General features: G+C 43.7%; 1 protein-coding gene across 1 annotated transcript; it reads right to left on the bottom strand.

Annotated features, from left to right (window-relative positions):
- Positions 1-3,533: 3,533 nt before the first annotated feature.
- On the bottom strand, positions 3,534-57,106 carry cd81a (CD81 molecule a). Its single transcript, XM_078415178.1, has 9 exons — positions 56,929-57,106; positions 50,109-50,223; positions 17,034-17,131; positions 12,383-12,457; positions 11,431-11,547; positions 11,209-11,292; positions 7,787-7,873; positions 5,606-5,704; positions 3,534-4,511 (listed from the first exon to the last, which is right to left on the bottom strand). The coding sequence occupies exons 1-8, from the start codon at positions 56,992-56,994 to the stop codon at positions 5,642-5,644; spliced, it is 705 nt and encodes a 234-aa protein (XP_078271304.1). The 5' UTR covers positions 56,995-57,106; the 3' UTR covers positions 3,534-4,511; positions 5,606-5,641.
- Between the last annotated feature and the right edge of the window lie 11,332 nt (positions 57,107-68,438).

Below are 68,438 nucleotides of genomic sequence, written 5' to 3' on the forward strand. Positions count from 1 at the left end.
ATAGCTGAAGGGGTTTTATAAAGTCACAGATTTTAAGGTATGGTAGAGAGATTACTCGAATTGCTTACATTGTGTTGGTACAGGCTCAACAAGCTGAACAGGTCTGTTTAAAAGATGTGGTCATAATTCTCCTATCGCTCTCAACCACACCCCTCCCAACCCTGACTCTCATTTGTTCATTGCCCATGCATCTGGAAAGGGTGAGTTATTCAGCTCAGCCAGGGACATTTTGGGTAATTAAAGATACATATTACCCATGTTGTTTTTTCATTCTGATAACTCATGGATGTGGTTAATTCAGATAATTTAATCATCCTGTCCGGGATGAGGTGTTTCACACTAGGGCATCAGAGATGTCCTCATTCGTCAGGAAACGGGGCTTCCCCTCTTCCATTATAGATGAGGCTCTCACTAGGGACTCCTCTATATCCCACAGCTCTGCTCTTGCTCCCCCTCCCCCATTTGTAACATGGACAGAATCCCCCTTGTCCTCACCTTCCACCCCATCAGCCAGTGTATCCAACAAATCATCCTCCAACATTTCCGTCGCCTCCAAGGGGATCCCACTACTGGCCACATCTTCCCATCTCCACCCTTTTCTGCGTTCCGCAGAGACCGTTCCCTCCATAACTCCCTGATCCACTCGTCCCTTCCTACCCAAACCACCCCCTCCCCGGGCACTTTTCCCTGCAACCGCAGGAGTTGCAACACTTATCCCTTTACCTCCCCCCTCGAGGACCCAAACAATCTTTCCAGGTGAGACAGAGGTTCACCTGCACCTCCTCCAACTTCATCTATTGTATCTGCTGTTCCAGATGTCAACTTCTCTACATCGGCGAGACCAAACGCAGGCTCGGCGATCGTTACACTCAACACCGTCACTCAGTCCACCTTAACCAACCTGATCTCCCGGTGGCTCAGCACTTCAACTCCCCCTCCCAGTCTGACCTTTCTGCCATGGGCCTCCTCCAGAGCCATAGTGAGGCCCACTGGAAATTGGAGGAACAGCACCTCGTATTTCGCCTGGGCAGCTTACAGTATGAACATTGACTTCTCTATCTTTAGATAGTTCCTCTCTTCCCCTTCCCAGTTCTCCACCTATATCCTTTCTTTGTCCTGCCCACCTGACATCAGTCTGAAGAAGGGTCTCGACCCAAAACGTCACCTATTCCCTCTCTCCTAGATGCTGCCTGACCGCTGAGTTACTCCAGTATTTTGTGATACCTTAATTTAGCCACCCGGTGGTCTCTTACAGCAACAATCAAATACTTTTGATTTTAAATCTCTGCGCCAGTAGAACAGTTGTAGCTACTCTCATTACATTCTCTGTGATTTTATGATACACCTGCTTAATAACGTTATTATTTTCCACATGTCCGGTTTATACAAGGCTCTTCAGTTTTTATCAGCAACTCTTATTTCTACTTGCTCAAAATGGTGTTACCAGATTAGAGGACCTTCTGGTGTTGAATTCATCTCATAGGCTGTAGCCACTTAGAGGACAAATTGATCACCTTGATTCATTTAGCTGTTCTAATCTTATTAGCATTGAATTTTATTAATTTTTATTACTATTGTATTTGATTGAGTTTGTTCAGTAGGGAAGAGAACTCAATTTAAATTAAAGATACCATAACCATATTTGGATTGTATACCAGTTGTGCCTTAAATTATAACAAAGTGACTAAAAAAAGGTGTTTAAGAGATTACTCTTGTGGTGTGGTTTCTTATCAGAATGCAAATACTCAACAGCTCCAGTGAGTGATTGGTTGATGCTCAGATTGGAATTCTGCAAAGTATTTGTTCCTATTAATACTAGAGTTTTTTACTTTGTATTTTAATCACTGAATATTTTAATTAGAAACATAGAAAATAGGTGCAGGAGGAGGCCATTCGGCCCTTCAAGCCAGCACTGCCATTCATTGTGATCATGGCTGATCGTCCACAATCAATAACCCGTGCCTGCCTTCTCCCCATATCCCTTGATTCCACCAGCCCCTAGAGCTCTAGCTAACTCTCTCTTAAATCCATCCAGTGATTTGGCACCCTCTGTGGTGCAACTCTGGGTGAAAATGTTTCTTCTCACCTCAGTTTTAAATGGCCTCCCCTTTATTCTAAGACTGTGGCCTCTGGTTCTGGACTCACCCAACATTGGGAACATTTTTCCTGCATCTAGTTTGTCCAGTCCTTTTATAATTTTATATGTTTCTATAAGATCCCCTCTCATCCTTCTAAACTCCAGTGAATACAGGCCTAGTCTTTTCAATCTTTCCTCATATGACAATCCCGCGAACCTATGCTGCACTGCCTCAATTACAAGGATGTCCTTCCTCCAATTAGGAGACCAAAACTGTACACAATACAATTGTGAATTGTAGATACTAATGACTCAATGGATAATTCAATTTCCTCAGGCACCTACTTGCAACATTAAAATAACAATGGAATCACTGCCATGGGGGCAGCCCAAATAGATTTTAATTTGTTTCCCTGACAAAAGAAAAATAACAGGTTACTTTTTGGTTCTCAGAAGCATCACTCTGTCCAGCTATCTTTGGATTTGGTGCAAATTATCTTTTTTATAGATTTAGTTTCTCTAATATTTCACCATCAGGATCTAACTTTTTCCTTCAAGATGGAGCACATCTCATTCAGCAGCTCAATAAAACTGCCAACACATTCCACTGATTGATAGACAGACTAATTGATGCTCAGAGTCAGAGAGTTGTAAATCTGTGGAATTCTCTGCCTCAGAAGGCAGTGGAGGCCAATTCTCTGAATGCATTCAAGAGAGAGCTAGATAGAGCTCTTGAGGATAGCGGAGTCAGGGGGTATGGGGAGAAGGCAGGAACAGGGTACTGATTGAGAATGATCAGCCATGATCACATTGAATGGTGGTGCTGGCTCGAAGGGCCTACTCCTGCACCTATTGTCTATTGTCTCTTCCATGTTCAATCCCTAGTATGTAACAGTAAAGTAAGGCTGACCTCTATGCCTAGTATGGAATTCTGTTTTAACATTATGGAACACATTACATGTAATTTAGGATAAGAGCAATGCGCCATGGTCTGTGGAACTGTAATCCCAGAACTTCTGAAGGGTCTTGACCCAAAATATCACCCATCCATGTACTCTAGGGATGCCTGACCCACTGATTTACTCCAGCACTTTAAACTCATGTTTTAGTATTAGTTGAGTTAAATAACCCAAGGATGACTCATAGATTAGTTAAGAATTATCTGAAGACAAAGTCTTCATCCAACCAATAAATGTCTTTTAATATTAAAAAAATTCTACACTACAACTCTGGATACAGCGAAAAGCCTCAGCACTGGCTGTATGCAGTAAAACCACATGACGGGGAAAAACAAATGTTGTTAAGGCAGTATAGTTGTGCTTGTGAGCAAATACTGTTCAATATTGATCCTGGTAAGGGAAATGTTGTATTCTCCCTCAACTTGACCAAAGTCTAATTTGCAACAGCTTTATATTCAATCCTGCAGATCAAAGTACAAACATACTCAAGTCAAAGCTGTGTTAAAGGAAGTGATCTTTATTGTTACGTATTCACAGAACAGGCAAGTGTACATAGACCCTTTGGATGCAGACATGCTAAACATTATGGAACACATTACATGTAATATAATCCAATGTATATGAAGGTTCAACCAATCTGAGACATCATAATCAAAGCCCTTCTACACATCACTGTAATAGAAAGGTAGCCTGACAAAGTAAATGGGCATTTCATTGGAAATTCGGCAGGTGTGACCAACAGTTTCTGTGGCACTCTGCACAGATAAAGAATGCGGGCCTTCAATTAAAAAAACATTATTCTCCTTAAGTCACCCCCTTTTAAAATTGTTAACACTACACCAGTTAATTCATTGCATTCTGGGAGCTACCTCATTTCTTGTAAGTACACTAAACCAGTCGCAAGACTGAAAATACAAATCATTAACATTGGGCAAAATGTACCCGGTTCTGAACACGCAAACTGTACATGTCTTACAGGAACAGAGGTCTAGAGAAAATCAAATGACATGATTTTTATTTTCAATTGGATTGGACGAGTGATCAATAATTAATCACCTTTCTTTTGAAGGCAAGATACAGCTGCTAAATGGATTACTGTGGTAAAAGTTTCCCTAGGGGAGCAAGTGGACTCACTAATGATCTTAGCTCCCATGTTCACTCAACCTCCCGCCCTTCAGTTAGCTGACTGAAACTGCAATTGGTTTTGACACAGACACAAAAGGCACCGTTCTGTCAACTTGCAAGAAGTCCTGGCAGGGAGTGTTTTTATATTCTAGGCACATAATGGAGAAGCGTTAGAGAGATTGGTTTTAGATTCTGTCCCATCACAAACTTTGGCAGAAGCCGCAGCTCAGGATCCATGTGGCACCATCATATCCATGCTTAAGCAGTCAGAAATGGATTTAAAAGTAAGTGTCTAGATTTGCTTGTAATGGTTCCTTTGGGGTTCTTTGTTAAAATGCCATAGTCGACCCCTTTATTAAAAATGGTAAAAATGCAAGACTCGTATAAAAAGGCAGCAGCACTCTGAAAACGAAGCATTGGCGATTATACACAAGCAATTTCTCAAAATACTGGTTAACTATATGAAGCCTCTTGGCTGAAGATGTCAAAGAAACACTGGCTGGCCTTCAAGCATAAAGATGCCAAGGTAGCAGAAATCTCAAAATATAAAAAAGAAAAATCACCTGAAAATATACAGGCAGAGGAATCTTTTAGTTTACATCAATACACGACGTTAAAATTCAGCAGAGGAATTGAAGATTTGGGAGGGGTGGGGGCACAGCCCAGTATTTCTTCAGTTCAGTTAGACTATATTATTTAAGTGGAAACAAGTGATGCACAAGAAACAATCAAGCAAGCAACCGGCCAGGTACTGTGACCTGCTCCCCCTCCCCATACTCTCCCCCTATCATTATAAGTTACTCACTGCACTGGCTATATTATACATGTATACTTTCAAAAAGGTACCTGCAGTACAATGGGAAGATAGATCAATCTTTAAAATCAGTACAATTGCTTAGAAAGTTTGCATGTTAAATGCAAACTTTGGGCATGGACGGTTCACAGCTGGCGCAGTTGGCCGATACACTGTCAATTTGGATTCTAAGCATTTTTTTAAAAGAAACATACATACAAACAAACAAACCCCCAAGGCTTCAGATGAATAGGAGCACCGAGCGCCCTCCATCAGCACAATGGGTGTCCGGTCACTTATTGCCTTAACATCTGAATTCAAATGTAACTTTGCAGAAGCTCCAAAACACTGTTTGATGGAGGACATGATGTGCTTGCTGTAAACCTGATGGGTGGGAAAGGTATCAGATTTTGTCTGCACACCAATTTCTCCAGCACAAGCTGCATTTGACACCAGGGTTGAACCGTCAATGCCAGGAGAGATGGTTTTTATATAATATAAAAAAAAACATTATATATATATATATATACACATACACACACATTTTAAAAACTGAGCATGACAAGTGGCAACAACAGAGAACAGGATTAGTTTGGGCATTTTATGACAAGATCTCTTCCACTACAAAGCTTTTCTAACTGCTGCTCTCACCGGGAGTCCCGTGAAATGGCAGCAGGAGGAGCCCCTCTAGTACACAGAGTTGTTTCGGATCCCGCAACACAGTACCATGCTGAAAATCATCTCCAGGATCTGAAATGGAGAGTAAACAATTGCTTTTAGAAAAGGAAAATGTTGTAAGAATAATTTCAAGTTAACATTGTGTATCAGGAGCCCAAAGATCTTGGTAGTCTGTGTAACGAATTTGAAGTTGTTCCTTGTTTTTGTGATAAGTTAACACAGCATACTTTGGCTACTGCTCCCTGGGCAGCAAGTTATAGATACATAGAAAATAGGTGCAGGAGTAGGCCATTCGGCCCTTTGAGCCAGCACTGCCATTCAATGTGATCATCCACAATCAGTACCCCGCTTCTGCCTTCTCCCCATATCCGTTGATTCCGCTAGCCCTAAGAGCTCTATCTAACTCGCTTTTGAATGCATCCAGTGAATTGGCCTCCACTGCCTTCTGAGGCAGAGAATTCCACAAATTCACAACTCTCTGGGTGAAAACATTTTTCCTCATCTCAGTTCTAAATGGCCTACCCCTTATTCTTAAACTGTGGCCTCTGGTTCTGGACTCCCCCAACATTGGGAACATGTTTCCTGCATCTAGCGTGTCCAATCCCGTAATAATTTTATGTTTCTACAAGATCCCCTCTCATCCTTCTAAATTCCAGTGAATACAAGCCCAGTCGTACCATTCTTTCATCATATTAGTCCCACCATCCTATGAATTAACGTCGTGAATCTACGCCTCAATCCCTCAATAGCAAGGATGTCCTTCCTCAAATTAAGAGTCCAAAACTGCACACAATACTCCAGGTGTGGTCGCACCAGGGCCCTGTGCAATTGCAGAAGGACCTCTTTGCTCCTGTACTCAAATCCTCATTATGAAGGCCAACATGCCATTAGCTTTCTTCACTGCCTGCTGTACCTGCTTGCTTACTTTCAGTGACTGATGTACAAGGACACCCAGGTCTCATTGTACTTCCCCTAATCTGACACCATTCAGATAATAATCTGCCTTCTTGTTCATGCCACCAAAGTGGATAACCTCACATTTATCCACATTATACCTCATCTGCCCACTCACCCAACCTATCCAAGTCACCTTGCATCCTCATAGCATTCCCTTCACAGTTCACACTGCCACCCAGTTTTGTGTCATCTGCAAATTTGCTAATGTTACTTTGAATTCCTTCATCTAAATCATGATGTATATTGTAAATCGTTGCGGTCCCAGCACCAAGCCTTGCGGCACCCCACTAGTCTCTGCCTGCCATTCCGAAAGGGATCCGTTAATTCCTACCATCCAGTGAACTCACCAAGTGCCTGCACAAGGATTGAGTCAGGATAGAATCAGGCCCAGGAGTAATGACCGCCATGAAAAATATTCTGCTAACATAGGGTGTGGCAATGGAGACCTTGGTTTTGCATTTAAATCAAGCTGGCAAACAACCTGGAGTGAACACAAGGAAATTCACAGCAGTTTTCTCCAGACCTGACAGCAATAAAAGTGCATGAAGATTTCAGGCCATTAATCCCACTTGCCCCATCTCTAGTGTTCATCTCCAGTGCAAATCTGGCCAATCTGGATCATCTAAATATTGGTATGGACCAGAATTCATGTTATGTTAGTTCCACCTGAATACAAATCTTTATTATATTCACATTTCAAGTGCAAGGAGAATAGGAAGAATGGAGACACAAGGAATTGCAGATGCTGGAATCTTGAGCAAAACACAAAGTGCTGGAGTAACTCTGCAGATCAGGCAGCATCTGTGGGAAGGAATGGACAGGTATTGTTTCAGGACCCTTCCTCAGACTGACCCAAAATGTCAACTAGCCATGTCCTTCACAGATGCTGCCTCATCCATTGAGTTACTCCAGCACTGTAGTTTGACAGTAGGAAGGATGTGGCCTATGCTGGTGAATTTATTGCATATTAAGAACAAATGCTGAATGAGACATTTCTATTTTGAGCCCTTATTAATTACAAATTAAATTAAGTGGCTCAAACTTTAAAGAATACTATGCTGCAATTAAATCCAGGGCGTAATGATTATAAATGATCATTCTGATAACCTTCCAGTGATTCAGAAATTAAAAGTGTGGTATCCCATGTGCATTTCAATCCCTTTATTATCAATGATCACCATCTGTGGAACTTCATACCATGATAACTGCAACGATGACAGCAGCGATCCCAATAATATACAGCTTCGCAGTAAACAGCTCCTTAATCCGTGTACCACAGTCGGCCTGAATTTAAAAAGAAACATTAGCAATGTTTATCATTAGTCATTGCTACAGTGTTTACTAAGATGCTTCTCAAAATGCATTTAGGTGCAAATTCACCACTGTTTGATCCCAATGGCCACATTAAATACGTGTTGGCCTTAACTCAGTACTTCAATTATTCATCTCCAAACAACAGACGAGGAACCACCAATAGTTCATCCTACCACTCCCAATCGTTTGTGCTATTCTGCTGCTCTCTCAGAGAAGTTTGGGAAAGGAATCAGCTTGGTATCTTCACCCTCACCTGCCCAGTGAAATCAGGGTGATTGGGTTTGCAGAATTAGCTGTGACCACCACTGACACCCAAGTCTCTGCAGGCCCAGTAGGTCTAACAGAACCTCTCTGGCATCCGTCCATCTGTGGGAGATGATGGTGCAGCATGGCATTGTTCTGCTTGGAGGGGGATTTTTCACTGTCCTCTCCATTTGATTTGGCCGCTGAGCCTGGGCAGGTAAATGGGAATACAAACTTGCCCAGCATCGGCATTCCCCTCTCGACCTAATAGGCTGATTCCAGAGGAACGGCGTGGGGGGCCTACTCGGTTGCAGGAGTTGCAGAAGGCGGGCGCACAAGGGATAAGCCGACCGTCTCGAGGGACTCTAGAACCACTGTTTATTCAAAAGCTCCTGATGAGATGCAGTTACCATTTAGTGGTGTAGTGGGTTCAACCAGCAGAAATTAGATCTGTGCTGTGGGGAGGGTTAAGTCCCAATCTCTTACAATCACAATTTGAAAACAACCTTCCTAACTGGATGGTTAAACGTTGTGTGAATGCTATCAAGGAGTTCCAACCATATTCCTTGCAAGCCCACAAGCAAGAAATGGCATCGGAACAAGGATTGCTTGAAATGAAGACTGAAAACCTGTTTTTCCACTGCTTCTATAAGTACAGACATGGAGTGTGGTGTCACCGTTCTGGATGGGAACGAACCAGGCGATCGAAAAAGTATCCGAATCATTTCTCACCAATTTAAGTGCTCTTTACTGAGCATCAGTTCGACCTGAACAATTGATCTGAGAGACCAGCAGATCTCACAGGTGTTTACCCTTGTGCCATATCAGTTTCCAGCAAAATAAATGGAAGTATGGCAATGAATGTAAGTGGCTAGAGTCAGCATTAGAAATGCAATGGCTTTCTTTACTGCATTTGCACAATGGGATTAAGGGGTAAAATACCAGCCAGAATGTGAGGCCCTCCTGTGACCAATGAACAGAAATGTCAATACCTAGTCTGAACACACTGATATGTTCTTGACCCTCATTCTATCCATTGTAGCAAACAGTCAATAATAGTCTTGGGGAAGCTTGACCATATGCTCAAATGCCTCTGTGGAGTTTAACCCATTAACCAACTTAGTGAGGATACCAGCCAGGCAAAACCCAAAGTGGCGCAGCGGTAAAGTTGCTGCCTTACAGTGCCAGATACTCGGGTTCAATCCTGACTACAGTTCTCCCTGTGACTGCGTGAGTTCTCAGTGTTCTCTGGTTTCCTCCCGCATTCCAAAGACATGCAGGTTTATAGGTTAATTGGCTTAATTAAATGGTCCCAAGTGTGTAGGATAGAATTAGTGTACAGGTGATCGTTGGTCACTGGTGGGCTGAAGGTCCCGTTTCTATGCTGTTTCTCTAAACTAAACAAAGTTTGATATTCTGCCACTGAGGCCATGGCTTAAGATGGTGGAGTTGTGAAGAGGAAAGGTTGGATGAGAAGGGATGAGTGTTGAATGGAAACCGGAAAGGAAAAAAAAGAGAAAAGTTTGAGAACCTCATGGAGATGCAAAATATATTAAATTTTATGGACAGCTTGAGACCAAGTTACAGCATCAAATCAGCAATAGTTGCCAAGGATGTCACGAACAAAACATTGACAAACCACTAAAATGTAACAGGAAGCCAAATACATATATATATTGAGACGAAGGGGTCCATTTACTTTTCAAGTTCTTGTTTTAGTTTTTAGTTTCCTAAAATTGTTTATTTATACAATACAAGTGTGCAGATAATTAATACATAGAAATTCACACAATTTCAGAATCTGCAATCTCTCCAGATTCATTGGGGAAGCGGTGTGGGTTTATGGGGAGTGTGTGATGGTGAAAGAGTAGGAGAAGTTAATGCCTGCTGAACAATAATTGAAATCAGTGGGAGCAGCCTTCCGGTTTCATGTGGAAACAAGAGACTACAAATGTTGGAGGAACTCTGCAGGTCAAGCAGGGTCTGGGGAGGGCAATGCACAGACGAGGTTTTAAGTCAGAACCCTACATCTTTTATAGCTTTGTGCTCATATCTCCCATCTGGTGACACATTAAAGTCAGCTGGTGGAGCTATTGGACAGTCATGTTCTGACTGCAAACTCCAGTTTGCACCATAGTCCTGTACCATAGTCCAGGGATATTAACTCTCAAGCTACCAGCTGACTGTTAATTTTCCTCTACATGTCAATTTATAATGTCAGTGTGATTAACAGAAGTAGAGACAAACTGTGGGAAAACACCTTCTTCCAGCCCACATGACATCACCAACAGGCAGTATTTAACTGCATAAACCAATCGGTACAATGACATTCCTTCAAAATACAATGCAAAACACTTTTTAGTTTAATTTAGAGATACAGCATGGAAACAGGCCCTTTGGCCCACCAAGTCTACACCAACCAACGATCACCCATACACTAGGGACAATTTACAGAAGCCAATGAATCGACAAACCTGTGCATCTTTGGGATGTGGGAGGAAACCAGAGTACCCAGAAAAAACCCACGTGGTCACTGGGAGAATGTACAAACTCCAAACAGACAGCACCCATAGTTAGGATCTATCCCAGGTCTGTGGAACTGTCGGACAGCAACTCTACCACTGTGCTGCCCCAATATTGGATTAAACCTGGAAAATTGGCTCAGATTGGCAGCTGAATGAGGCTTGGGCTAATTTGGCCATTTATTAGTAAAACTGAATAGGAAGCATCAACACACAAGTTGGTGTAACAGACCAAATTCCAAGTCTAACCTCACTTCACATCCATCCTTACCCAGAAGTCAAGTTCTCATTGCCATCAGGAATCCCACCGCTAGTTTGATTTTGCATCTCAAATGCTGCACTGCTAACATTGCCACAGCAGGAATTGTTGCACTGTGATTGCTAGGAATATTTCTGTAGTTCATCTGTATGGTTTGATGCACAAACATGCCTCTTAAACACAGTGCAAGGGAGGTTTTTTTTTCTGGAAATTTTGATTAAACTGAATTTATAATCCAGCTGTGAACCCCAAAGATTAGTTCAAGGAGAGAACATACTTACCTTTGCAATAACACCTATTCCCTTCTGTTTGGGGCAGAGTTCGGCAGACAACCTGTTTACGAAGTTAGTTCCACAACAGTCCAGCTGAAAGAGAGAGGGGAGGGAAGTGATAAAATAGCACGATCTAAAGTATTACACATCAAAGAGGCACAATCTCAGAGTATGGCGGGTCAACCTCTAGCGAGAATTTGTTCAAAGACAAGTAACGGGGCCGTGACTCACCGCATTGTGCAAGGTCACTAACACGGCTTTAGCCTGATCCTTCTTGTCTGGGTTTTGCATCGGCAGAATGTAAGCAGAGGAGGCTTGGTCATAAAACATCTTGAGCTCGCTGGCCACCTGTCAAGAGAAGATAATGCTTAGATGAAAAAGGGAGGTGGGAGGGGTAATTGAGAGGGTCACGAGAAGGAGGAAAGGGATATTAAACATTACCTGTGATGAATAAATGTTCATCATCCTCTCAAGTGTGCATCTCACCTGGACAATCTTGGTCTCTGCTCTTTCACAGGCATTCCTATTGTTCTCTTTATAACTAAAAACATGCTAGTTTACCCACTTCTCCAGTTGTTATGGAAAGTCATGGATCTGAATAGCCCAGAGTTTATTTCCACAGATCCTGCCAGCTTCACCCTAGCATTTGTAGCATTTTCCATTTTTACTTTGGTCACATTTAGCCAAAGTCCAGCTGAGGAGACCAATATTCTTAACACTAACAGACTATTAATTCATAACCCTTTGCACAGAATGCTTTTTTTAAAAACAGTAAACGGAACACATTACATCACTCTGGTTTATTCCCAGTTTCCTCCCTTTCCTCTGGAGCCGTGCCACATTGCTAGACCTGGCTGCTCTTTGGTATCTCAATCAAGATGCCCACTCAATACAATGGGGTTACCAATCCCTGCTCTTCCACATCTGGAAGAAGTTCTTCCCCAGTACAGGGTCCACTAGCCCTGCTTCTCTACTGCTTTGGTTCTTTTCTTCCACAACTTGGTCACCTTGCCTTCTCTCCATTTTTAACCCCTCAATTGATATCTGTTAACCTCCCTCCAGACCCAGCAGATGGCCTGAGAGACCTCTCCACCTGGGTCAAGGTTCAATAGTCTACACCCTTGAATCACACCGCCAAATACTCTGGGCACTCAGCAGGCTGGAGAATCACAACAGTACAAACCTCATCCTTGTGCACGAATCCCCAGATTCCGGCAGCAACCTCACAAGCGAACAGGACCACGAGACAGACGAAGAACTGAAGGGAAAGAGAGCAAATATAACATAATAGCATCTCAGTTTACTAACCCCTGCACAGTAGAGAACCACTAGCAATAGCATTAGGAAGGGAAGTTTGTAAAAGGTCACAGGGTCCCTTTTTTTTAAGATTTAGAGATAAAGCTAGGAAACAGGCCGCTCGGCACATCGATTCCCTGCCGGTCAGTGATCTACATCTATTAGCACTATCCCACACACGAGGGACAATTAACCTACAAACCTGTTGTGTTTGGAATGCGGGAGGAAACCGGAGCTCCCGGGGAAAACCCACGCGATCACGGGAAGAATGCAGACGCCGTTCAGACAGCAACCATAGTCTCTGGCACTGTAAGGCAGCAACTCTACCAATGTGCCTTTCTAGTGCCATGTGTTCCAGTTCCAATGACTGACATCGATGGCATCTCAGTACGCTTTATTGTTCAGTGCATTGCACAACTTGAAGTACTGCTCAGGCTTAACAGAGGCTCACAAGCAAGGCAAAACTGTGGATTTCTACCTTAGAGTCTCCTAGTACAAGGAATGAGATATCAACAATGCATCTCAGGCCCACAGTTTGAGGAAAGTATGGAATGCTGCAACAGGAGTGCGAGACAGTACCTACTTGGAAGCATATCAGGGTACAAACCCAAAGACAAAGGCAATCTCTTCACTGCCAGTGAATTGTTGCAGTAACTTTACATCACCTGGAGAAGTCTGTGCTCTTTACAGACAAGAGACAGGTAAATGACTGCAGACTTTTTGCCTAAAGTTAAGGGAGGACTGAAGATTCTGTTGAAAAAAAGACTAGACTGCGTTAGAGATGAGGGTGTGATTGAACAAGTTGACAACTAAAATGAATGGCTGAATTGGAATTAATTTTGGGGAGAATCATTCCACAAGGAAATAGGACTGAAAGGCTCAGGATAACGAGAGATACAAGGAAGTAGCCTTGCCCGTGACCAAGTTCATAAGATTTTAGGAGACTAACTTACAAAAGATGAAACAGCTGAACATGGATGGTAAATTTACACAAAAAAACACCTCTGGCTGGAAGGGGGAGGGCTAAGATAATTAAAGTATCAAATGATAATTGTCTTCAGTGCAGAGGTTGGGGTGAGGCAACCTTGAGAGGGAGAAGCTGAGTAATAATGAGGGGTGCTAAAGAACACGAGCAGACAAGGATGGAAGTTGGCAAGCTGCATGGAGGAGCAGGGGATACAAATGACCACAGTGGGACTTGGTGATCAAGATCATCCACTCAGGAATTTAGTTGTGCAAAATGATGTCGCCACAAAAAACCCTATTTCAATCAAACCCACAATTTCAGTCATCCACAGTATATCGAAGATAGACACAAAAAGCTGGAGTAACTCAGCGGAACAGGCAGCATCTCTGGAGAGAAGGAATGGGTGACGTTTCGGGTCGAGACCCTTCTTCAGACTGGTTAGGGATAAGGGAAACGAGAGATATAGACGTGATGTGGAGAGATAAAGAACAATGAATGAAAGATATGTAAAAAAAGTAACAATGATAAAGGAAACAGGCCATTGTAAGCTGTTTGTAGGGTGAAAATGAGAAGCTAGTGTGACTTGGGTGGGGGGCGGCTAGAGACAGGGAATGCCGGAACTACCTGAAGAGAGAGAAATCAATATTCATACCACTGGGCTGTAAGCTGCCCAAGCGAAATATGAGATGCCGTTCCTCCAATTTGCGTTTAGCCTCACTCTGACAATGGAGGAGACTGAGGACAGAAAGGTCTGTGTAGGAATGGGAAGGAGAATTAAAGTGTCCAGCAACCGGGAGATCAGGTTGGTTCATGTGGGCTGAGCGAAGGTGTTCTGCGAAATGATCACCCAGTCTGCGTATGTTCTCGCCAATGAATAAGAGCACATCTTGAACAACGGATGCAGTAGATGAGGTTGGAGGAGGTGCAAGTGAACCCCTGCCTAACCTGAAAGGACTGTCGGGGTCTCTGGATAGTCGAGGGAGGAGGTGTAGCGACAGGTGTTGCATCTTCTGCGGTTGCAGGGGAAGGTACCTGGGGAGGGGATGGTTTGGATGGGAAAGGATGAGTTAACCAGGGAGTTGTGGAGGGAACATTCTCTTCGGAAGGCGGAAAGGAGTGGAGATGGGAAAATGTGGCTAGTGGTGGGATCCGTTGGAGGTGGCGGAAATTTCGGAGGATTATGTGTTGTCTGGGACGGCTGATGGGGTGGAAGGTAAGGACTAGGGGAACTCTGTCTCTGTTGTGACTAGGGGGAGGGGGAGCAAGGGCAGAGCTGTGGGGTGAGACACGAGTGAGGGCCTCATCTATGATGGGAGAGGGGAACCCCCATTTCCTAAAGAATAAGGATATCTAAGATGTTCTAGTATGGAACACCTCATCTTGGGCGCAGATGCGGCGTAGACGAAGGAATTGGGAGTAGGGAATAGAGTCTTTGCAGGAAGCTGGGTGGGAAGAAGAGTAGTTGAGATAGTTGTGGGAATCAGTGGGTTTGTAATAGATGTCAGTCAATTGTCTATTTCTTGTGATGGAGACTGAGATCAAGAAAGGGGAGGGAGGTGTCAGAGATGATCCAAATAAATTTGAGTGGAGGATGAAAATGGGTGGTGATGTTGATGTTGATGAAGTCCATGAGTTCTGCATGGGTGCAGGAGGTAGCACCGATGCAGTCATCAATGTAACGGAGATAGAGTTCAGGGATAGGGCCAGTGTACACCTGGAACAGGGATTGTTCAATGGACCCTACAAAGAGGCAGGCATAGCTGGGGCCCATGCGAGTACCCATAGCCAAGCCCTGGAATTGGAGGAAGTGGGAGAGTCAAAAGAGAAGTTGTTGAGGGTGAGGACCGGCTCTGCTAGGCGGAGTAGAGTGTTACTAGAGGGAAATTGGATAGTTCTGTGGTCGAGGAAGAAATGGAAGGCTTCAAGGCCTTCCTGGTGGGGGATGGAGGTGTAGAGTGACTGAACGTCCATAGTAAAGATGAGGGAATGGGGGCTCGGAAAGCGGAATTCATTAAAAAGATGAAGAGCATGCGAGGTATCTTGGACATAGGTCGGGAGAGATTGGACCAGGATGGAGTCGCGGCACGTGGAGATCATTTCTGTGGGACAGGAACTGGCAGTTGTGTTTGTGGATTTTGGGGAGAAGGTAAAAACGGGGCTGGGGAACAATAAGGTTGGAGGCTGTGCAGGGCAGACAGCCAGAAGTGATGAAATCAGCAATGGTGTTTGAGATTAAGGCCTGGTGCTCATCTGTGGGGTCATGGTCCAAGGATAATAGGAGGAGGTGTCCGAGAGTTGTCGCCTGGCCTCAGCCCGCGCCAGACTACCATGGCACCTCCCTTGTTGGCGGGTTTGATTATAATGTCAGGGTTGCTGCAGAGTGAGCAGACTGTACGTTTAGAGGAGGTGAGGTTGGAGTACATCTGTGGGTAGAAAACAAGTTGTTCAGTCAAGTTCTTCATTTGATCTCTGGCCTGCGAAGGGTTAACTGATCCAAATGGAAAGCAGCAACTCACGTCACTCCCCCAGGGCATTACTTTTTGCAAGGGGTCGAGATGGAAAGGAAAACACTGAACCAAGGTTCCTTCGTGATCACTGAACAGATGATCCTTTGAGGAAGCTGCAATCAGATGTCACCCGGATTCAACTACAATGCCTCCCACATGTTATGGCTGCACAGCTTGACAGCACACGTATAGATCACTCTGTGAAGTACACAAAATGCTAAATGCAGCAGCCTCGCAAGTAGAGAACAGTGAGACGAGTGAGAATGCACCGTCAACAGCCGGCAACTTGCACATTACCCACTTACTTGTTAGGCTGAGGACTGAAGGACTTGACCCACCACTATTCTTTTCGGTGCCTGTGACCTAGAGATTCTATTTTGTTTTGGTGCCAGTCGAGCTGCGCAGGACAGCCAGAAAGGAGACAGAAGGAACTGCAGACAAAATGTGTAGGAAGGAACTGCAGATGCTGGTTTATTCCGAAGATAGACACAATATGCTGGCGGCACGGTAGCGCAGCGGTAGAGTTGCTGCTTTACAGCGAATGCCGCGCCGGAGACACAGGTTCGATCCTGACTAAGGGGGCTGCACTGTAAGGAGTTTGTACGTTCTCCCCGTGACCTGCGTGGGTTTTCTCCGAGATCTTCGGTTTCCTCCCACACTCCAAAGACGTACAGGTATGTAGGTTAATTGGCTGGGTAAATGTAAAAAAAAAAAAATTGTCCCTAGTGGGTGTAGGATAGTGTTAATGTACGGGGATCACTGGGCGGCACGGACTTGGAGGGCCGAAAAGGCCTGTTTCCGGCTGTATATATATGATATGATATGATGATATGATAACTCAGCATTTTGACTGAAGGGGTCTGAAAAAGGGCCCCGACCCAAAACATTGCCTATGCCTTTTCTCCAGAGATGTTGCCTGGCCCGCTAAGGAACTGCAGATGATGGTTTACAAAAACAAAGTGCTGGAGTAACTCAGGAGGTCAGGCAACATCTATCGAGAACATGGATAGGTGACGTTTCAGGTCAGGACCCTTCAGATTGATCAGAAAGGAGAACGGACTTACCGTTCCCAGCATGCACTGAGATTCCTGGATGGCGCCATAGCAACCCAGAAAGCCGACGATCATCATCACAGCTCCAACGCCAATCAGTATGTACACCCCTGGGAGGAGAGAAAGAACAGCGGTTAACACGATTAACATGAAAAGCTGTGCTCCCGCAAGGCTTCACATGGCAAACATACAAGATATTATCCAGAAGAAAACGGTAAATGCAGCTCTGTTCTACATAATATCTGATAGACATTTCTCTGTACATATGTTTTGGGAGAAAGCTGATTTTAATACAAGGTGCAAATATTTGTTTAGATGCCAGATGGTGGCAGTAAGGAGCTTCCTTTGGCCCAAACACTGCTGGGTTACTATCCAGGTTGCTGTTCCTTCACTGCTGCCCAGGCCCTCTGCTGGAGGAGGTCCAGTTGAGGGCAGGGATTTAGCTTCTTGGTAATCCCTCCACAGGTGACCTGTTGCCCACTCCCAAGGAGCAAGTACCATTCACTTCAAAAGTACAGTTGTTGCACATGATGGGAGGGGGCAGGGAGACAATTAACAGATTTCACAACCCGAAACATCACCTATTCATTTTCTCCAGAGATGCTGCTTGACCCACTCAGTTACTCCAGCATTTTGTGTCTATCTTCGGTATAAACCAGTGTCTGCAATTCCTTCTTATAAGATTCCGTTGTGTGTTGGCTTTCCCCCCAGCAACAGCACAGATGCCACAGAAACTAGAAAATATATTATGTGTCCAACTGCCACAGAGATTACCAGTGACGCTGCTGATAGAGTTGCTGCCTCTCGCCACCAGGGTCAATCCCAATGCTGTCCTTGTTGAGTGTGAACCTTTCCCTGGGTGCTTCATCCCACATCCTAAAGACCTGCAGACTGGTAGGTTAATTGGCTGCTGTAAATTATTCCCATTGTGCATAGATGGTAGAATGAAATTGTATTAATTTGGGTGGACTTGTAGAGCTGGAGGGCCCATTTCTGTACTGCAAATCTCCGACTAGAAAGTATCCAAAAAGAAACTTTCACTCTTGGCCCATATTCCCTTCAAAAGGTAGCTCGGAAGGGATTAAAGGGAAGCCCAGAACTGTTCCCCAAACGACAATGATCACTCGCTTTTTCACTGCTTTTAATTAATTAAGAATTATCAAGAGATATGGACCAAAACGTGAGGAAATGCAAGTACTAGAAATACTCAGGAGATCAGAGAGCAACTGTGGAGAAAGAAAGAGATGATGTTCTTTAATTATTAAGAGAGAAAATGGTATTGAACTTCAGAACAATCAGAATTTAACTGATTACCAAAATCTGTTCCTGCATCAAATGTGAAAGCTAACAGACACAAAATAACAATTGATATTGGCACTTCTAGTGGGTGCAAATCTACTGATTTCGTCAGACATGAAGCTACAGCTCAGCAACAATTAACTTGTAACCCACTGCAGCAGCAGCAGCAGCAGCAGCAAGGCACTGGCTGTAAAGCACACATTGCATTTGCAGGTGTCACAATAAGGGACCAGTCACTGAATCAAATCATGCTTCTGATGAGATTAAAAGATGCATCCATTTTGATGCATGCCCCTGTATTGGGATGCCATACTCAAACTACGTCAACACAATCAATTTATGCAACAACACTGACTATTCCTTCACTTCCTCCAACATCATAAGCGAGCTTTCTATGTATTCCAACCTTCTGGTCGAGTTTGTTAATAATGGAGCTCCCAAAATGAAATCTATAGCTCCTCAGTTAGGTACACTAAAAAGATTAAAGCATTTTGTGTCCGTCTTTTCTTATTTCCAGTCTCCCCCCCCCCCCCACAATCAGTCTGAAGAAGGGTCCCAACCCGAAACATCACCTATTCATTTTCTCCAGAGATGCTGCCTGACCCGATGAGTTACTCCAGCATCTTGTGTCTATCTAAAGCATTTTCTGTAATGAATGTCCAATGACAAATTGTTTATCACAACCAATGGATATCTATTTCATATATTTTTATAATGTGTTTAGATAATGCTTTGCACCAGTAAGAGCTTCACCGTTCACCTGATCCAATGGAAATGTCAGACAGGGACTTGGGTTCTTAAAAGTCCCAACTCATAGACATTATCTTCAGCAATGTAGCGCTCCATCTCCCATCCTGGAACTTGACCTTATGACCCACTGATTATAGGCAGCAGTTATTCCCTATGACAGTGGAGGTTTCCTCTTATGCTCCAGTTTCCTCCCCATGCTCCAAGGATTTGCTGCAAGGTTAATTAGCCGCTGTAAATAACTACTTATTCTCATAAGGAATCAAAGAGGAAAATCTTAGGCATGTGCAGGAGATAAGTTGCAGCAGGACAGGGAAATGAAAGGTGGGAACGAGAACCAGTACGGACCAAACATTCCTTCTCTCCTGAGATACTGCCTGTCCCGCTGAGTTATTCCAGCATTTTGTGTCTATCTTGGACCAAACAACCTTGTGTTGTTCCGAGAAATGCAAAATAAAACACCCACTGCCTTTTGGAGACATCACTAAGTGGGAGAAGAGGGAACTGTCACTGAACCAAATAGTGCCATTGATCAAAATACAATATGCATCTGTTTTGTTGATGACAGTCCTCTACAAGCCCTTTGTATCCAGATGTAACACCAACTCAAAATACATTACAAGCAGTTCTGCTATAATGCAGGTTTTCATAATGTAAATTGGACACATGATTGATGAATTAAGGAAAACTATTCGTATTACATGGGCCAAAATGGTAAAATGCAATTTCAATCAGGAACTAGAGAACCATCTAAAATTTACTTTAGAAATTGACAAGCAGAAAAAAATTATCTTGGGGAAAAATAGGTCTTTGGAAAAGAAAATGTTTCCATATAACCTCCCTGCAGCAATCAAACACAATTGCCTCTTAAGAATACAGTCCACAATCACCCAAAGGTGACCACGGAAATTGTCATTTGTGCAATTATACTCCATTACACAATGCAACATACACAACCTGTAATATTTTACATATTATTGACTACAGCTCAGCCTTCAACAGCATAATACTGAATAACCTCATCCCTAAACTTCAGGACTTTGTGTTTGGGGCCTCTATCTGCAACTGGCATCTGGACCTCCTGACCAACAGACCTCAAGTTAGTTGGAATTGGTCATGACATTTCCTCCATGCTGACCCTCAACACTAGTATCCTTCAGGGTTATGTACTCAATCCCTTGATCTACTCCATGTATTCTCATGACTACGTGACCAAGTATAACATCAACTCAATCTTTAAGTCTGATGATATCAGTTGTTCGGCTAGATCTACAATAATGATGAGACAAAATACAGGAAAGAGAAAATGGAGATACAAAGAACTGCAGATACTGGTGGTTACCAAAGGTAGACAGTGCTGGAGTTACTCAGCAAGTCAGGCAGCATCTCTGGAGAAAAGGGATGGGTGATGTATTGGGTCAGGTCTCTTCATTAGACTGAAGAAGGGTCCCAACCTGAAATGTCACCCATCATTTTTCTCCAAATATGCTGCCTGACTCACTGAGTTACTCCAGCACTTTGTGCCTATTTTTACAGGAAATAAAAAGTTTGAAAACCTAGTGTCACGGTGTCACACAACAACCCAGCTCCCAACGTCAATTAGAGGAAAGAGTTGGTTGTTGGCAGATGAAAGCGAGGTGAACATACCCTGTCCTCATCAACAGATCTTCTGTAGAGATTTTATTTTATTTATTTATTTTTCCGGTCAATACCATACAACAGATTGACTATACAATTGTGAAAGTTAAATAGTACAAAATCATTATATCAAAAATAAAACAATATAATCACACATGATATTCTCTGACTGAAAAAAGGTGTAGGCAGAAGCCAAAGCTTATTGTGCCCACCGTTAATACTTAAAGCATTACCCTAACTAGCTAAAATAGCAGTGAAACAAAACAATAAAAAATATTACAAAAACACAACATCATAAGTCAGAAGCAGATAAACAAAACATAGAAAGATGGCAGACAGCTTCAAGTTGCTAGGCATCCATGTCACCAGCAGCCAAACCTGGTCCCTTCACAGTCTGAACGTCACCCATTCCTTCTCTCCTGAGATGCTGCCTGACCTGCTGAGTTACTCCAGCATTTTGTGAAATAAATCCCTTCACAGTGATGCATTGATCAAGCACATCAGCATATTTACTTTCTTCGACATCTGTGAAGATTTTACACCTCCAACAGGATCCTCTCAAACTTTGGCAGATGAGCTATCGAGAGTATTCTGACCACACATCTCAGCCTGATATGGCATCTGATCATGATGGCCTGAACCTGCAGAGTGGTGAACTCAGCCTAGTCAATCATGGGCTCATCACTTCCTTCCATTCAGTTCATTTTCACAGTACAAGGAAGGATGGTAGTATTGTTAGGGGCGTCCGTCATTCTGGTCACCCCTTTTCTCTCTTCTACTTTTTGGGAGAAGATACTGGAGCTTGAATGCTCAGACATCCTTATATGCTCCTTGAATGCACATACTTAAGAAATGATTCTTCCCCAGTGTTGTCAGATATCTGAGCCAATCACACCCCTTTCTTGAAAGAGTTGCCATATCCTCTTACTCTTAATTCTACCTCATTTGATTATTCCGTTAATGGACTTTAATAATTCTTTCACATAACAATCTTGCACCATTCTGCTGTTTTGCACTCGCTCTATATAATCATTGCTGCATGTTTAGTGTTTACTTTTAACAACAAATTTCACTGACTATTTCAGGACCCTGACCCAAAATGTTGACCATCCCTCTGGTCCTCAGATGTTGCCAGACCTGCCGAGTTCCTGCATCAGTTTGTATTTTGATCTCAATTTATGTTTATGCTGTAACAGTCTATGTTCAAATCCAAACAGGAGATATATATAAATGTTATTATATACCTTGAAGCGGCAGTGGCGGCGCCTAACGGCTGCGGCTCGCTAGCAGTCTGTTCGTCTTTTTTCCTTTTTTTTTTGTTGTGTGTCGGTGTTGGGATGGGTTTTTTTTGTGTATGTGTGGGGGGGTGGGGTGGTGGTGTGGGTGGGTGGGGGGGGGTGGGGGAAACCTTTCTCTTTTAGGTCTCTTCCTCACGGCTCGGGGTGCGGCTCGGCCGCGGGGCCTAACATCGCCCGGCGCGGCTCGGCCGCTGGACTTAACATCGCCCGGTGCGGCTCGGCCGCGGGACCTAACATCGCCTGGCGCTGCTCGGCCGCTGGACTCAACAGTGCCCGGTGCGGCTTGGCCGCGGGGCCTTCCATCGCCCGGTGCAGCTCGGCCGCGGGGCCTAACATCGCTGGTGCGGCTCGGCCGCTGGACTTAACAGTGCCCGGGCCGCGGGACCTAACATCGCCCGGTGCGGCTTGGCCGCGGGACTTTTCATCGCTGGTGCGGCTCGGCCGCTGGACTTAACATCGCCCGGTGCGGCTTGGCCGCGGGACTTTTCATCGCTGGTGCGGCTCGGCCCCTGGACTTAACATCGCCCGGTGCGGCTTGGCCGCGGGGCCTTCCATCGCCCGGTGCGGCTCGGCCGCTGGACTTAACATCGCCCGGTGCGGCTTGGCCGCGGGACTTAGCTGCGCACGGCTCGGTCGCGGGGCCTTCCACCGCCCGGTTCGGCCGCGAGACGTCTCAAGCGCCCGGTGCGACTCGGCCGCGGGGACTTCCATCCCCTTGCGGGGACTGTGCGGGTCAGTTGGGGACGAGCTGTCTGTCCGTGGGCGTGGGGAAGAGAGTGGAAGTTTTGTTGCCTCCATCACAGTGAGGGGGTGTTTGGAGTCACTGTGTTGGACGTTATGTGTTGGGGTCATGTCTTGTGTTCTTTTTTGTGTGTGACTGCTATGTGTGTGACTGCTATGCTAAGCAAGTCAACGCTGTGGTAAAAGCCAGCTTCTTCCAACTTCGAACCATAGCTAAAATCAAACCTTTCCTCAAATTCGACGACACAGAAAAAATCATTCACGCTTTCATTTCCTCCCGCCTAGACTACTGCAACTTCCTATACACTGGGATCAGCCAATCTTCCCTGTCCCGCCTGCAACTGGTCCAAAACGCCGCAGCGAGACTCCTGACGGGTACCCGTAAAAGGGACCACATCACCCCGATTCTGGCCTCTCTCCACTGGCTCCCTGTACGGTACAGAATCAACTTCAAGCTCCTCCTATTCACGTATAAAGCCCTAAATGGACACTCCCCCCCCTACATCAAAAATCTTCTAACCCCCCTCTCTAACTCCAGGTCCCTCAGATCGGCCGACTTGGGGCTATTCACTATCCCACGGTCTAGGCTTAAACTCAGGGGTGACCGCGCTTTTGCGGTTGCAGCTCCTAGACTGTGGAACAGCATCCCTCTCCCGATCAGAACTGCCCCCTCCATCGACTCCTTTAAGTCCAGGCTCAAAACATATTTCTACTCCCTAGCGTTTGAGGCTCATTGAGGAGGCGCTGTGAACTGTTTGCGTGCTACTGTATGTTTTCATTTTTTTTTCTATTGGAACCTAATCAAATGTACAGCACTTTGGTCAACGTGGGTTGTTTTTAAATGTGCTATACAAATAAAATTGACTTGACTTGACTTGACTAGTTTCGTTCGGTACCTTGGTACCGAATGACAAATAAAGCTCTGTTGAACTGTTGTTGAACCCTGAACATTCAAGTTTAACTCAAAACCTCCACATCACTAGGAACAAATTTTATTTTGTTCCAAACATGACAGAAGGGTGTTTAGCCCTTTGAGGAAATTCTGCCATTCAATTAATTCACAGCTGATCTATAATTCAATCCCATTTACTCACCTTTAATTTGTTTCCCTGGTACCCTTGTGTATCATAATTATAGATTGCAACCGTGGCAAATGCAATGATCTGCTGTCAATAGTTTTTTGGGAAAGTTTCAAAATTGTATTTCTATTTGTGGAAAAGGTGCTTACCAATTTCAATCTTGCCTTTATTGGATAGAGAGTTTAATTATAATTTTTGACCCCTATTAATTCAGATCTCAAAAAAACACTACAGTATCTCATCATAACCATTTCAGTGGCAACTTAGAGATCTAGATTCTGCTCACTGGAGATACTCAGTGAGCACAGTGAGAGCCTCATCTATAATGGAAGAGGGGAAGCCCCGTTTCCTAAAGAATGAGGACATCTCTGATGCCCTAGTGTGAAACACCTCATCCTGGGCACAGATAGACAATAGACAATAGACAATAGACAATAGGTGCAGGAGTAGGCCATTCAGCCCTTCGAGCCAGCACCGCCATTCAATGCGATCATGGCTGATCACTATCAATCAGTACCCCGTTCCTGCCTTCTCCCCATACCCCCTCACTCCGCTATCCTTAAGAGCTCTATCCAGCTCTCTCTTGAAAGCATCCAACGAACTGGCCTCCACTGCCTTCTGAGGCAGAGAATTCCACACCTTCACCACCCTCTGACTGAAAAAGTTCTTCCTCATCTCCGTTCTAAATGGCCTACCCCTTATTCTCAAACTGTGGCCCCTTGTTCTGGACTCCCCCAACATTGGGAACATGTTATCTGCCTCTAATGTGTCCAATCCCCTAATTATCTTATATGTTTCAATAAGATCCCCCCTCATCCTTCTAAATTCCAGTGTATACAAGCCCAATCGCTCCAGCCTTTCAACATACGACAGTCCCGCCATTCCGGGAATTAATCTAGTGAACCTACGCTGCACGCCCTCCATAGCAAGAATATCCTTCCTCAAATTTGGAGACCAAAACTGCACACAGTACTCCAGGTGCGGTCTCACCAGGGCCCGGTACAACTGTAGAAGGACCTCTTTGCTCCTATACTCAACTCCTCTTGTTACGAAGGCCAACATTCCATTGGCTTTCTTCACTGCCTGCTGAACCTGCATGCTTCCTTTCATTGACTGATGCACTAGGACACCCAGATCTCGTTGAACTCCCCCTCCTCCTAACTTGACACCATTCAGATAATAATCTGCCTTTCTATTCTTACTTCCAAAGTGAATAACCTCACACTTATCTACATTAAACTGCATCTGCCATGTATCCGCCCACTCACACAACCTGTCCAGGTCACCCTGCAGCCTTATTGCATCTTCCTCACAATTCACACTACCCCCCAACTTAGTATCATCTGCAAATTTGCTAATGGTACTTTTAATCCCTTCGTCTAAGTCATTAATGTATATCGTAAATAGCTGGGGTCCCAGCACCGAACCTTGCGGTACCCCACTGGTCACTGCCTGCCATTCCGAAAGGGACCCATTTATCCCCACTCTTTGCTTTCTGTCTGTTAACCAATTTTCTATCCATGTCAGTACCCTACCCCCAATACCATGTGCCCTAATTTTGCCCACTAATCTCCTATGTGGGACCTTGTCGAAGGCTTTCTGAAAGTCGAGGTACACCACATCCACTGACTCTCCCTTGTCAATTTTCCTAGTTACATCCTCAAAAAATTCCAGTAGATTTGTCAAGCATGATTTCCCCTTCGTAAATCCATGCTGACTCGGAACGATCCCGTTACTGCTATCCAAATGCTCAGCAATTTCGTCTTTTATAATTGACTCCAGCATTTTCCCCACCACTGATGTCAAACTAACTGGTCTATAATTACCCGTTTTCTCTCTCCCTCCTTTCTTAAAAAGTGGGATAACATTTGCTATTCTCCAATCCACAGGAACTGATCCTGAATCTATAGAACATTGAAAAATGATCTCCAATGCTTCCACTATTTCTAGAGCCACCTCCTTAAGTACTCTGGGATGCAGACCATCAGGCCCTGGGGATTTATCAGCCTTCAGTCCCATCAGTCTACCCAAAACCATTTCCTGCCTAATGTGGATTTCCTTCAGTTCCTCCATCACCCTAGGTTCTCCAGCCCCTAGAACATTTGGGAGATTGTGTGTATCTTCCTCAGTGAAGACAGATCCAAAGTAACGGTTTAACTCGTCTGCCATTTCTTTGTTCCCCATAATAAATTCCCCTGCTTCTGTCTTCAAGGGACCCACATTTGCCTTGACTATTTTTTTCCTCTTCACGTACCTAAAATGCGGCATAGACAGAGGAATTGGGAGTAGGGGATAGACTTTTTGCAGGAGACAGGGTGGGAAGAAGTGTAGTCAAGACAGATGTGGGAGTCAGTGGGTTTGTAGTAGATGTCGGTCACCAGTCCGTCTCCTGTGATGGAGATGGTGAGATCCAGAAACGGTAGGGAGATGTCAGAGATGGTCTGTATATTTAAGAGCAGGATGGAAATTAGTGGTGAAATGTATGAAGTCAATGAGTTCTGCATGGGAACAAGAGATAGCACCAATGCAGTCGTCAATGTAGTGGAGGTAGAGTTCAGGGTTGGGGTCAGTGTACGTCTGGAACAGGGATTGTTCGACGTATCAGACAAAGAGGCAGGCCTCTTTGAAGTGTATTAGTCAAAGTCCAAGTTTGATTTTTAAAGTTTGCTAATCCCCAACTGTTCACATCAGCTACCTTAGCATTCACTACTTCCACTCAAGCCTCAAGAATGCTTTTCCTGTTATCCTTCAGCCATCAGCAGTAATATATTTGGATTTCCTATTTTTTTAGTTGGAGTCCCAGTACTCAATAGTATGTTTAAACTAGCATTAAGTACTGCACTTCCTGACATGGTGGGATTTGTTCAGTCAACCATTTGTCTCCTTGCACATAATATTCTGCACCAGGGAATGCTACAACCCGCTTATGAATGTATTTTAGGCCAGGGTGACAATACAGCAAGGATACGTCTGTACGATGGCAGCGGGCTAGCTGTGTCTCCTCCCCCCCCCGCCCGAAAATAGCTTTCTCAGAAGACACAAATGCAGAATTGAATTACGGAATGTCAGAATAAAGCAAGGGGTTTTCCACCCTCCCCTTTACAATTAATATGAACTTTTATGAAGTGGCAACTTTCACTTCCATTTTTCTGGCGCTGGCTTAAAATTACCAGAACAAAATCTCACACCCAGGTTGCTAAACCATTAATCATTATCACAATGCCATACTGAAGCGAAACTAGTGTAATAGGAAATAAAAACTAATGCTGTGAAAACCAGAAATCATTGCCCTCATCTTTCTGTTCTCATCAATTCAATTTCCAATATACAAGGTCTTGATGGAACTCAATGGTACCAGGACCCCACTTCTGCAGAAACATACCAGATACTCCGTTTCTTCAGGGTACAAGACCAAGACAGTCTCTTCGTTGAGGCATGCACTGTGTGACACCCTTTACATCACCTGCCCACATTGCTGAACAGTTCCAATGCAGAACAACCCTTTCACTTCAACACATCATTCACTCTCCAGTCACCACATCTCACATGGGGCTCACGTTGTTGACCTGCCCGTGGTGAGCCCTGTCAACTGACCTCAGTCAGGCGAACGACAACAAACAGAGACAGCAGAAGCAGCTTCATAACTTCTGCTGCCTCAAACGCAAGAAGAAGATCTCACATGTACATGGAACAAAAGTTTCCATTTCGTCACCAGGTCTCGCCACCAAACTTCTCGCAATCGTCCTCATTCCACTAAATCTACCTCATTGCCACAGAAAGCAGCAAAAAATTATTTATCAATGGCATATTCAACCCATCCAGTCAATGCCAGCTCAAGAGAAACCGCATCAATCACCTACTTCTCTGTAACCTATTCATTCTCCCACATATTTGGCGTTCCACCAGTCACTTACACCAGTGAGTAACTAAAGCCAAAAATTAACCCAGTAGCCAGAACCTACCTGCACTAGCTGCAGCACCACTCTGTCACCAAACTCAGAATAACTCAAGACCATAAAGTACTGACATCCTCTTGGGCAAGTTCCAGGTGAGGGCTCTACACGTGACAGCTACTGAAACCCATCCCGATCCGGGATGTCAGGGTATGCATGGGTGAGAACCAGCCACCACTCAAGGACATGTACAGTGTAGCCCTCTCTGGCTGACTAGTTGTATACAGATCTCCTCAGAGTGGAGTTGCATCAGGTTGGGCTGGGACTATATCAGCTCACTGAGAATTAACTGGAATGCCTGGGTACAGCCTCACTAAAAAATTTCGTGACGGGCAAAGGCTAATTTGTCCAGGCTAATTTTGACAGTGAATTCATCAGTGTCGTCACTTGTGTTGATAGAAAACCCTGATGTGGACAAACAATAGATGATAAACAATTCAATCTTCCCATCCCAACTACTTGACCCCTCGCAGAGAGAAAAATAGGTGATGCGTCAGGTCAGAATCCTTCTTCAGACTGGGTCATATATCCACTTCCCACCCCCCTCACCCCAACCCCATCCTTCACTCTGAGCACAATAGGCATTTCCTGGTCCTCAACACTGCACATTTGAAAGATCATCATCTGCATCTTCCTGTTGCAAGGGCATCTTCCTTTAGTATTCAGAATGGACCCTTCCTTCCACGTCATCTTGCTCCAACCTTCCGCGAGTGTCTTTCAACACAAACACAGGAAACACAACTACTCCTCACGCCCCCCCCCCCACGGCTACCTCCACTTGCAACATCCAAGTTGCACACATTTCAGTAAGAGCGATTTACATAGTGCAGCAAAAAGGGTATTCATTCAGACTGTGCAGTCTTTTAAAAAAAAAAAAAAAAAATGTTTTAATTTATTTTTATTTTTACAGAACTTTTTAGAAAAACAAGCCCTCCCACCCTTCCTCCCACCCCCCCTTATACTAACCCCAAATAAGAAAAAAGAAGAAAAGAAAGAAAGATTAAAGATTGCCTGGGTGTTGGGGGTCCTGCACACGCCCCATGGAATTCCAAACAAAATAAACTGTATATATATATGTACATCTCTCCCAAAAGGACCATTGAGGATATGAACAATTCTTCTATATATATAGGCCCATCTTTTGTAAATAAGGACGCCAGATATTTAAAAAAGTATCATATTTGTTCCTTAAATTATAAGTAATTTTTTCAAGTGGGATAGTTAGAAATTTCATTATTCCAAAGGTCCATACTTAAATAGGAATCTGATTTCCAAGTAACTGCGATAGTTTTTTTGGCTACTGCTAATGCAATTTTTATAAATTCTTTCTGATATTTATTCATTTTAAGTTGTGGTCTTATTCCTTCAACATCACCCAATAACAAAAATCTTGGGTTGTATGGAAGTTGTATTCCGATAATCTGTTCTAGAAAACTTCTCAAGTTTGTCCAAAAAGGTTGTATTTTTGAACAGGACCAAGTAGAATGAAAAAAAGTACCAATTTCTTGATTGCACCGAAAACATTGGTCAGATAAACTTGAATTTATTCTCTTTAATTTTTGTGGTGTGATATATAATTGATGCAGAAAGTTATATTGTACTAGTCTAAACCGATCATTTATTGTATTTTTCATACTGTCAAGGCATAGTTTTGACCAATTTGTTCCATCAATATTAATATTCAAATCCGTTTCCCATTTTCGCCTTGATATATGAATTCCTTGTTTAGGGGCCTTTTTTAAAATTAGATTATATATAATAGAAGTAAATTTTTTAATTTGTCCTTTTTGAATTAGGTTTTCAATTCCCTTAGATTTCGGCAATAACATTGTTTGACCCAGTTTATCTTTTAAATAGGCTCTTAATTGAAAGTAACAGAAAAGAGAATTATTTGATATATGATATTTATTTTTCAATTGTTCAAATGACATAAATATACGGTCTCTTTAAAACTAGTTAGTTCCATTCATTTTTCTGCACTTGGCTTCCACCAAAATATTCAATCTCACATTGAATTTAAGTTCACCACACCCATGCAGACAGTGCTCTCCAAATCCTTCCTAGGCTTTGCGTAAAACCAATCCCATATCATTTCTGCTCTTTAATTCAGTCAGCTTGTGCCCTCTTTTCAATAGGCCGCTGAAAAGGTCATTATTTACTCAATGGATGATTTCATCCATCAAATCGCCCATTAGCCTCCATTCTTAAACACAGCCGTTCGCAGTGCATATGACAATTAAATACTCATTAGAGCTTTACTATTCCATCCACACAAGTATAATCAGTATTATTTGGAGCCCAAATAAAATTCATCTGCACTCTTGCCAAAGCCTCTCTGAAAATAAACTGTCCAAACTGCAGTTCCACACTCCAGCTGGAAATGCATGATTTTTTTCTTCATATAAAACTTCCTTGCTTTGTATTCTGTGCCTCTATTCAAAAATCCCAGAATCCCAATTGCTTTATTGTTTTAACCTTCCCACCACCTCCTTCTGATGCAGCTTGCCGTTCTGGTACACCATGTTTTCCAACCAAACATAGATTATTTGAACACTTTGTTGAACAACTCCAGTGGCCACTGGAGCTTCTGGTCGTTCATGATTTAAATTCTCACTTTATGTTTCACCACCATTATTAGTTGAGTTTAGCTTATTGTCACGTGTACCGAGGTACAGTGAAAATCTTTTGTTGAGTGCTAACCAATCAGTGGAAAGACTACATGATTACAATCAAGCCATCCACAATGTACAGGTACATGATAAAGGGAATAACATTTAGTGCAAGATAAAGTCCAGTAAAGTCCGATTAATGATAGTCTGAGGGTCTCCAATGAAGTAGATTGTTCAGTACTGCTCTCTTGTTGATAATATGGTTCAGTTGCCTGAATTATTCTAATGCAAATAAGGAAACAACATCTTTCAATTCAGCACAATATTGTACTCTTTTGGCAGGTGCCAGTGAGCCAGAAGTTAGTTCAAGTTCATGTATGAGAGAGGTTCACCGACGGGCTGATTCACGATCAGCGCCTCAGATGGAGGCAGAGAGAGAGATGGAGAGAGCGAAAGAGGTGTGCTGTGCTGCTGTCTCTCTTGCCAATAAATCTGATGTGTTCATGTACGAGAGGGGTTCAGCAACGGGCTGAGTCGTGATCAGCGCTGCGGAAGGAGGCAGAGAGAGAGAGAGAGAGAGGTGTGCTGCTGTAAAACTGGACACCACGCATACTGAGACCAGTATCGCTTTTGTCTTCTCTTGCCAATAAAACTGATTTGCAACTAAACAGACGAACGAGCCTTTTTCTGTTGTACTAGTCAAGTCCTTGAACCTGTTCCTTGTAACAGCATCTCTTTTAAATTTTACCCCTCTCACCGTAAAGCCATGCCATCTAGTCTGTATTCCTGGGGAAAAGGCTCTGTCTACCCTATATGTGTGTCTCAATTATATATACTTCTATCTGGTCTCCCATCAACCTCCAACTTTCCAGACAAAGCAATCCAAGTTTGTTCATCCTCTCCTTATAGGTAATACTCTCTAATCCATATGAACTGCCTCAAATTTCATTACCCCTTTGGCCCTCCAAATCCAACTACCGCCAATTTGTTTTGTAATGATCAAGATCTCCAGTGCATCAAGATTTAGGCTGTTAATCTGGTTGCATGTTCAAAAAACTGAATGCTATTTTGGACTGCAATCTCCAGTGTAAAAAGGCACAGCAAAGCAGGTAGCAGGATGGTGCGATGGTCGACACAGAACATATAATGATGTAGTTTACACAATCTAGAACCGAAAGCAAACCGGGCAACTTCAACGACCTAATCAAACTTAATTTCAAAGTTCATTTTAAAGTAAGAGATGTCTAAATTTAAGCGTATTGTGACAGTGGATGCAGAGAAAGTGTGCATTGAGGGAAGAACTTGAAGCCATCAATATAAAATATTCAAGACACCCAACAGGGAATTCAAACAAACGTCTTTAACCAAATCGCGGCAAGATTCACTATCATGGAGTTGAAGGTAATGCTATGGATACAAAGGAAGAGTGGGAAAACAAGGAAATAAAGTACAGGCTTTAGCAGAACATAAATTGGGGCATGGATTGGTTAGGTTTCTGAACTATATACCCAATGTAATTGTATTTATAACCCACACCTCTCATTCCTTTTACGTCAGCCAATTCTGCCCAGGATCACTCATCTTATAAAGGGAGTTTTCGTCAGGAAGGCAAGGAAGTGCCACAAGAAGAGACACATATTTCCTGTGTCTGGGCTGGGGGGGGTGAAATGGGTAGGGAAAGAATACTGATGTTATACTGGCATATCTGACAATTCCAAGAGCAGTGAACATATCGGGGAATCTGCAAGCCTGCTTGGCACTACATGGCTGCACCTCAGGTTGCTGTAGATCTTAGTGGAAAATTACAGACACTGAATCAGCAGGCTTGTAGTTTCTGTAAGAATCAATAAATGAACCTGGAAACATTAGGGGCGGCACAGTGGCACAGCGGTAGAGTTGCTGCCTTACAGTGCCAGAGACCCAGGTTTGATCCTGACTACGGGTGCTGCCTGTATGGAGTTTGTACATGCTCCCTGTGACCCCATGGGTTTTGAGTTCCTCCCACACTTCAAAGACGTACAGGTTTGTAGGTCAATTGGCTTCAGTAAAAAAAAAAATTGTAAATTGCCCCTATTGTGTTGGATAGTGATCGTGTAAGGGGTGCTCACTGGTCAACGGGAACTCGATGGGCCGAAGGACCCTTTTCCGCGCTGTCTCCCTAAAGTCTAAATTAAAAGTTCCAGCTCCAAGGCAGAGTCTTCAACTCGACGTCAATTCCGATTCCCTTTTCACAGACGCAACCCGTCCTGCGGGGCATTTCTGCATTTTCCCTGTTTATTCACAGCATTGCACGACATCAGTTGGAGAGACAAAAGTTCTAAAACTCAAAATGTCTACCCACCCAGCTTCTCAAGTTAATATGGCTGAAAGAAAAGGAACAAGCATTCTGTGGCCAGAGAAATCCCAAATGGGGGGCTGGCTGGAAATTTCATAAAACAAGGGCAAGGCAGCTGGCCAGCCAAAAATAATGAATGGAAAAGTTGAATGGAAAAGCATCCCAGCCAACATTCCTGTTCAACTAACTCAGTCAAGCAGGGGAAGAGAATTACTCAGCTGTTTGCACAGCATATACAAGATCATGCCAGACAATTGCCATGGCGACACCAGGTTGCAAGAAAAAGGTCACAATGGTAAGATTAGGCAACTTGGTTAACTAAAGTACATTAAGGGTTTCATTAAGGAAACAAGGAACCACATATCATGTAAAGGAAATTGTTATCAAGCAAGCTGTTTGAGGTTTACCTAAACACCTCAGGGATCAAAACAGATAGGGAATGGACAGGGATGATCCTTGTGCAGGCAGATGGGATTAGGTTAGATTGGCATCATGGTCAAAACAGTAATTGTGGGCTGGAGTCTATTCTTCTATACTGTTCTGATCTCTGTCACACAAGTGCCTTACCTAGCCGTGTTTAACACCGGAACACTAAAGAAATTGTGGAGAAGGGTCCGTGAGCTTTCCCATCAGTAAATACACCTGCAATTTATATCTCAATTCCACCATTAATGTAGACAAATAGTTTGCCTGGATTCACATGTGCAACAGTTGGCCAATCCCAGGAGACTTCTCCAGCACAACACTGCACATCTGTAGCAACCGACATCCTGTGACCAGAACAGCACTAATGCTTAAATGTCCAAGCCACACAAGTTGTTATAATATTGACCTGTTCACTAAGATATTATCTGGAGCTTTAATCAAGCCCTCAAGGCACAGAACTCTTCACTTCTAGTAGGTTACATTGCACCTAGCACATCACTACAAACAACCAGATCAACACACTGGTTGTGGAAGAAAGGCCATTCAAAACTGAGGTGTGAAAAAACTTTTTCGCCCAGAGAGTTGTGAATTTGTGGAATTCTCTGCCACAGAAGGCAGTGGAGGCTAATTCGCTGGATGAATTTAAAAGAGTTAGATAGAGCTCTAGGGGCTAGTGGAATCAAGGGATACGGGGAGAAGGCAGGCACAGGTTACTGATTGTAGCCATGATAACAATGAACGGTGGTGCTGGCTCCAAGGGCCAAATGGCCTCCTCCTGCACCTATTTTCTATGTTTCTAAATGTCATAAGGAATCAGACAAATTTCTTTGCTTTGGGAATGACGTGTTTGCCAGTGAGAGGGGAGTGGAGAAGTCAAGGTGGTTGATATCATATTAGCAATTGGAAATAAAAATCAAGAGACATTAAAACCCATAAGGACTCGTGTACGAGAAGAAGTTTCCTCCCACATTGCAAAGAGGTGCGGGTTTTTCAGGTTGATTGGCCTCAAATATTGCCTCCAACGTGTAGGAGTGGATGAGAAAGATGACCAACATAGAACCAGTGTAAATGTGTGATTAATGATCAGCACAAATTCCGTGGACCGAAGGCTTGTTTCTATGCAGCATCTTTAAACTTAATAGCAGTTTTGTTTAAATCAACAAGGATGCGACAATGATGACAATGTAAGACAAGACATCATCAGCCTTAGTCCACTGACCAGGAGTGCCCGAATGGTCAGGGCAAGGAGGTGACAGACAAAAATGGGAATTTCACTTGCAAGTTGAAATAAGAGGCAAATCACCAGGGTTTTCTGGTTGGAGAAAGAAAATGAGCAAGCAACTCCAGTTGGGATGATAGATAACCCCAGTAACCAACTGTCTAGGTCAGCATGACAGTGGCCAGAGAAAGGAACAGAATCAAAAATAAAAACAGCAGGTTCGACAGCACCTTTGCAGAAAGAAAGTGTTACCATTTCATGACCCAACGTTCCCTATTCTTTTCCGTATTTCAAAATTTAACAAGACCATTAAGCATGTGAATACAAAAGGAAACAATGCAGAGGAGATTCACCACTTTGTTGCCTGGGATGAACCATTCCAGTTACAAGGAGAGAGTGGATAAGGTGGGTTTCTTTCTCATCGAGTAGAGGAGGCCGGAGATGGCATGATAGTGGTTTACACAATTATGAGGGACAGGGATGGAAAATGCACAGTGGTGATATATAAAGTAGAAGGCAAAAGGTTTATGATAAAGGGCAAGAGGTCTGGAGGGGACTGGCAGGTAGTACATTTTCACATTGAGGATGGATGGAATCTGGAACACACTGCTCAAGTGTGGAGTGCAATCAGGTTCTCTCAGCACATTTAAGTGACAAGACAAAAAAATCCTCAAGGCACAGAACACTACAGACCCACTGCTGGTAAACAGGATTAGTATATAGGTACATGATGGCTGGCATCTTTACCAGGCAGCAAGAGACAACTCTTCCCAGGGCAACCTCTTCCCAGTGTATAGGTGGCAGAGTGGCACAGCGGTAGAGTTGCTGACTTACAGCGCCAGAGACCCTAGAGTTCAATCATGAATACGGGTGCTCTCTGCATGAAGTTTGTGTGTTCTCCCTGTGACCGAGTGGGTTTTCTCTAGATGTTCCGGTTTCCTCCCACACTCCGTAGACATAGGTTTGTGGGTAATTTGGCTTTGGTAAAATTGTCCCCAGTGTGTAAGATAGTGCTTGTGTACAGGGTGATCGCTGGTCGGCTTGGACTCGGTGGGGCAAAGGTCCTGTATCTACGCTGTATCCCTAAAGTCTAAAGGCTCGATTATGAGACAATAAATCAGAAATGTGCAAGACAGGATTGGGAAAACAAACAGGTCAGTCCACAAAATAGACAATGGAGAAAAGGAAGGTCAAAAGAGACAAGAGTGAATCTTAATCTTTGGGATGAACAATTTAAAATAAAAATTCACTCATGAACACATTCTATTTAGCTGCTCACTTGCAGTTATTCAAATTAAAGGCTTCTTCACTGTTCTTCCACAGCCCAATAGCCTTTAATTCCATACAGCATTAAGGACGGATGCCAGTGTCTCTCCCAAAAACTGGCTGCAGGGGAAAGATTTTGAACAGTTCGGTTAGTATGTCTCACGGGCTCTTCTACTCCCTCCCCCTCAAACTCCAACTGCGTGAAAAACACTGACAGCCCCACAGGAATGGAAAGTATGTGCCAACGCTCAGCAACAAGACAGAATCAAGGCTGTTGCCAAGTTCTTTTGGTAAATATGCAGAAAACTGGAGGGTCTAACTGGCTAAGCTGCCTCTCACTAATACACCCCAAAGTAAAACAAACAGAACCTCAGTTCCAGGCACTGAAACAAAAAGATATTTGCTTCATTAAGAGGGATGTCCCTGGGGATAATGCAACCATTCAGTAGAGAGAAAAAAAATTAAGTTTCTGAGGGCTTGTTAAAACTGTCACAAAAAGACTAGCTGTGTGCAGCTAAGTACTTACTAGGAAAAACAATTGGTCAATCATTCAAGAGGATTGTGTTTCAAACAAGATTGCTCCAATAGTTTACTTAAAATACTTAGATTCACCTTCTTTTGACCTCCTGCATTCTCACTGGAGAAGCTTATTGCATTTCCTTGCTTTACCAGAGAGGAAATCTGTAGCGTCTATTCTGAAGCGGTCACCCTTTCCTTTTCCCCCCCAGAGATGCTGCCTGACCCGCTGAGTTACTCCAGCACTTTGTGTCTATCTTCAAATTAAATTAGAGTAGGATACAACCAATTAGCCCCTCGAACCTGTGCGAGACAACACACCTAATCAGATAACACACCTAATCTTACCCCTTTCCACTGTTTCTCCATATTCTGTAACTCCCTTATGGTCTTACCCCATAAACTGTGCTCAAATGCATGCTTCGTTGATGATTCTACGGCTTGCAATTTTCTATCCCGGTTAAAACTTCTATCTGACCAAAATAACTGATGCTTTATTCTGGAACTATGTCTTCTGGTGCCATACAATTTTACCAAGGGAGAAACATGAGATCAATCCCTTTCTGAATCTAATTCAATAAGAAGGTATCACAAAATGCTGGAGTAACTCAGCAGGTCAGGCAGCACATCTGGAGAGAAGGAATGTGTGACGTTTCGGGTCGAGACCCTTCTTCAGACTGATGTTGGGGGGGGGGGGGGGGGAAAGAAAGAATATAGGTGGAGACAGGAAGACAGTGGGAGAACTGGGAAGGGAGGGACAGAGGAGCTATCTAAAGTTAGAGAAGTCAATGTTCATACCGCTGGGCTATAAGCTGCCCAAGCGAAATATGAGGTGCTGTTCCTCCAATTTGCAGTGGGCCTCACTCTGACACTGGAGGAGGCACCGTGTCAGACTGGGAGTGGGAGGGGGAGTTGAAGTGATGAGCCACCGGGAGATCAGGTTGGTTAAGGTGGACTGAGCAAAGGTGTTGAACGAAACGATCGTCGAGCCTGCGTTTGGTCTCGCCGATGTAGAGAAGTTGACATCTGGAACAGCGGATACAATAGATGAGGTTGGAGGAGGTGCAGGTGAACCTCTGCCTCACCTGGAAGGACTGTTTGGGTCCTTGGATGGAGTCGAGGGGAGAGGTAAAGGGACAGGTGTTGCATCTCTTGCGGTTGCTGGGGAAAGTGCCTGGGGAAGGCGTGGTTTGGGTAGGAAGGGACGAGTGGACCAGGGAGTTACGGAGGGAACGGTCTCTGCAGAAAGCAGAGGAGATGGGAAGATGTGGCCAGCAGTGGGATCCCGTTGGAGGTGATGGAAGTGTTGGAGGATAATTTGTTGGATACACTGGCTGATGGGGTGGAAGGTGAGGACAAGGGGGACTCTGTCCTTGTTACGAATGGGGGGGAGGGAAGGGGAGCAAGAGTGGAGCTGTGGGATATGGAGGAGGCCCTAGTGAGAGCTTCATCTATAATGGAATAGGGGAAGCCCTGTTTCCTCACCAACGGTCTGTCTTGTCCTTTTCTTCTTTTGTTGTTTTTAGTCTGTTGTCAAATGTATGTTTTAGTGTATCTTTAGTTTTGTATTATATATGGGGAGTGGGAGAAACCTTTTTAATCTCTTTCCTCGATGGAGATGCAACTTTTTCCGTATCGTATTTCTGTCCGCACTGCGGCCTAACATCGTGGAGCTGGCGGTCCCTTTGTTAGATTGCGACTTCGGGAGCTCCAACCGCAGGAGCCTATGGACTCAACATCGTGGAGCTCGCGGTCCCTTGGTTGGGATCGACTTCGGGAGCTCCAACCACAGGTGCTTCGACCGCCCCAATCGCGGGTGCTTTGATTGCCTCGATGCGGGAGCTTCAATCACCCGACTGCGGATGGTTCAACTGCCCCGACCGCAGGAGAAAAGGAGGGAAGAAGATAATACGTTATTGCCTTCCATCATTGTGCTGTGGTGGATGTTTATATTAATTTTTATGTAGTTTTGTGTCTTGTTGTTTTTTTGGTATGATTGTATGCAAATCAAATTCCTTGTATGTTTTTACATATTTGGCTAATAAATTAATTACAATTACAAAACTACCAGGGATGAGGGGTGCAGCACTTTAATCCAAATCCCTTTAACCACCACTCCATTCTAGAGCTTAGTCACAGCTGCTGTTTGCAACTACATTTTAAAATTGCAACTCAACAATAATTTGTGGAAAGATTAAGTGAAAATAAAGACATGATCACATATCAGAGTTCCTGGCGATTATGTCAAAAGATCTTGTGATCGCAACAGACAGTACACAAAGGTTCAAAGGTCTTTTATTGTCACATGTACCAATTAAGGTACAGTGATATTCGATTTACCATACAGCCATACTAAAAAAAAGCAACAAGACACACAACTATATAAAAGTTAACATAAACATCCACCATAGTAGATCCCCCACATTCCTCACTGTGATGGAAAGCAATAAAGTCTAATCTGCTTCCCTCTTTTCCCCCCCCGCGGTTGGGGCAGTCGAACCATCGTCAGGCCGAACAAAGCTCCCGCAGCCGGCGATCGTCCCGTGCGTCAGGACGGTCGAAGCTCCTGCAGTTGGAGCTCCCGAAGTCGGTCTCTAGCCAGAGACCGCAAGGTCCACGACGTTAAGTCCGCAGGTTCCCATGATTGGAGCTCCGAGGTTGATCCCTGATAAAGGGATCGCAAGCTCCATGGTGGCAAGTCCTGCAGGCTCCCACGGTTGGAGCTCCCGAAGTTGGTCTCCAGCAGAGGCCGCCAATTCCCGATGTTAGGCCGCACGATACGGGAAGAAAAAAAAATGTTTCCCCCAAACCTCCCCCACATAAAAAACACTAAAACATACATTTAACACATACAATAAACACCAAGGAATGGACAAGACAGACTGCTGGCGAGGCAGCCATTGCTGGCGCTACCTGGTGACGCACCCAAAGTTCTTACAAATAGATTGTGAACTATTTACATTAAAAAAAATAACTTGAAGTTACCACAAAGATTTCCATTCCCTCAAAGCTTCTGCAAGCTGCCTTGGAAATAAATAGACTATGTCACTGGCAGCAAGCTAAGTACTCAATACTCAAGTCACATGGTCATTTTTTCACATTACACCCCTAGATTAATCTGTACAATCGAGTGAGAGTGTTGAAACTGTGGGGCAGAGGAATTTTCTCTGAGAGGGTGATGAATCAGTAGAATTCCTCACTCGTGTTAGCCCAATCACTGGAAGACAAGAGTTTAGGGAATTGTGGGCAACGTGGTCATGTTGAGGCCTGGCAAAAACAAATGGGTAGAGGAACTCAGCAGGTCAAGCAGCAAAGGAAAGGTTGACATTTTTTGGGTCGGAACCCTGCATCGGGACAGTTGAAACCTGGGCAGGTCAGCCATGATCATACTGAGCAGGACAGGCTTATATAATCATGTGCCACTCCTAAATTTATTTACTTGTATACATGTCAACTTTGGAAAGAATAAGTTGCCGGCTTCCGAGTGTGCAATCATTTAAAATAAATATCTGCATACCGCTTAATGACAATCCATCTGACCAATTATTCAGACCAAATTATAAGTTCTGCCTAGTGTGTGAATAAGCAGATGAAAACCAACCTTGTGGGTGGTACTCCAGGTAATAAGTAGGACAAGATCAAAGGAAACACCCAGAATCAATTATTTCTTTGCATCTAACCACCCCCATTGGGCCGATACCTTCTGACATCCTCTATTGTTTGATGAGTTAACTAATAGGACAGAGGCAAAACAAGGGTCTGAAATAAATTGTGGTGAATAACGGTGCCCTCTGATAGCTGGGCACTCTGCACATTGTCCAGGAAGCCTCCAATTGCATCACTTGGCCAACTCCCAACATCTGCAGAAGCTACATTACTAGGCACTGCCTTGCAGTATATTCTCTCTTCTGTTTAGCGTTACTGTAAGGGGTTGTGAAACTTTGGGCAGTGGGCCCAAATTGGAGATAAGAGATGACAGTGACTGACACAGATATCACAGAACATAAACTGGAGAAGTAAGCAATTTAACCATTGATTTTCCTCATTTGACTACATACACTTCTTAAGCCCTTTGCTCCTCTAGGGAGCATAGGCCATTGGCAAATGTCCTCCACCTCACTCGGTTGTTGGCAGTTCTTTTGAGATCTCCTCAGTTGAGCCCACTCCCAGACATTTCTGCCTGGACACCTCTTCTCCAGCTGTTCCTGGGGCGAACTCGTTTCCTTTTTCCTTGGAGGTTCCATTTCTACATTTCCATGATTACATACACTGCATAACCTCATCCTATAATTTTGTCCCAAGTCCTGGCAACATCCTTGTAAATCATCTCTGCATAATGGCATAGCTTCTGTAGCAGGGTGACCAAAAATGAACACAATACTTCAAGTGCAGCTTCACCAACATTTTGTACATCTGCAACGTAACATCCCAACATCCATACGCAATGCACTTCCCGATGAAGGCCAGCACGCTGAAAGCTGCCTTCACCATCCTGTCTACCTGTGCCTCGCTTTCAGGGAACTATGTACTTGGTACTCCTAGATTCTTCTGTTCTACAACACTCCCAGCACCCTGCTCTTTATTGTGATTCTATATCCAGTACATAGAAATTCTCTTCAGAACAAAAGCATAAACCCAGGGAGTCAATTTGGAAAGTGTTTGCTGCACTCTTCAATGGCAATTATATTCTTACTTTAGGTAGGGAGATCACATCTGTACGTAGCATACAGGGTCGCTAAGGCCCTATGTATTTGTTGCAAGATGCTTCTATTCTTGCAATTTGTGTAAAGTATTCCACCTCTTATTCTATCAAAGTGAATGACCTCTTACTGTATTATTGTCTATCTACTGCATCCCATTTATCATAGCCTCTTAACCTAAAAATTACCAATTTATTCCCCACTTTGTTAACCAATCCTCAATCCATACCACATTACCGTCAACTTGTTTAATAATTGACACTTAATGGAAAGTCTCTTGGTCCAAATTCACCGCACAAACTGATTTGTTCTGTTCTGTTCTGCTGACCCCAAACAATTAACGAAACTTCAAACAATTGCATGATTCAATAGTGACCCTTCCCCATCCTATTATTTTCCAGTTGCTCTGACACCACTTCTTCAAACATAGATTTCAGGATTTTTCATCTTCTATCTGGGCTTCTCAGGCTAAAATAATTCATCTGTCAAACCAGGGAGAGTGATGGCCCAGGACAGTTACATATTCCTCATCCTTTGCACCTCTCCTTTCTGCATTAATCTCTGCCCATTATTTCCTCAAATCTGCATGCACGTTCGCATATTTCCCTTATATTTATCAGTTTTGTTTTGTCACAAGTATTGGCATAACTTCATATTATTTTGTTCTTTTTCTACCCAGCTGCCATCCAATTAAAATGGGTAAAGGCAGAGGACACATTCCAGGTGAAGAAAGTTGACAAAGCTTGTTACACAATAGAAAATAATTGATCAGCTTAATAAACATGGTATGTTATGTATAAGCAAGTAGTGTAATCATATTATTAGGCTCTGAATACTCCATTCTGAACAGAAGTAGTTCCAGCCATATAAACACCACTGTAATTTCTACATGGTGAAACCAAAATGTATAAAAATGGCCTTTATTAAAATCTGACAATGTGCACTTTAACCACGTGGTTTTTTTCTATTACAAATCTCAAATTGTGGGGTGCAGAGGCAAATAAATAAATGATGGGTCTTTGTCCCAAGCATTATGGAGGGCACTGCAAGTACACCTGGGATCCAAGGTGCCAACAACCAAACATCAGATTGCGACAAATTCCTTGCAGACTCATGAACAGACTCCCCCAACCCTGAACAATTGCTAGCCAGAAACGTCAATTCGCCTTTGTGCAATTCATGTGGTCTGGCTTGGCTTCATTACAATTTTAGCAACACATATCCTGTTAGCGTAAAGATCTCTTGAATGCCATTTATTCATTTAAAAACATCCAGCTTCAGGAAGTCGGAAATTTAAAAAAAGAATCACTGCTTTCCACTCATCACCCTTAGAGACAGGTGCCAACTTCTGCCTCCTCTAGATTGCTCCAGTGATCGACGTTTTCAAATCCTACAATCCTGCCCCTTCATAGGATAGGAGGAAGTGATGGAACCCCTTACAGAGAACTATCAAAAGCAAACTGACAGAGTTGTGGACGAGAAAAGACTAGAAGCAACAAACTGAGGACATCCAGCAAGTCTAAAGTCAGACTGAAAAATCTCAGCTGCATGCAGTAACTTAGAGTAGCCATATAGGGTCTGGCAAGTCACTGCTTCCCAGTCATACAAAACAGATGTTTATTGCAAGCCAGGCAAATTCTTCCACAGCTTTCTCTTAGAGTGCTCATATTTTCCAGTCAACTCTCAGCATGTGACCAACAAGATTAGAGACAGACAAATGATTTCACCAGTGCTTATGGCTAAATCATTAGTGCCGCCAGGGTCCACAAACTTGTCGCCTCAAGTACACAAGCTTTTGAACAACCCTTTGTACTCCCCAACCCCTCCATCAATCACATCAAGCAGAATACGAAACACGACCATAAGAAGCATCTCAGAACCATCCCACTACTTTCTTTATCCAGTCCCCTTACGATAGATGTGACACCTAATCCCAGGATTTGCTTGGTGGGTGGTGGTGGGGGGGAGCGAATGTTAAACACCCACCATGGGAACAACAGTCAAAGAGAGCAACAGAACACAATGATTTCCAGAGGACTGGGAGCTCTTTTGCCCTTTCCCTAGGCGGCACACTGGTGCAGTGGTAGAGTTGTTGCCTTACAGCGCCAGAGACCCAGGTTCCATCCTGACTAAGAGTGCTGTCTGTTCAGAGTTGTACTCTCTCCCGGTGACTGCGTGGGTTTACTCTGGGTGCTCCAGTTTCCACCCACATACCAAAAACGTGCAGGCTTATTAATTGCCTCATGTGCAAGATGTGAAACAGGGATAACGTAGAACGAGTGTACGGATGATCATTCATCGCACAAACTCGGAGGGCTGAAGGGCCTGTTTCCATGCTGCATCTCTAAAAACTAAACTAAGCTTTTAGGGGAAGAAAGAGGACAAGGGCAGGAAATGAAGGAATAACAATCGCATCCTCAAGAGGCAGGATGCTTTTGATTATCACAAAGATCAGATCGCCGTCATCACCTACAGAACACAGTGTAGCGTGTTCCCAATCTGCACACACAAGCAACTGTCTCTGGAGACAATAACGCAAGCTGAAGGCTTAACTCTGCTTTCACATTGGTTTCTAATGAGTCAGCAAGACTGGATAAATTATTTGCGGATATCCTCGCATTCTTCAGTGCTTTGTGCTCTCAACTTCCCTCCGCACACAGACAAACTAATTTATATTTATATTTGAAATATAAACAGGCTCACCCACAGAACCTGCATCTATTCAAGATACGTCAACAGAAGCCCTCAGCTCAAAATAAACATTTCATTTCAGATATGCATTGCTCATTAACTCTGGTAACTTTACAGTAAGTCTGATTTTAAATCGACAGATTAAAATTGACCAAAAATTCAATCCCAGCATTCTAAAAGGAAATAAGGGGTGGGGATTGATTCCCCCCCCCCCCCCCCCCCCAATCAGGCTGGAAGCTGACAGGCATTGCAGAACATGTTTAGATAAACTCAGAATCACCTTTGATCCCTGCAATGTGGCCATCCCCAAGATTTAAGTCAATACATAAATAACCAAAAGGTGCCAGGATGGCTCCTCCCATCCCCAACACAACAGCAAACATTAGATTCCTCATTAGGATAAGATCCAGTCACTAACTTTTCAGAATGCTGATAAACTCAGATCTCATTAATGCTCGTGGGCAAACATAAAACAGTCCTGTATCAAGCACATTAAAATGACAGGCCAACTGGAGAGGAAACATTTGAGTTCATCAAATTGTCATTGGAAGGGTGTGATTGTCGTTTATAAAGTATGAGGGTTCAGAGAAATGTTTCTCCAATTTCCCAGCAAATTGCCAGTGCTGAACACCCATATTGACTCAGGGATTCATTTGAATAGAAGAGATAGGTTACAGTTAAGGTTAAAGCAAAGTAATATATATCATACTAGTGTACAAATGGTTAGGTAATTGGCATCATACCTTCAGTAATTTGCTCAACATCTAAAGTCATGATTTCTATATCTATCATTTTATTTGCAGCTTTTGCCTCTTTAGAATAAATTTTACGCATCTTGGTTGCACTGTTGTGAGCCTTGACTAGTTTTGCCCATCCAGTAGGCTCGGCTGAATTCAGGGGATAAGTACAAGAGAAAGCTATCTACTCGAGTAAAAGATGGAGCAGGAGTTGAAAGATCATGAAAGAGGCCAAGGTAACTAAAGAGGGCTCTCCTACCTCTGACGAAGGATCGCACCCAGTTCTCAAACCATTCCCTACTTGGAAAGGGGCCAGAGAGAGCTCACCCACCCCCCCCCCCTCCTCAGCCATATCCCCAAATATAATTGTACAGTGGCAGCTGTAATTTCAGGTCATAATTAATGTGCCCTACTCCTGTCTCCTTTAAGATGTTGCAAATTTCAAATCGAATTGCCAATATTTTGGACATTGAAGTTTACCATCTTCTGTGAAACATCTTGGGGTGATTTTAACTACATTTAAAGGCATGAAATAAATGCGACTTGGTTGGACCCATTCCCCAACAAAGGCAACACTTGGAGAACTGGCCTCAATTGTTTTTTGTGGGCGATTGAAAGTTATCAGAGTCAATGGACTACCGCTAAAACCCACGACAGGCAAGCACAATTTAGATTTTATAGAGACAACATTTTTTAAAAGAGGATGGCAAAAATATTAAACACAGTCTTTCATTCATATAGCTGGGGCTCCCAAACAAAAGTTTGAAGAGCTATGTTATACATCAGTAGACAATGGCCAAAACTGTTGCCAGTACATGTGCACATGACACTTTGTGCACAATGCCTCACAGACATGTGCTGCAACCACTTTCAATCTTTGCAAGACCAGCCCAGACAAGGCATTAGTTGACTACAGCATACATTAAACATTATTGCAGTTCAAGATAGATCCAGGTCAAAGTATTGTAGTAAGGATCTTTGTTAATGACCGTCAATATTTTCACCATTTACATTCTGATTCACTTCAGTTAGTGATGAAATTTACAACATTCAGCAACGCTATAATTTAACCTAGTTTCTCCAAGTCACGTTTTGTAGCCAGTGAACTATTCAGTTCTTCTAAACATGCAACCCATGTAGGGAGCCCAGTTTTTTACGATGATGGAACAATTCTGAGCAAATAACACCATGTCAATCCGCATCATTAAAATTTCAGATAGTTCTTGGTGTTAATCAAGATACTCAAATCTAGGTAACATTACATCAATCATAATAAAACATTTAAGCATACACAAAACACAGATAGGAGAGTATAGCTACTGGAATCATAAACAAAATAGTGCAGGAAGAAATAAGCATCTGTGATGAGAAACAAACAGTCTTTCAGTCTGGGACCATTCTTCGGATAATTTTATGTCAGATTTAAGCAGGTAAGTTATACAAAAACAATTGTATTTAATTTGGTCATCTCATGGAATGACCATAAAAACCATAGGGCTGTAGATTTGAGAACTTCAGTTGTTACAATGGCATAATGTTGAGATCACTGGCAAATTACCTCAGAATTATCTCATAATAACTGGGCAAGGAACATTTACTTTCATTTTGTGTCACACAATACTGAAAATATTGTGGAGGTGGGGGAACATGGTGGTGGAAGCGTTCAATTACAACACAAGCCCTGAAGTCTAGCAGGCCTGGCACACAAACTAGCCACATGGAAAAAAAAGTTATCCAGACAAAGCAATTACGTCCACATGTCTGCCCAAACCCATTTGGACTGATGCTTGCAATTCCTCTGGTGGACCTATAAAATAAGTTAGATGGGAAAACAGCCAAGTACAGGTTCAACATTTGCACGACACCAAGGAATGCAAGATAAACTCCAGTCAAGATTGTAGTCTTCCTCAACTCAAACTTCAAATGCAGAGTATCCCACTCATCGATAATGAAATATGAAAGGAAACATGGAATGGCCAAAAGATGCTCTCCATTACGTTACAATGTTATTTTGGTCAATTGTATATGTTCACAAAGCTAGGTTAAATAATTAAATGCAAAAATGTTCATGACATATGGAAAATTGGAGCAACTCGTTTCTTCTCAATATGCTGATCAGGAACATCAACACCACATCAAAAACAATGTATCTATGGTTAAAATCTAAAACAAACTCTGGCCATTTGATGTGCTGGACGCAGAGCAGCTGCGTAATTATCTCCAAAGCAAGCCTGCTATTGGTCCAAAGTGGACATGGTCAATGTGGATTTGCAACCATCCCAGCCCTAATCCAACTACACATTGTCACCTGCATCCAAGGCCTTACTCCACATGAAGACCATTACTCTCTAAACAAATTACTACCTCGAGCACTGGATCCTCTCCAGAGAAAAGAGGCACAGACCTCATGGACATAACCAACAGCCAGCTTTGCTAATAATTGCTGAAGCCTGTTAATTCTTGCTGGAATGCAAAGATAACCTCCAGTTTTTACTCTGCTGCATTTTTTAAAAATACTTTGCTCATCAATCCTTACCAGCACAAGGACTTCAACTAAAATGGAGATTAGTTGATCAACTGGATTCGTCCTCATCTCCAGGCCCACCAAGCTCAACTTTAGGTTCACCCCCAACTCTAGACCAAATTGTGCCCTTACTCGATTTGCCAGCTAACTCCTCATCCACCTGAGCCAACCTTGTTCATGAGATTTCCCTGGTATGCTAACCATAGGCTTTATTCAGACCAACCTATTGACTCTCAAGATCAGCACATTAGCTAATATTGTTTAAATCCTTCCTTCGAATTCCAAAATCATCACCACTATCCTAAAACAAACCATTCCACCTTTGTAGCCCGCTGTCACACCTTCTCCTTTGCACAGTCCATGAACACATTGCAATCTCCCAAATGTGTGCTCCACCTTTCCCAGAACAACTTATCCTAATTCCTCCATTCAAGTTTTTTTGCCATGCCATAATTCCACAATAACTGGAGAGGCCATGATCTGTCTGCCGTCTGTGAAACAATTGATCCTCCAACATTTCTGTTCAGCTTCCTCGCTGTTGAGACTGCACTGCCTGGATACTTTCCTGCCCATCCAGTCTCAACCAAATGTCTTCAACAACTTCACATCCCTTACTCATATTATGATGCTCCCAACTGAGTTATTCAATTTCCACTTTTCTCTTTTCTATGGTCCTTCTCTGAACAAAAAATGTCATGAACACAATTGCCAATCAGCTCCAACATCTTCCACCACTCTACCCAGTTTCCAGGGTTTCCTTCTGCACTAGTTTCTTCCAGTTTCCACCCACCCCTTAAAACCATGAAGACTGGTAGATTAATTGGTCACTACAAATTGCCTCTAATGTTTAGCTGAGTGGTTAAACCTGGAGGGGAAGGTGATGGGAATATGGGATTTGTGTAACCGGGAACACAATGATTGATGCAGTCGTCATAGGCTGAAGGACCCCAAACACCAATAGGACTGAAAACATTGTGGTCTTTCCCCTGTATCAACTGCAAATCTTTCGGACGGCTTCTGAAACCCAAGCGACAATCCAGAACATTTGTGCCATTTTTCACTGCAAGGTGTTTGCAACGTCAATGCATTTCCATCTCCATGAAACAATATCTCTACCTCCATAACCCTAATCTATACCCTTGGCATCTCCTGCTTAATTCAAAGATGACCTCCCTCACTCTGCGCTCCATAAATACTTGGCAAACAAAAGATTTGCTACTCTTGACCCAGTGCTGATTTTCATCCGTTTAAAGTTTAAATGTTATCAAATCACTGCATAGTTTCATCCCTAGATTCTTGATTAGTGCAGGTGTCAGAGGTTATGGGGAGAAGGCAGGAGAATGGGGTTAGGAGGGAGAGATAGATCAGCCATGATTGAATGGCAGAGTAGACTTGATGAGCCGAATGGCCCAATTCTACTCCTATTCCTTATGACCTTCAATTCACCAGTTATCTTTTGTCCTACAATTCCCTCAAGATCCCAGACCTCCATCAAGTTTGACTTTCCTCCAGCACATCCTAACTGAGGTTCTAATCTCTTGAATCGCTCCCTAAACCGTTCCGTTTTTATTTTTACACGGTACTTCTTAAAATCTGCCTTGGTTTAAAGTCTAGACCTCCATCCTAACTAAAAATTTAGCTTTCAGACAAATGTTAGATGTTTTGCATCACGCATAGTAAAGAAACGTTTTTGTGGTACGGCACTGCACCGCCTCACACGTCCTGTAATTTGACAGTCAATAAATGAAGATGAGGGCAAATTCTCCAAAAAAACATTAATCAGCTGAATCAAATGAAATTCTTCCCACAGCAGAGTTAATAAATATTTGGTGGCTCAGTTCACAAACATTGGATGTGTTTGCATGTCTGTCAAAAATTGAGGCTGGAAAGACCTACCAAAAATTTGCATACTACTTCTCATCAAATGTCTATTGATGTACTGTATTGTGATTTATATTTTAAAGTAATATTAAATTCAATTTTATTGACCAAATTGGAACTTCACATTTGAACTAAGAAATTCCATAAAGCACAGAAAGACACAAAGTGTGAGAGTAACTTAGCCGATCAGGCAGCGCCGCCGGAGAACACAGATAGGTACACAAAGTACTGGAATAATTTAGCAGGTCAGACAGCATCTCCAGAGAATATGGATAGGGTCAAATTCCATTAAGCAACTGAATGCATGGACCATATCAGATTACAGATCCACCTGTAGCTACAGCTCTTAAATTCTTAAACAGAGAGCAGTGTTAAATGTAAAAAAATGACCAATGTTAATTACTTTCATGTTTACTTCCTCAAAGCTGATATCAATATTAACATTACCACACACAAATACTCCAAACTACCAGTAGATTTCCTATAAATAAGAACAGGCCATTTGGAAACGACTGAATAAGAACATCAGTTATGAATTTCCTCAAAAAGATTTTAACTGAGGTGTCGTGCTCTGGAATCCCTCCCTAAACCTTTCCACATTTCTTTCATGGTGCTTCTTAAAATCAAGCTCTCCTTCAAGCCTGCTGTATCATTCATGAAGATTGTGGATAACGTTTTGCAATGCCACCTTCCTCTTCCTCAAGCTATTGACTCACAAAATGCTCAGAGATCGGTTAAATGGTAGTTTGAATAAACTCTGTGACTGAGACTCAAGATAATTTCAAAGACTCTTCACCATCTGCTTGAAGAAACTTTCACAGACCCATGGCCTACTCTTATTCAGATGAGCTGCACAATGGCACGACAGTAGATTTGCTGCCTTACGGCGCCAGAGACCTGGGCTCAATCCTGACTATGGGTGCTATCTGTACGGAGTTTGTACGTTCTCCCTGTGACAGCATGTGTTTTCTCCAAGTGCTCCAGTTTCCTCCTACAATCCAAAGACTTACAGGTTTATAGGTTAATTGGATTTTAGTAAAAGGAATTTGTAAAATTCTCCCCAGTGTGTACAATAGTGTTAGTGTATAGGATGATCACTGTTCGGCAAGGACTCAGTGGGCCGAAGGGCCTGTTTCCACAATGCATCTCTAATGTCTAATGGGCAAGAAGAGACATCAGGAGTAAGAAACCAGAGACTAATTATCCTAACTAAATCAAATGGTTTTTGAAATCTTTTAACACAATGTGTCAGTAACACATAGACTATATTTATTAAGGCACTCAATTTTAATAGAGACTGCTTAGGTTATCAGTTACTTTGTGAGAGAAGCTTTAGTTACACCGCGCTCAGCCGTAGTCAGCTCCAACTCAGTTTTTACTAAGTGGTTTCCAAATATGCATCATTGAATTTAAGGTTTTAATTCTTACCTATGAAGAAGGTGTTTGGGGCCGGCTTATCTTCGAACTGCGTATCCAGCACTTGAGTGGTTTGAGGATCATGTCTGAGCCAGAGAGCCACACCAAGAACCACTCCTCCTGCAAGCTGCAGAAACAAAAGCATTAAACCCTGGGATTTTACCTCATCTCCAAACTCAACTTTATCCAATAGTTTTAACAAACATTACTCCCAAATAGATCTGTGGTTTATTTTTCCACAGCAACTACTCTGCCTACGTCCAAGATATTGAGTTAGATTCTGTCACTATTCCTTTGGAGTTTCTGCCCGACCTGCTGAGTTACTCCAGCATTTTGTGAATAAATCGAATTGCCTTAATGCAGTGGTGTCCAAACTTTTTTCAAAGAGGGCCAGATTTGATCATGTGAAATTACCCAAGGGCCAATGCCCCCCCCCCCCCCCGGAACCTTTAACTAATGCGCTCCCCCCCCCCCCTGCAACCTCATAGCATCTTCCTCACAGTTCACACTGCCAACTAGCTTTGTATCATCTGCGAATTTGCTAATGTTACTTTTAATCCCTTCATCCGTCATTAATGTATATTGTAAATAGCTGCGGTCCCACCGAGCCTTGCGGTACCCCAGTAGTCACTGCCTGCCATTCTGAAAGGGACCCATTTATCCCCACTCTTTGCTTTCTGTCTGCCAACCAATGTTCTATCCTTGTCAGTACCCTACCCCCAATACCATGTGCTCTAATTTTGCCCACTAATCTCCTACGTGGGACCTTGGCTTTCTGAAAGTCAAGGTACACTACATCCACCGCCCTGTCCATTTTCCTAGTTACATCCTCAAAAAATTCCAGAAGATTAGTCAAGCATGATTTCCCCTTCGTAAATCTATGCTGACTTGGAACGATCCTGTTACTGCTATCCAAAATTTATACTTTACACATGTGAAACTTTGTTTGCATAGGAACATGTAAATTAGAAGCTTGGGTCACACAGTCCCTGAACGTGTTCTGCCATTCAGTAAGATGTGACATGGCCTCAACTACACATTGCCTTCTGCATCCTTGCTAAGGAAGATTAAAATCTTGATCTGCCATGAGTTAAAATACTTTGCTTCCACCATCCTTTGAGGGAGAGAGTTCCAAAGACTTGTCCCTCTAAAATGTTTCGTCTCATCCATCTTAAATTGGCAATTCTTTATTCTTCAATGGATACCTCTAATTCTTGGTTCCTCTCTTGTGTTCACCCTGATAGAACCCCTCAAGATATGTTTCAATCAAGTGCACTCTTGCTCTTCAAAATCAGTAAATTCATATTTTTTGTCATGAGATAGCCCAATCCTTCCAGATAATAGTCCAGTAATCCTATTCTGAACTACCTCCAGCTCATTAAAATTCGTCCTTAAATAAGAAGGCTGATGCCATCATGCATGGTTCTCTAGATGTCATCTCGCCCATGGTCGAGATAAGCAAAGCATAACCTACCTACTTCAGTTGATGTTTTATTTTTTCACTTTCCACATAAATCCTTAAGGCACTGAATCCTTAGAGGCTTGTCTGGATGATGCTCCATTGTGAATGTAAGCAAGGTCTAAAACTATTCCTGCATCAGAATTTCAAAGACTGTCTTATATAAAAGCAGTGCAACCCTTGCTCTGACTGCAGTCAACCAACTTGACACAAGGCAGGTATTAAATCCGAGGTCCTCCTTTATTATTTGGTTTGTTCATGCTCTGTACATTCACTTTATTAACTGACCATCCCTCCCAGAACTTGGATGGGTGCAGATGGAGGAGAAGGTTTCCATATCCATTCTTATTTTATGAAAGTAATTCTAGAAATGCACTCAGAATGTGGAGCGCCTTCTAGTAACAATTATTTTCCAGAAAATTAGTCTACTCGGACAGTCTGAGGAGAGTGGATTGTGGGCATTTTACACTGTTGAGACTAATCCAAGGTCACCCAGGACTATGCTCGGTCTGATCGGTTTCATTTTTTGAGGTGGGGCAAATTCACAGTTCTATTATCATTCTCAATCCCATCACCCCCACATCCCCTCAGTACCATCACAGGTTGTGTGAGTGAGCGGATGCATGGCAGATGCAGTTTAATGTGGATAAGTGTGAGGTTATCCACTTTGGTGGTAAGAATAGGAAGGCAGATTATTATCTGAATGGTGTCAAGTTAGGAAAAGGGGACGTACAACGAGATCTGGGTGTCCTAATGCATGTCACTGAAAGGAAGCATGCAGATACAGCAGGCAGTGAAGAAAGCCAATGGAATGTTGGCCTTCATAACAAGAGGAGTTGAGTATAGGAGCAAAGAGGTCCTTCTGCAGTTGTACAGGGCCCTAGTGAGACCGCACCTGGAGTACTGTGTGCAGTTTTGGTCTCCAAATTTGAGGAAGGATATTCTTGCTATCGAGGGCGTGCAGCGTAAGTTCACTAGGTTAATTCCCGGAATATCATATCATATATCATATATATACAGCCGGAAACAGGCCTTTTCGGCCCACCAAGTCCGCGCCGCCCAGCGATCCCCGTACATTAACACTATCCTACACCCACTAGGGACAATTTTTACATTTACCCAGCCAATTAACCTACATACCTGTACGTCTTTGGAGTGTGGGAGGAAACCGAAGATCTCGGAGAAAACCCACGCAGGTCACGGGGAGAACGTACAAACTCCTTACAGTGCAGCACCCGTAGTCAGGATCGAACCTGAGTCTCCGGCGCTGCATTCGCTGTAAAGCAGCAACTCTACCGCTGCGCTACCGTGCCGTACCGGAATGGCGGGACTGTTGAAGGACTGGAGCAACTAGGCTTGCATACACTGGAATTTAGAAGGATGAGAGGGGATCTTATCGAAACATATAAGATTATTAAGGGGTTGGACACGTTAGAGGCAGGAAACATGTTCCCAATGTTGGGGGAGTCCAGAACCAGTTTAAGAATAAGGGGTAGGCCATTTAGAACAGAGATGAGGAAATACTTTTTCAGTCAGAGAGTTGTAAATCTGTGGAATTCTCTGCCTCTGAATGCTTTCAAGAGAGAGCTAGATAGAGCTCTTAATGATAGCGGAGTCATGGGGGTATGGGGAGAAGGCAGGAACGGGGTACTGATTGAGAATGATCAGCCATGATCATATTGAAAGGTGGTGATGGCTCGAAGGGCTGAATGGCCTACTCCTACACCTATTGTCTATTGTTTCACAGATTGAATAAATGGGAGGTAACCACACAATTTCCAAACATATCTATTACAGAGACCTCAACCCTCATCAGGATTCCCACATGGATATTAACAGATTTTGAGATTCTCAATTTTTCCTGTAGTTGATGGGCAACGCAGCCTGCACCTAAACTCATTAAATGTAGAGAAGTTGGGACAGATGATTCAGTCGGAATCATTTTTACGCTGTGTTCTTGTTTAGGACTGTTAAGTATTATCACGTTGATAAATGGTTAAGAAGAGGTGGTAAAATGAATCTACTTCCACAACACAAATTCTTTAATCCAATGGCAGTTTTCATACACTGCTGAAAGAGGGAGATTATATTTAGCTCCCAAGTAAGAAGCATTTGGTTTACCGGAAATTACTCACTTGCAAAGAAATAGAGCTAATGATGTTTGTACCAAAAAGGTGTATGGAAAAACTAGGATTTGGTTAGGCAAAGCACAGACCAAAGGATGCACTGTTCCTTAAATAAATACACTGATCATCTCTCTTCCTGGATAAACAACTGGAAGAGGAAAAAAAACACAGAACCTGCCCTTCACCAAAGACCCTTCTCACACTGGTCACTTGGAACTTGGCCAAATGCGATTTCAGGTGCCCAAAATATTCAGGAATGTGCGTCAGCACTGAAAACATATCGCATCTGAACCCATGCTGATACAGTTGAGTCTATTGGAGTAAAATCCTGCTGGAAACAGGAGGATCCTTGGAAGTGGGATCTGTTTGGAAAGGCGACTTAAGATTAACATTTTTTAAAAACAAGTCACATTGAAGCTCAAAGGGTAGAACCACAAAGCAAAGGTGTCTTTGCACATCCACAACAATCCGACTTCAAAGAACTCAAATGGAAAATGTTTAACTACCCCTGCATCAGTTTGCAAGAAGCCAACAAAAAATTAACTTGCCCCAGTCCTCACTGCCCACATTCCCAAAATCAATAAGTGCTACACACATGAGCCCTTCAGATATGGTCAAGTGGCATATTCGTAGAACAGTACAGCACAGGAACTGATCTTTTAGCCCACAAAATCTGTGCCAACATGATGCCAAGACCAACCCTTATCTACCTGCACATAATCCATGTGCTTATCCAAAAGTTTCTTAAATGCCACAATTGTATCTGCCTCCACCAGCACCCCTGACAGCACATTCCAACCACTCATCACCCTCCATGCACAAAACTTGCCCTGTACATTTCCTTTAAACTTTTTCCCTCCCACCTTAAAGCTATACCCTCTAGTATTTGATATTTCCATCCAATAAAATCAGTTCCGACTGTCTACCATATCTATGCCTCTCAATCTTATATACTTTGATCAGCTCTCCTCACAACCTCTGGCATTCCAGAGAAAACAATCCAAGGCTGTCCAACCTCTCCCTGTAGCTAATATCCTCAAATATAGGCAGCATTATGGTAAACCTCCTTTGCAGCCTTTCCAAATCCTCCCTACATTTGGATGACCTGAACTGTATGAAATACTCCAAATGCAGCCTAACCAAAGTCCAAGAAAGCTGCATCTTGATTTCCTGACTCTTATACTCAATGCCCTGACCAATGAAGGCAAGCATACCATATGACTTTTTTACCACTAAGACTAACTCTTCTCAAGCATTACATCTACCGTGAAGAGAACAAGTAGCAACCACAGAAATATAGTCCATCAACGGGTGTTACAGTAAGTGCAACAACACATACTTTCAGCATGGACAAAGTTAGAAACGGAAGACCCCACATCTGCAGCTCCTCACACAAAAAACACTTTCACTGCCAATGAAGCTCAGAGTCATACAGTGTGGAAACAGGCCCTTTGGCCCAACTTGCCCATGCCGACCAACATGCCTCAACTATATTAGTTCCACCTGCCTGTTTCTGGTCCTCATTCCTCTAAACCAACTCTATCCATGTACCTGTCTAAGTTTCTTAAACTTTGCAATAGTACTTGCCTCAACAACCGCCTCTGGCAGCATATTCCATACACCCACCACCCTTTGAGTAGAAAAGTTACCCCTCAGGTTCCCATTAAATCTCTCCCCCTCTCCCCAACCCCAACTTAAGCCTGTTTTCTGGTTCTCGATTCCTACTCTGGGCAAAAGACTGTGTGTTTACCCAATCTATTCGTTTCATGATTGTGTACATCTACTGTGGGAACAAACAACAAACTACGCACAGTGAGGCTAGTCACTTGCAAAATGCTGTGTTCATTCAGATTTAGAAACATCAGCCAAGAAAACGGGATGGATAGGGATTAGTGGACTACTTCAGTTGCTGGATTCAAATGGGAGAGGACATTGTGTAATCAGCACACATCCCACTTTTGACCTTCTCAGAGCGACTAAAACATCCATCAACCAGACTTAATTTCCCTACTTCAAGACAATGTTGAATCCAACATCCTCTTGCATCCTTTCAGAGTTAGACTGTCATGCAAGATTTTGTCAAAAGCCCTTACCAAAATGTATCCAACTTGCTACCACTTGTTGATATTTTAGTTATCCTCCCCCAACTAGCATTTACTTTAAATTCACGCCGATTTCCTTCAATTAAAATTTGTACCTTTCTAAACGAAGACCACTGTGGATCAGAGTATCTCTCTCCAAAAATGTGCTCCTTTGCCTACAAAGTAAACCGACTGATCCGCTATTTTTTTTAAAAAACAATCTCCCTAGTTTTCTCGCTAGTGACTGGGGATGAGTAAGTGGCGGCCAGAACTTGAGCGATTTTCTCCCATGTTTTTCTCATTAAGCTGGGATACATTTTATTCAATGTTGACAAAATTATTTTGAAAGCCACCCACTCTCTGGGCTGTTTAGGTTCACCACATCCAATATTACACGCTTTTGCTCCTTTAACTGACGGTCTTTTCTTTTTTTGCATTTTGCAAAGCCAAACATAAAATATTCAAAGAACCACACCCAAGAGAGTCTCCCACTACCACAAACAGGTCATCCTTTTGATCTAAAATACGCTCTGCTTTTTCCGTTGCGCTAACCTTCTTTGGTGCTGCCAAACAACGGATTCATTTTTCTAATCCTTTCGCACCACTGGTACCTTTTTAAAAAAAATAATCATATTTGTGTTTCATCCCCTTTCAGTCAGTCAGAGCCTCTTTTTTTTTTAAATAGACCGAGAGAGACTCGGTGAGATAGTAGTGCCAGATGAATTCTGAGGTAACAATTCTAAATCAACCAAGAAAATAAGAGGATACGAAGGGGGAAACAAGCGAGTGATGAAGGCCGGGAGAAGGGGCGAGCGAACAAAGAGAGCAGGGGAGGGGAGAAGCGATGGAGAGAGAGAGAGAGAGAGAGAGAGAGAGACCCGGGCGGGCGGCCGGGCGCAAACTGGCGGCTCCGTCTGCAATAACACAGCGCGAGTGTCGCGGGCGCGAGCTGGAGGCTCCGTCTGCAATAACACAGCGCGAGGGTCGCGGGCGCGAGCTGGCGCTCCGTCTGCAATAACACAGCGCGAGGGTCGCGGGCGCGAGCTGGCGCTCCGTCTGCAATAACACAGCGCGAGGGTCCGCCCAGTTTCCACGCTGGAGTCCAACGGCAGAATTCCCCATCCCCCTCCCGTGGGACACGCTCATCCCCGTTACCTGCCACTTACCCAGAAAAGGAAATTGAAGACGAACAGCAAGTATTTGATGCACTTCATGCAACCTTCTACCCCCATGATGAGGATGATGGTGGTGGTTCCGTCAAGCACTCGCACGCCAAATCTGAGCAACCAACACAGCAACTCGGCAAGGTTGACTGGCCACGAGCAACGGAGAGCTTCTCACTGACACACCGCCCCCGCCCCCGCCCCCCGCCAGACCTACCCAATCGCCGGCAGACAGCCCCGCAGAATTACAGCCAGCCAATCGATCAATGACTGCGCTGCTCCACCCACCGCCCCCTCTCCAAACCCGCCATCAATCTCATGGATGCCGACTGTCCTCCTCTCATTCCCAGGCCACGTCCAATCAGGCCGAGGCAAAACCCACCGCCGACCAATTGTAACCTGCTCCAGTCCCGACCAATCCCTGTCCTATCGAAACTCCATCCTGACCAATCCATGTCCCATCCCAACTCCATCCCGACCAATCTCCGCCCCACCCCGACCAATCTGTGTCCCATCCCGACTCCATCCCGACCAATCACTGCCCCATCCCGACCAATCCCTGCCTTCATCCCGACTCCATCCCGACCAATGCCTGGCCCATCCTGACTCCATCCCGACCAATCCCTGCCCCATCCCGACCAATCCCTGCCCCATCCCGACCAATGCCTGGCCCATCCTGACTCCATGCCGACCAATCCCTGCCCCCCATCCTAACCAATCCCTGCCCCATCCCGACCAATCCCTGCCCCATCCCGACCAATGCCTGGCCCATCCTGACTCCATGCCGACCAATCCCTGCCCCCCATCCTAACCAATCCCTGCCCCATCCCGACCAATCCTGGCCCCATCCCGACCAATCCCTGGCCCATCCTGCCCAATGCCTGGCCCATCCCGACCAATCCCTGCCCCATCCTGACTCTAACCCGACCAATCGCTTTTTATTTGTATGAAAAGGTAATGTGTTTTGTCTAATTGAAGATTAAGTCAATTTCCACCAGAAATTGATTAACTGTTTGTAAAACCATGAGACACTATTTTAAAATAAACCGAGCATCACTGAAGCAACTTCCAACCTGTCCCAAAATGTGTAGGAAGGAACTGTAGATTCCGGTTTATACCGAAAATAGGCACAAAAAGCTGGAGTAATTCAGTGGGTCAGGCAGCATCTGGCCAGAGATGCTGCCTGTCCTGCTGAGTTACTCCAGCATTTTGTATCTACCTCATAATTTTGTATATCAGCCTCTTTTACCTCATCCTAATCAATCTCTCCCCAAAGTTTAAATTCTTCAGAACACCCTGGTGAATCTCCTCTGCACTCTCTCGTGTGCTATCAGATCATTCCTGTAGTTTGGTAACCATAGAAAGGATCTGATTGCAGTAGAACAAGTTTGGAGGTATATGGGGCAGCCGCAGGCTAGTGGGACCGGCTCAGTTAGACAACTTGGCTGACATGGATGAGTTGAGCCAAAGGACTGCTTCTGTGCTTTAGAGTTCTATGACTCGATCACTATAACAGAACTGCACTCCAAACTTCAAGTGCAGTCTGACCAGTGTTTTGTAATAAAGATACACACAAAATGCTGGAGTAACTCAGCGGGTCAGAAGCATCTCTGGAGAAAAGGGGTAGGTGACATTTCGGGAAGAAGGGTCTGGACCCTAATATTGAAACAGGAGTAATGGGTGATTGTGGTAATTATGGGCTGTTAGATGCAGATGGGAAAAAATAATTGCTGGGATTATGAACGAACATACAAACGCAAAGGCATCTTCTACAGAGATCAGGATAACATCAGACATATTGGAATGTATTTCACAAATCCATTGAATTTCTTGGAGTTAATTAAGTAATCATACAAATTTATTCTGGACATTTCAAGAGTCAATTAATTTCAAGTCAATTCTAGAATGTTGTCATATGCACCAGATATGAAACGGAACAATGAAATTCTAATTTTCTGCAGCTTTACTGGCATACTAGATGCAAACACAACAATAAATATGCAATATGTTATCAGTTAATCTAATAATAGACCATGATGGTCCAAAATCCAAAGTATGTAGAGAAACCATAGTAATGCAATGTTGGTCATGGTTTGGTAGGGTTGAGGTTATTGACATAATGTGGTTAGGGTTGTGCAGGATGGTTCAAGAACATGATAGTTGATAAGAAGAAACAGTTCCTGAACCTGGAGGTAATGGTTCTCAGGTTCCTGTACCTTCTTTTCTGTGGTAGCAGCGAGAAGAGAACATGGCCAGGTTGATATGGGTCTTTGATGATATTTGCTGTCTTCTTGAAGCAATGCTTTCTGTAGATCCATTCAATGGTATTAGGTCAGTACCTGTGAATGTCCACCACTTTCTGTAGCCTCCTTCAATCTTGAGCATTCTAATTTCTGATCCAGGACATGTTGCAACCAGTCAGTATGTTCTCCACTGAACACTTGTAGAAATTCAATAGAATATTCAGTAACACACCAAATCACCAAAAACTTCAGAGAAAGTAGAGAATCGTAGTGTTCTCTGGAATTCCATCAATGTGCTGGACCCAGAATAGATCTTCAGTGATGTGTCGACTCAGGAACTTGATGCTGCTGACTCTCTCCACTGCCATCCTGCTGATGAAGATGGGTACATGGTCCCTTGGCTCTCATTTCCGGAAATCAACAATCAGCTTCTTCAAAATTGAACAAAGTCTCATTGAAATGTTTAACATTTCTTATGGAAATATGCAAGGTAAATGCAAAGACATTGATTCCTTTGGACTAGATTATCAGAAATAAGAGCCACAATTTAAAAATAAGGGGCCAGGCATTATAAACACAGGTGAAAAGCAATTTCTTCATCTGGAGAACAGTGAATCGTGTGGCTATAGAGGCTCAGTCTCTGAGTATGCTCAGGAAAGAGACAGATCGATTTTTAGATTGATAGATTTTTTAGACATCAAGGAATATTTGGTTAGTGCAGCAACAAAGTGTGCGGGTTATAAATTAATCATGACCTCACTGAACAACAGACCAGCAATGAGAGCCTCCTGGTTCCGTTTCAGTGTTGCTTATACCTGCTATGTTTTTATGTTCTTTGTACAAGGGTCACAAAATATACAGCCCCAGAATTTAAATGAATTGCCTGACAAACTAATAATGAAGAGTGGCAATAAATATAGTCTGCAATTACACACTGGAATATTCTGGAATGCCATCAGCTTACTCTGCGTGAATGATATGGATGCAGTGGTTTGGAAATTCAAAACGGTGGTGCAATAGATTAATTTATGCATTTGGATGTTTGTAAAAGAATCATCATATTATAGTACTGACTCCATATAATGCAAATTTGCATCATCAGCTTCAGTGTCCCTGTGTAAGATGCACATAGAATGTGCATAACTAATATTAATTCCCCTGCAATGCAAACTGATTCGTCAAAGTATAAGCACTGTAACATAATTCAACATGGACCACACTTAGGAAGGCAGGCCAGAAGCAGAAGATACCCCAGTGCTGCAGGTTCTGGGAATGACCCCCACTGCCCATTGCAGCAAATGGTGATGATCAATCAGTGCTGACTTCCCAGGGACAGCCAACATCCAAGATTCAAGATGCAAGATTCAAGATGGGTTTATTGTCACATGTACCAGAAGGTACAGTGAAATTCAAGTAACCATATGGCCACACCAAGTGAAAAGCAGTAAAAGCCACACAACCACATAAAATAAAATTTAACATAAACATCCACCACAGCGGCTCCCCACATTCCTCACTGTGATGGAACGCAATAAAGTCCAATCTCACCCCCTTTCTTCTCCGCGGTTGGGGCTGTTGAACATCTGCGGTCGGGGCCATCAAAGCTCCTGCAGCCGGCGATCCAAGGCCTTCGCATCGGGGTGATGGAACTCCTTCATCGGGACAGTTGAAACTCACCATGGCTTGGAGCCCCGACTTAGTCTCTAACCAGGGACCACGATGTTTAAACTGGGCTCCAAGATGTTAAAGTCCACAGGGCCGTGGTTGGAGCTCTCCACAGTCAATTCCCGGCATTCACATTATGTAAGACCATAAGAAATAGAAGCAGGATCAAACCATTTATCCCATCTATGAAATCAAGGCTGACTTACCTCGGCCCACTTTTCTCATCTAACCCCATATCCCTTGATTTGCTTTAGGTTTAGTTTATACTGTAGATATGGCATGGAAATAGGTCCTTTGGCCAACCGAGTCCACGCTGACCATTGATCACCCATTCACATACTAATTCTATGTTATCCCACTTTCTCATCCACTTCCTACACACAAGCAGCAATTTACAGAGGCCAATTAACCTACAAACCTGCACAACTTTGGGATGTGGGAGGAAACCGGAGCACTTGGAGGAAGACACGCGGTCACTGGGTGGATGTGAAAACTCCACACAGACAGCACCCGAGGTCAGGATCCAACCCGGGTCTCTGGCACTGTGAAACAATGGCTCTACCAGCTGCACCACCATGCTGCCCACTAATAAATAAACGTAAATGATTAAGTATAATTAATTAACATCTATCAACCTCTTTCTTGAACAACTGAGCCCTCTTGGCAAAAAAACACCAATGATTCAATGGACTCTGGCTGAAAAAGTGTTTTCATCCTCTCATGAATCACTAGCTCCTTATGTTATGACTGGACGTTTATTCTAGTCCCCCCAGTCACACCAGTCAATGGAAACATCAATTGCTCATCTGCTCAGGTAGAAACTTTGCATCTTTTCATCGATGGTGATCTCTGTTGAGAGTGCAGGCCCATTCTGCTTAATCTCTCCACTAATGACAAACTCACCACCCCTGGAGTCAGTTTCATGAAACATCATTGCACTCCCTCTCTTACAAGTATTTCCTTTCTAACCAGACCAGTACATAATATTCCAGATGCCGTCTCAGCAGGGCCTAGCATAATTAAACCAAGATGTCCCTATTCTTATACCTAAATCTCCTTGCAGTAAAGGCCAAACTACAGTTTTCCTGCATAATTGCCTGCTGCACTTCCATGCTATCTTTCAGGATCAGTGCACAAAGAAACCTCATCCATCTGAAAAGCAATAACATTCAATCTTTCACCATTTAAAAGATGCTCCATCCTTCTATTTTTAAAATTAAATCAGGGATCCTCACATTTTTCCACACTATATACCATTTTCCCTGTCCTTGCCCATTAATTTAACTTTCTGCACCGCCATTAAGCGTCCTTGCATTCTCCTCACAGTCATATATTATGGTCGGTTCCTTCATCCAAATCACTGAATTAGGTTATGAAAAGTTGGGGCCCCAATATCAATCACTGAAATATGCCACGAGAAATGACCCATTCATTTCTACAGTCTGTTTTTTGTTTGTTAACTGATCCTCAATCCATGCCAGTGCATTACCTCCTCAGTCCATTTGCTCTAATTTTGGTTAACAATCTCTTGTGTGGCACCTAATAGAATGTCTTCTGAAAATCCAAATACAATACAACATGGGCGGTGATGCAACAAAGACAGAAGCAACATTGTCATTCCTCTGTTACTGATCGTTTTTATACAATTATGTCAGTAAGAATTAAGCAGAATAATATGTTTAACAATTATTACACAACCATACAATTGCTGAACGATCACCTTGTGATTATAATAATTATCCTTTAGTGCCTATCTTCCAATTTTCTTTCCTGCCCAACTACTTATTGACACACCTTTCTCCATCGCAGCAGGACTTTAAACTTTAGACACTAGAGGTACAGTCCTTCAGCCCACCGAGTCCACGCCGACCAGTGATCATCCCGTACAGTAGCACTATCTTACACACTAGGGACAATTTACAATTTACAGAAGCCATTTAACCTACAAACCCGTATTTCTTTGGAGTGTGGGAGAAAACCAGAGCACCCAGTGAAAACCCATGCCATCACAGCGAGAACGTACAAACTGCATACTGACCCAGGCCATTGGCACTGTGAGGCAGCAACTCTACTGCTGTGCCACCCAATCCGTGGTATCTGTGGGTGGTTGCTTTCCTGAAGTAGTGGAGATTGCAGATGTCATAAAGAGTGATTACTAGCAACTCTAGGTCCAGGCACCCTGGCATTGAACTTCATGATCATCTACAGTCTTGACAAATTGACTGATAGACAACTGCAAGCTCACGGTTAGTGTGCTAGTGCTGAGAGTATGAAAAGTGCATGAAGAGAAGACAACTGATCATACTCCATGGACCCACATATCCCTCTCCCAGAGCCCATGTCAACAGGGGCACAGCTGTAGAGTTGCTGTCTTACAGCACCAGAGATCCAGGTTTGATCCTGACTACAGGTGCATGTCTGCACAGGGCTTGTACGTTCTCCCCGTGACCTGCGTGGGTTTTCCCCAGGATCTCCAGTTTCCTCCCACACCAAAGATGTACAGGTTTGTAAGTTAATTGGCTTGGTAAAATAGTAAATTCTCCCTAGTGTTATTAGTGTGTGCAGGTGTAATGGGGATCGCTGGTCGGCCCAGACTTGGTGGGCCGAAGGGCCTGTTTCCGCACTGCATCTCTAAACTAAAATAAATTAAACAGCACAATCTTGAACAATTTTAGCAGCGACCTGAGATGGGTGACAGGACACTGATGTATTGGGTTTCTGTCTTCCATGAGATGGTGCTCCAAGTGGTGGCCCTGAGTATTGACACGGTGCTGTTTCCCACTTCATGCTGAAATATTTAGGTTCCAGGTACTGTATATTGCCTCAGGTAAGGTTAGAGCTGAATGTACACCATGCTCCTTGGCATTTCACCTGAATGTCCAGGCCATATAATGTCCCAAGCACATCCCAGATGCATTCTCATCAGCCATCATCTACAGGCTTTCCCACAGTAGCAAGATCTGCATGATCTGATAACTCTCCAATGTTTTGGCAAGCAGCTATCATTTACCCCTGGCTTCATGCCTCATAATTCACCGCATGCAAATCCATGCTCTAGCTTCATTGTTAGCATGACACAAAGTCCCACACTCAGAGGGAGTGGAAGATGCAAACATAACATTAGTTCCATGTCCCTCTTGGAGCCTCCTGTGCATCTGAAATACAAAATGCACTAGGGTCTGAAAATGATTGAATTACAGGGAAATCAAGTGGGAATCAAGGGTGGGATCTCATGCAGGACAGAAGCACGTGAGAGGCTACCAGTTGGAATGGAAGGTGGTGTGGGAAAGGTTAGTGGACAAAATAGGCAGGTGAAAGGCGGAGAGAGAGGAAGGATGTTTGGTTTAAACGGCACGTGTTTTAATGCAAGGGGCCTGACGGGTAAGGCAGATGAGCTTAGGGCATGGACAGGTACGAGCGACTGGGACGTTGTAGCCATGACTGAAACCTGGTTACGGGAGGGGCAGGACTGGCAGCTCAATGTTCCAGAGAATAGGAGCTTCAGGAGAGGTTGGGGTGAGGGAAAAAGAGGAAGGGGGGTTGCATTGTTGGTTAAGGAGAATGTCACAGCTGTGTTCAGTCCTCTGAACACGGTTTGTCTAGTGAGGCTATATGGCTGGAGCTGAGGAACAAGAAACCGATGATTACCTTCTTGGGGGTGTACTACAGACCCCTGAATAGTCAATGCGAATTAGAAGAACAAATGTACCAGGAGATTGCAGACAGCTGCAGGTCAAATAAGGTTGCTGTTGTAGATGGGGATTTTAACTTTCCCAGTATAGACTGGGAAAATCATAACATGAAGGGTTTAGATGGGGTGAAATTTCTCAAAAGTGTTCAGGAGAGTTTTCTTAAGCAGTATGTAGAGCCCCCCACACATGAGAAAGCAACGCTAGATCTAGTATTGGGAAATTGGGAAGGGCAAGTTAATGAAGTGTTTGTGGAGGAGCCTTTTGAGATCAGTGACCACAGTTCGATTAGGTTTAAGATGGTTATGGATAGGGACGGAGAGGGTCCATGTGTTAAAATGCTCAACTGAGGTAAGGCCAACTTTGAGCGTATAAGAGAAGGTCTCGCTAAAGTTGACTGGAGCAGGTTATTTGAGGGGAAAGGAACATTGGCCAAGTGGGATGTTTTTAAAAGTGTACTGAAGAAAGCTCAGGATGTGTACATCCCCGTTAGAGTGAAGGGCAATGCAGGCAAATGTAAGAAAGCTTGGCTGATGAGGGAAATTGAGATGTTAGTCAAAAACAAGAAGGATGCATGGGACAGGTATAGGCAGCTGTGATCAAGTGCATCCCTGGAGAAGTTTCGGGAACTAAGGAATAAACTAAGAAAGGAAATCAGAAGGGCAATAAGGGGCCAGACGATAGCTCTGGCGGGTAGCAATATGGGACAAAAGGGTAACTAGAGAGAGAGTGGGACCTCTCAGGTACCAAAGCGGTCACCTGTGTGGAGCCACAGGAAATGGGCAAGGTCCTAAATGAGTATTTCTCTTCTGTATTTACCGAGGAGAAAGACAGTAGGACGGAGGAAATTGGAGCATTCACTGGAAGCAGTCAGGGTTACTATCGAAGAAGTACTGAAGGTACTGTCGTGTTTGAAGGTAGACAAATCTTCAGGGCCTGATCAGATATATCTGAGGACATTGCGGGAAACTAGAGAGTAAATTATGGGAGCCCTGGTTGAAATTTACGAGTCGTCCTTAAATATAGGAGAGGTGCCGGAAGACTGGAGGGTGGCAAATGTTGTACCTCTTTTCAAGAAGGGCTGCAGGGAAAATACTGGGAACTATAGATCGGTGAGCTTAACATCTGTAGTTGGTAAGTTACTGGAGAGTATTCTGAGGGATAGGTTACACAGGCATTTGGATGGGCAAGGGCTGATTAGGGATAGTCAGCATGGTTTTGTACATGGGAAATCGTGCCTCACAAATCTGATTGATTTTTTTGAAGACGTGACCAAAAAGGTTGATGAAGGCAGAGCTGTGGATGTTATGTACATGGACTTCAGTAAGGCGTTCGACAAGGTTCTGCATGGTAGGCTGCTCTGGAAGATTAGATCGCATGGGTTCCATCGCAAGGAGAGATGGCTGAATGGATAGCAAATTGGTTCCATGGAAGGAAGCAGAGGGTGATGGTGGAAAGTTGCTTCTCAGACTGGAGGCCTGTGACTAGTGATGTGCCTCAGGTTTCGGTTCTGGGCCCCTTTACTGATTGTCATCTTTATCAATGATTTGGATGAGAACATACAGGGCAAGATTAGCAAGTTTGCTGATGATACAAAAGTTAGTGGTTTTGCAGATAGTGATGAGGATGGTGGATGTGCGGAACAAGTTGCCAGAGGAGGTAGTTGTGGCTGGGACTATCCCATCGTTTAAGAAACAGTTAGACAGGTACATGGATAGGACAGGTTTGGAAGGATATGGACCAAGCGCAGGCAAGTTGGACTAGTTTAGTTTGGACATTGTTGGACGGTGTGGGCGAGTTGGGCCGAAGGGACTGTTTCGACACTGTCGCTCTATGACTCTAGGTCTCTAAGTGCTAGGGACATTGAGCTGGAAAGAGGCCAGAGATCAGAGCAAGCTTGTGAAGCTGAATGAACTACTGCTACTCCTCTTATTTACCTCTGTGGAAAACAGTTTCAAGTGGAGCTCAGGAAAGAAATCTCAGCACAGTAGTATTTCACTAATGAAAAAAACCTTAGGTAGACACAAAATGCTGGAGTAACTCAGCGGGACAGGCAGCATCTCTGGAGAGAAGGAATGGGTGACGTTTCAGGTCGAGACTCTTCTTCAGACTGATGTCAGGGGAATGGACGGGACAGACATAGAATGTAGTCGGAGACAGTAAGACTTGTGGGAGAACTGGGAAGGGGAGGGGATGGAGAGAGAGGGAAAGCAAGGGCTATTTGAAGTTAGAGAAGTCAATGTTCATACCGCTGGGGTGTAAGTTACCAAAGCAAAATATGAGGTGCTATTCCTCCAATTTGCGCTCGGCCTCCGACAATGGAGGAGGCCCAGGACAGAAAGGTCAGATTGGGAATGGGTGGGGGAGTTAAAGTGCTGAGCAACTGGCAGATCAGGTAGGTTAAGGCGGACTGAGCGGAGGTGTTCAGTGAAACGATCGCTGAGCCTGCGCTTGGTCTTGCCGATGTACAGGAGTTGACACCTGGAACAGCGGATAAAGTAGATGAGGTTGGAGGAGGTGCAAGTGAACATCTGCCTCACCTGAAAAGACTGTCGGGGTCCTTGGATGGAGTCGAGGGGAGAGTAAAGGGATATGTGTTGCATTTCCTGCGGTTTCAGGGGAAAGTACCTGGGGAGGAGGTGGTTTGTGTGGGAAGGGACAGGTTGACCAGGGAATTGCGGAGGAAACGGTCTCTGTGGAAAGCAGAAAGGGGTGGAGATGGGAAGATGTGGCCAGTAGTGGGATCCAATAGTTGGAGATGGCGAAAATGTTGGAGTATTATATGCTGTATGCGACGGCAGATGGGGTGGAGGTTGAGGATGAGGGGGACTGGGGGGAATGGGGGGAGGGGGAGCAAGGGCGGAGTTGCGGGATATCGAGGAGACCCGAGTGGGAGCCACATCTATAATGGAAGAGGGGAACCCCCGTTTCCTAAAGAATGAGGACATCTCTGATGCCCTAGTATGGAACACCTCATCCTGGGCGCAGATGCGGTGTAGACGGGGGAATTGGGAGTGGGGGATAGAGTCTTTAAAGAAACCTTACTTGGCCAAGAGCAATACAATTTCTGGTTCTGCCTCACAACCTCCTCATGAGGTGGTAGGCTTTACTCAATACTTAAGTTTATGACCTAGACTCTATGTTTAACCAAATTAAATTGTTTTCGATTGCATGTATGACACCTAATGTTTACATGAATTCAATTTCAACAGTGATTTATAGTCAAGCTGCATTATAGCTCTCATTCTGAATTACAACTGAAAGTTAGAGTGGGAATTGGCAGAGGCATATCATACACTCCTTGCCTGATTCATTTGTTCGAACCAGGAGAGAATTTCAACAATGGGAAATTCTCAGAATTGTTGAGCCTCCTCACATTCCCACACCCACCTCAGCATCATCTTGACTTAGATTCTTGCTCTCTTGGCCACTGGAAAGGCTTTCACTTCAAGGGGAAATGGAAATGAATGTGTAGCTTTTGTCGAATGACCTGGCCCTCGTAAACAGCACTGGCTTTCCCCTCACTGAATTCACACCTCGCAAAACTGCCATTTCAACCATCGCCGTCTTTCCCCTGCCACATATCCTGCCTAACGCTGGTCTTTCCATTCCACTGAACCACGAACAGAGTCAGACAAGCTCCAGATGTCTCATGTGTGGGGTATCTATGGCTACATTAAACTACAGACAAAACACAGGGGAAGTCTGTACTCAGCATGGAAGAATTTCTACTAAATAGGGAAGAGGGAGTCCTAGTAAACACAGAAGGAAAGTCTTTGTAATGCACCTAGAATTAAGTCTTTTAATCTTTTCAACAGATCTTTTCATTTCTTACATTTACTCTGATTTCAAAACAATTCTACTGATTGGAATAAAAGCCTTGAAATATCCCAGGGAAGTGTGTTTTCACAATGTG

This window comes from Rhinoraja longicauda, chromosome 18 (assembly GCF_053455715.1).
Source record: "Rhinoraja longicauda isolate Sanriku21f chromosome 18, sRhiLon1.1, whole genome shotgun sequence".
In the NCBI taxonomy this organism is placed as follows: Eukaryota; Metazoa; Chordata; class Chondrichthyes; order Rajiformes; family Arhynchobatidae; genus Rhinoraja; species Rhinoraja longicauda.

Coding starts and splice junctions, on each gene's coding strand:
- cd81a (XM_078415178.1), bottom strand. CDS start 56,994: ATGGGGGTAGAAGGTTGCATGAAGTGCATCAAATACTTGCTGTTCGTC. Junction 17,132..50,108: donor CCCAAACACCTTCTTCATAG/GTAAGAATTAAA, acceptor CTCTCCTCCCAG/GGGTGTACATACTGATTGGC. Junction 5,705..7,786: donor TCATCGTTGCAGTTATCATG/GTATGAAGTTCC, acceptor TCTCCATTTCAG/ATCCTGGAGATGATTTTCAG.